The sequence below is a fragment of the Aulonocara stuartgranti genome (genome assembly GCF_965226115.1).
Source record: "Aulonocara stuartgranti genome assembly, chromosome: 11".
NCBI lineage: Eukaryota > Metazoa > Chordata > Actinopteri > Cichliformes > Cichlidae > Aulonocara > Aulonocara stuartgranti.
Window position 1 is genome coordinate 22,139,180 of NC_138947.1, and position 62,447 is coordinate 22,201,626.

At 41.6% G+C, this 62,447-nt stretch overlaps 2 protein-coding genes and 1 long non-coding RNA gene across 6 annotated transcripts; 1 reads left to right on the forward strand and 2 right to left on the reverse strand.

The window, feature by feature from the left end:
- Positions 1-15,874: 15,874 nt before the first annotated feature.
- tcea3 (transcription elongation factor A (SII), 3) lies at positions 15,875-26,736 on the reverse strand. 4 transcript variants are annotated; one of them, XM_082552830.1, is made up of 17 exons: positions 21,093-21,204; positions 20,901-21,010; positions 20,597-20,698; positions 20,424-20,495; positions 20,207-20,314; positions 20,039-20,107; positions 19,820-19,879; positions 19,593-19,664; positions 19,373-19,429; positions 19,214-19,276; positions 19,018-19,092; positions 17,855-18,015; positions 17,685-17,746; positions 17,374-17,523; positions 17,119-17,265; positions 16,390-16,461; positions 15,875-16,279 (listed from the first exon to the last, which is right to left on the reverse strand). In XM_082552830.1, exons 2-17 carry the CDS (start codon positions 20,918-20,920, stop codon positions 16,271-16,273), a joined length of 1,299 nt encoding a protein of 432 aa, XP_082408956.1. In that variant the 5' UTR covers positions 20,921-21,010; positions 21,093-21,204; the 3' UTR covers positions 15,875-16,270. The 4 variants fall into 4 exon arrangements, with proteins under 4 accessions (XP_082408956.1, XP_082408957.1, XP_082408959.1 ...); XM_082552831.1 differs by lacking the exons at positions 19,820-19,879; positions 20,039-20,107; positions 20,207-20,314; ... (2 more) ...; positions 20,901-21,010; positions 21,093-21,204 and adding exons at positions 25,256-25,361; positions 25,493-25,598; positions 25,679-25,741; positions 26,481-26,736; XM_082552833.1 differs by lacking the exons at positions 19,820-19,879; positions 20,039-20,107; positions 20,207-20,314; ... (2 more) ...; positions 20,901-21,010; positions 21,093-21,204 and adding exons at positions 25,256-25,361; positions 25,493-25,598; positions 25,679-25,741; positions 26,278-26,430.
- Positions 26,737-45,561: 18,825 nt separating this feature from the next.
- LOC309716775 lies at positions 45,562-49,121 on the forward strand. The gene is made up of 2 exons (XR_014279514.1): positions 45,562-45,647; positions 47,090-49,121. It is a non-coding gene; the product is annotated as an uncharacterized lncRNA (long non-coding RNA).
- tent5ba (terminal nucleotidyltransferase 5ba) lies at positions 48,946-53,661 on the reverse strand. The gene is made up of 2 exons (XM_082550791.1): positions 53,108-53,661; positions 48,946-50,774 (listed from the first exon to the last, which is right to left on the reverse strand). The coding sequence occupies exons 1-2, from the start codon at positions 53,255-53,257 to the stop codon at positions 49,746-49,748; spliced, it is 1,179 nt and encodes a 392-aa protein (XP_082406917.1). The 5' UTR covers positions 53,258-53,661; the 3' UTR covers positions 48,946-49,745.
- Between the last annotated feature and the right edge of the window lie 8,786 nt (positions 53,662-62,447).

A 62,447-nucleotide genomic window follows, 5' to 3' on the forward strand; every position in this document is an offset into this window, starting at 1 on the left:
CTCTCCCATAAATTAGATTACAAAAGCATTCATTGAGGAAGCTTATTTTGCACATTTCCTGCAATTTCATGTAATTACCTGGTCTCTATGAAATTTCTCACTGATTTCTTTTAGGTGAAATGCATAAGGTTTACTTGCTGAAAATTGCTTTTCAGTGCTTAGTTTCTATCTGCAAATCAATAGCACATTTTGGTTGTTTTACAGAAGCAGCTTTGCAAATATAACCTGTCAGTTTTCCCACTGGCAGCTGTAGCTATTAGAGGGTGACGGTTACAGAGGTTCTCCACACTTCTGGGCATTTTTAAAAAGCTGTTTACTAAGTGATATTACGGCACCGTGATGACACACAGCAATGCTGGTGATATTTAGTTTTTGGTCCAAATTTATAAACATGAGCACTGGCTGAAAACCCCTGAGACCAGTGAGTCTGAGAAACCACACTCCTGTGTTTATTAAGACTTATCGTTCAAAGGCATTTATGGTGTATTTTTATCTTTTTTTGATGACTTGGAGCTTTTCAGTTCTGCTGCAGTGGTTGAGACTTGTGTTTTCGACAGCTGTGGAAGCACCACCAGACTGCGTTCGTTCCCTTCAGACGCTCATATGTAGGGATGGGTATCGTTTAGGTTTTATCCGATACCGGTGCCAAATCGGTACTTTTGAAATGGTGCCGGTGCTCAAACGGTGCTCAAACCGGTGCTTAAAGAATGGAGAACACAAAATTGGTCCAAAAACCTCTCATGTTCAGCTGTTTTTTGTAAAAATATAACAATGTTAGCCTTTTCTGCAGCTATGTGGCATATATGGTATCACTCTTGGCTGGAAGCAGTGCTTAAACAATGGAAAAAACACAAACTTTGTCCAAAAACCTCTCATGTTTAACTGTTTTCCACTTTTTCTTTGGTCATTTTAGCCTTTTTAGCCAGGGTGAAGGGAGTATCTGCCATCAAACAAGAAGACAGCAGCATGTAGCTATGATGATGTTTGCTAGTTCACCTTACCTGCATTAATGTAATAACGTGGTTAGCCTACTCAACGTAAATTAGCTACTCACGCAGAGAAGAACGGCTGCTGCCACCATCATCCGTCATCATTTCTGCTACACTGGCAGGGCTAGGGGCCAGGACTCTCCTCTTCGTGTTTTTGGGGGATGTCGCATAACAGGCAACCCACCCGCAGTAGATGTGCACGGTGTGAGGTCTCGCAGCAAGCTATCAAATACGGCGCATTTCTGGGCTTTTAAAAAAAAACGCTATGCGTCGCCAGGTGTTTCATCGGATTTGAGGTGTTACCTCCTTTGACAGTATCACAGTATCAGCTTAAAGCACTTGTTGCTGCTGAGTTTGCATATTTTGCTGTGAAGTACAGCCAGACTTTTAACCGCTTTGCCTTGGACATTTTTAATCTGTAGCTCTGCTCTAACAGAACGTACGTACCTGGCCCCGCCTACTATCCTCGGAAACGTAAAATGATTGGCTAGAATCTAAAGTGTATCACAGCTCAGGAAAAAAAAGCACCGAAATAAAGCACCGAAATGTGCGCGGCTTTTCGGTCTGGTTACTACCGTTTATGTCAGAACCGGTGCCATCATGGCACCGGACACCGGTACCCATCCCTACTCATATGGCTCAACAGTGTTTGCAGATGGCAGTGCAATCCCAAGAGAAGGGGGAGGGTCGGATTAGCTCCTAGTTGTGGAGAACTGTATGTTCTCCAAAATCTATGTATGTATAAAAACCCATACATATATAAACATGATAAACAGGCATCTTTATGTAGTCTATGGTTCTCCTTTATAGTTCCCTTTGATTGTGCAGTCGGCGGCTTAGAGCTGGGGTTGAACCTGCACTTCAGAGTTGCTCCAATTACAATGACCCTTTATAAAGTGTTTACAAGTTATAGCTAATGTTGTTCTTGTTATGAAATGTTAACAAATCACTCAGTCAAAGGTCTGTCCATTGTCATTATTAAGAACTGCTTTTGAGTAATGAGGTCATTAATATGGGGTCAGAGGTCTGTAAGCTTGTAATGGGCAACTTAAATGTCTGTAATTGTAACTATTGAAAGTTGTTTGAAATCCAAGTTTTCAATTGTAAACATTCGACTACTCTCACGGCTTTATGCTAATGATGGTCATCTGGCTCAGCCACACTAGAGCAGGGGTGACAAACATAAGGCCCGGGGGCCAGAATCAGTGATGACTCCAGTCCGGCCCATTGAATGCCAGTACCATATGCCAGTATTGGAACTGGTATTCATCCAGCAACTGCCAACAACCTTCAGCCACTCACCAACCAGGGAGTCACCGAACGGCCTCACGAGTTGGCCTGTGTGACTCAAGCCTTAGCTAAGTAGAAAGAAGGAATGTCAAGGTAGCTAAACTTGTTCTCTCTGCCTGTTTATATTTGTATAATCAGTAAAAATCAGCCAAAGTGTAAAAAGATAGGACGTCCATTTGACGAGTGGGAGTTTCTATTAAGCTCAAGGACACACTGGGTATGATTTCAGCATTGCAGTAGTTTCATATTTAGCCTTCCTTAATAACAATATAGGTAAAAGTCATCTTTGGTAACTATATGAAAGAAAGTAAATTTACCTCAAAAATGTGAAATTATTCCTTCAACAGATGAAAACAGAACACACGGGAACCAAATCACTCAGCTGACTGAAGGAAGATGTTATTATAGGACAAAAATGGTTTGGCTTCTCCAATTCACTCATCATTGTGAATATGGTGCAGCTATAAGGTATAATTTGTCAGTGAGAGAGAGAGAGAGAGCCACTGTGGCGCTGGCAGGGCAGAAGGAGGCGTCTGCAGCCCATCTAAACAATGTTTAAACAATGTTTTCGAATGTTATTAAAGGAAGAAAAGAGCTGTCACTGCTCACAGCTGTGATAAAGTAGCTGAGCAGAAGGTGACCATAACCAGTGAGGAATGTCAATAGCAAAAGATAAACAGAAAAGCAATATTATTTTTCATATCTTTCCATAACACAGTCTATAAACCCAGACAAGCATAATCATCAACAGTGGGAGAAAAAACAGAAATATAAATATTATAAATACCATACATACAAGACAGATGATGTGTTTGGTTTTCTGAACAGGGGTTGAAGACATTACATCAACTCAACAACTTGTTGCCATTCAGACCTTCACCCTCTGGAAGCGGAGGACTTGTTTATGGTTCTCGCTGCATGGTTGCATTTGTGTTAGTAGCTCCTGATCGCCACTGACATTTACAGCTGGCTAAAGGCAATGGCATCATTCCACCTTAACCTTGTCTCCCTGAAACACAGCATGGCTAATTCCTGTACACTGAGTGATCCTGTGCTGTATCGTTTCTGTTCATCTAAAGTGTTTGACATCGTTGCATCACTGGCCCCTCAGCAGCCCAGGGTTTCTTCCAAAGATTATTTGAACTAAAAGGAATAGGTTAAGAGTCCTCTGTGGCTCAAACATGTGGTCTGTAGGATTATGACCAACGGCTTAAAGCAGGATGGGACCCAATGTGGGAACCCTTTCCCAGGACTGGATTGATGAGGAGGATTATGTGGTCAAGGTTCTGTAAGTGTAGGACTGACAGAATGTTATACAATGATGATAATAACAAACTCTTATTATGGATTTGTTAAATTATAAACAGAAACTTGTTTGAATTAAAGTTTTATCTCAGAAATGTCAGCAGCACAATGTGGGCAAGAAGACATTAATCATTTCTGGCTTGAAAATATACCAAAACATAAATTCTGCATTAGCAGCAAATAGAAGAAATGAATAAATGAACTTACAATGAAGACAGGGTTGCAGAGGCTCCTTCAAACATTTTACATTTTTAATTCTACCTAGAAAATAACCGTATTGTAACCACAAAATGGAATGAGTTGCTGAATGAATGAAGATTTAAAAAGCAGGCAATTGAACAGCTAATTGCGAGCTTCCTGTTTTCCTTCAAAGGAGCTCGATAGGAAAAGGCCGACTGCAAACCAAAGTCCTCATTAGGTCCTTATTGAGAAACGGCGTGCTGGACAGAGTTACTCAGAAACCCTGTAGCGAGATTAGTCATCCAAGAAAACAGATGTGACGGTGAATACTGTAGCTCCCTCCTCTCACCCATCAGAAGACAGTGAGGAACAGTGCCTTCCTAATAGCAGCCGGCTCTCATCGACCTCCAAATGGATCACGGTTTTGTTGGCTCAGTGCAACTGAGATGTGTTATCTGATTGTGGAAATAGAGCCATAAACAAGATCCTATCAGCGATGTTTGAGAGGGTACACAGTAATAGTTCTTGTGTCATTAGAAAGAACATCTGGTTCATTTTATTCTGAAAGGTAAAGAAGGCAAGGCCTTTTTTACTTGTGAGGGTGGAGTGACTAAAGGTGTGAGCTTTTGAAGAGACCTGAAATTGTGTTTTAAAGCATTTAAAAAAACATTATATCACGTTATGTATTATATATTATATATAATGTTTACCACATATACCTGCAGGTATATTTTATGTCTGACTGTATATCATGTCCTACAAGGCCACTGAGAAATTATAGATATACAAACAAGGAGAAATAGTGAGCGAGAGCTTCATTAATTCAATTCAATTTCATTTATATAACGCCAAATCACAACAACAGTCACCTCAAGGTCCTCAGATGGTTAGGTAGACCCTACAATAATACATACAGAGAAAACCTCAACTATCATGTGACCCCCTGTGAGCAAGCACTTTGGCAACAGCGGGAAGGAAAAACTCCCTTTTAACAGGAAGAAACCTCCGACAGAACCAGGCTCGGTAAGGCCATCTGCCGCAACCAGTTAGGGTGAGAGAAGGAAGACAGGATAAAAGACATGCATTATTCCGTAGAAGTGCTTTTGTTAAACATTTGTGCATTTTTTTCTCTTTTTACATATTTTTAATAAAAGCTGGTGTTTTTTAAGTTCCCTCCTCCTGCTTTGGTGAAAAGTCTGAGTTTTTCCACTAAGTTCCCACAAGGCTCATTGAATAGAAGAGGCAAGGAGAGCTAAATTTCCATGAGAATGGCTTCAGCCTCATTACACTTGATAATTTTGTTTGTGAGGACTGTCTGAAATGGAGGAGACACTTTGGCCACCATTTAAAGAGGAACATGTGAATATTCATTATTATTATTATTATTATTATTATTATTAGTAGTAGTAGTAGTAGTAGTAGTAGTAGTAGTAGTAGTAGTAGTAGTAGTAGTAGTAATAGTATCATTATTATCATTATTATTAAAAAGCTTTTGGAGCTATTATTCAGCACTCCTGACTCCAGCAAAGTCATCCTGCTGGTTTTGATTTGTAACAAATCTTCCTGCTGTGTCATTATTGCGTTTTTGTTTTAAATCTCCTTTGATCGGACATCTTTGTATGAACTCTGAGGTCTGCAGTTTGCACATTTCTGTTTATAGACCACTGCAGACAGCTTGCATAAAGACAAATTCATTTTTCCCAACATCCCACCTTAATAGCTTGAGAGAAATAGCAAAGCTGAAAAGATATATTGGTTTAAGCGACCATTATAAAGTTTATACAGTGGGTACTTTTGTTACTACATTTGTTTGCAGTAGTTTATCAAACTGTCTTTTAGGAGCAGCTCTGAAATAGCTTTTTAAGATCCAAACAGAATCCTGTATTCTGTCCTCCAGTGCTCTCAAGCACACTACTGTGTCTCTTTTTGGTCTGGGTCATTTCACATAGACATAAGCAACCATGCATGTAATATCTGGTACTGTCTGAATGCCGTTCCCCTGGCTCCCTTTTCTGACAAACACGACTTTTTCCAAACATCTGCTAAGTTGTATGTAATCAAGTGAGAGTGGAAAGCAGCCTCATAGGTCTTTTGTGTAAGCATCTGTTTGAGCAAGTAACCTTAAAATGAAAGCAGTGGTATTTATTATGGTAGCGGCAATGGAAGGACACAGGTGACGAGTTTTCACCAGATTTAAGAACAGCCACGGCTCCAGGCTTCCCTTCCTCTGAACTGTATGAGCTACGTGATTATTTACCCATCAGAAGGCAGTTGGTCGAGGTGAAGTTTGCTTTGCAATTCCTAATTAAATGGATTCTATATCAAAGAGGCAGGTGTATATCCAAGACATGAATATCACACCAGGGTCTGACAGCTCTCAACATCAAATGCATTTCATTTAACAACTCATGAGCAAAGGTAGCAAAACGGCACTCAAGAGCTGGAAGACGAGGCAGTCGGAGTACAGAGTTATAGATCATTGAGTCTGTGCAGTTCAAAGAGTCTTCTCTCAGACACAACAGTCATAAAGGTGAACACTGAAAACTTTATGCTCAGGTTTAACAAGGAAGATTCAAAACACGAGGCATAAAGCTTGCTGAAACATCCCTGCTTCTACTTCTGCAAGTGCATTTTCCTTTAATTTTAGTTAGCAGTGACTCAGGTGACGCAGTGACAGCTTGTGCCGGCCTGCTGTTTGACTAGTCCAAAATCCAAATACACAATACCTGAGGCAGCAACATGAAAAAATCTCAGTAGGTTTGGAAGTGTAATTTTAGAGCATCACAGGCTTCTCAGCAGATGAAACAATTGCAGAGGTTGTGAGAGATCAGCAGGGTGCTGGAGTGCATTAATGGCACCGTTTCAAAGTGTGAAGACAGTTTGGATGCTTTAGAAACTGCAGATGTTCCAAATTGAAAAGTTTCAAAGAGAGATAATGCTTCCTGGCAGCAGGTTGGTATAACATCACTTTCAAGATGCATTAGAGGCAGGAGGAAAACAGATATTGCAGGGACTCAAACTCAAGGCCGTTGCTTTCCTGAACACTTGTCTCTTCTAGGCAAAAACTGAGTCACTTACTCTTTTCAAAACTATGCTACAGAAAATAGCACTTCACAATACAGATGGTGCCTCTTGTGAGTTTACAGCATTTGATATGTAATTCTTCTGAACATGGGAATTCATTTTCAGTTCCTGAACATGTGCACTAACAACACGTGAAATGTACAATAAAATAGGAGAATAACAGAAGTTCCCACTGGGTGTTTTAAAATAAAAGATATTTTGCGTAATAAACTTCAGGCCTTACTAAACAAAAGGACAAAAGATGGCGGATCGATTATTACATTATTTTTGCGCGTTTAACTGTGTTTGTAACATTTTATAAGTCAATATTGCTTCCAAAGGATGATTTTTGTCAGGGTGCTGGGTTGTTGACCAATCATTTGGACTGTCTTCTGTCATTTAGATTTCCTTTTGGTGTTTTGGGGAAATGTTTAAGTGTTAAGTTTAGTTAATTTTATGATCTGTGTTTTCTTGTCGATTTCCTGTGTTAGTCTGTCCTCTGTGTATGTCTCTTAAGTTATATAATGTCTCCTTCATGTCTCACCTCCCTTTCCCATTTACATATTCCCCTCGTGTTATCACTCCATGTCTTCTGTCCGTGCTTGCACGTATGTTGTCCCCAGCACGTCATGTCTCTCTCTCTTTCTCTGTGTCCCTCGCTCCCCCTCTCACTGTGTATCATCTCCCCTAACTGTTTCTGCGTTTCCACTCTTTGTGACTAGTCTAGTCTAGTTTCCCTGAGCGTTCTTTCCTCCTGGCTCCTGCGTCAAGTTGAGTGTATTAGTCTGCATCTTAGTGTTTCCTGTTTTACTTTGACAGTGTCGGTCCTGTGTTCAGTGTGTTTAATTTTGCTTCCTCTGTGTCTTTAGGTCTATTCATCCCAGCAGTGTTCCCATGTGTTTCCTCTCTCCCTAATGACCCTCATGTGCTTATATTGGCTGTATCCCAATTCAGGGTCTGCAGCCTTTAAGCACGCAGTCTCAACGATCCTCAAGGGCCGCGTACTTAAAGACCGCTAAGGCCGGAAGTGCGAGGCTTGTGAAATGGGACGGTCTAGCCTCCGTTGCGCTGCCCAGGTTGCCTAGCAACCATGATACTAACAGCTAGAAACGTTTCATAAAGCATTGTGTGACAGAAATGAAGGAGAAAATCTTTTGTTCATTTGTTTGTTTGTTTCTACATGAGCTTTGATCATTCTCTGTAAGATTAAGCTCAGCTATTGAACGGCGTATATTTTAAAGTAAAGGCTTTAAAACCAAGTTAGTACAAACGTCACTAATGTCACCTAACTTTGCCGACATGTGGCAACAGTAATGTTTTAATGTTCTTCGTTAGTAAACATTTGCACATAAATAAGTGACATAATATTCAGTACTTACTTAAAGTTTACTCTTCGGGCGCCCCTCATCCGCCATTTTTTTCGGCAAAATTATCCACACCCACCGCCGCGCTATGCATTCTGGGATATGTTGGGCCATGAAGTCTACACCGCCACGTCCTTAAAATTCAGGGAAATGAAGGATGCATTTGAGGGCCGCATTTCGAGCAGCCTTTGAATTGGGACAGCCTTCGTCGTGTCGCTGTGACGTAATCGGCCTTAAAATGCGGCCTTTAAGGCTGCAGACCCTGAATTGGGATACAGCCAGTGTGTCGGTTTTCTTTTGTCCTTTGTCGGGTTGTCTGTGTTCCTCGCATCATGTTCCAGTTCCCTCGTCCAGGTCTCATGTTCCGGTTTCCCTGTGTTTTGATGTCTTAGGTTTGCTTTAGTTTGCCCAGTTTAGTCAAGTCTCGGTTTCACCTTTTGCCTTTTATTTAACTTCCCTTTCTAACATTGAACTTGTGGGTTTCCTTCAGATACCTTGGGATTCCCCCTTTCCAGCTAAAACAGCAAATGAGAGGAGGTAAATGGATTCGTACACAGACATGCCACCGCGTGCTGGAAGCCGACATATCACAGATTCTGAAGCAGCAAGTTTTGTCACTCTGACCAAAAGAAGATGAAAACTACGCTTCACATTTGATAAACTTACTTTGGCAATTTTGCTTCCACCACAATGAAATCACACTTCCTGTACAGCTCTTTCTCTCTCTCAGTGAGAGAACAGTTTCCCAAGAAAAATCTCTGTTTTCTTTATTATTTGCTTGCTTATTACACACCAGTCTACCGTTGTGTGCAGTGATGTCAGCGGTTGTTTTTGTTTGTTTGTTTGTTTGTTTTTCATCTCTCACCTTTTGACCTCCAACAAGAAAGCCTCATGTCTGCTGTTCAATACCAAAGATATGTAAACGTTTCAAAATTATGCCAAATTGCAAAACTCTTAGCTGGGACTCTAATAAAACCTCTGTAACTTTGCTCTGCGTCACTTCAGCAGCATCAGGTAATGTTCATATGTTGATTCATGCTTTTCTTCTGTTATTGTTTTACTGCAGAATATTTTTAAGGTTAATTGCTATAAAAAGCGAGGCCAAGAAAATCTCCTTCATATTTTTCTGTTTTATCCTCAGTTACTTTGACACAAAGGCATCTGCTGGGATGCTCCCACCTCTGATGAAGTCTCACAAGTGTCAGTTTTGTTTTTATTCATAGATATAAAAATATAGATATGCACTGATAAATGATCAGATTTATAATATTTCTGACTGACTAAAAATTGAATTGAATCGAATCAGTTATAGAAATTGAAATCGATACCCAGCCCTAAGATACTTCCAACATCTGTGTGTAACAGCTGTAATCCTGTCTTTTCTTTCATCTGCATCTGGATTTAATTTGTTCCTGTCAGTTTGTTAGGTACAGTGCCAAGGTGAGAACCACTACTAAAAAGAACACAAATCTCACATTTGTGGAAAAAAAAACAAACAAAAAACATCTTGATGATCTTCAAGATGTTTTGGGAAAATATTCTGTGGACTGACAAGACAGAAGCTGAAGTTTTTGGAAGGTTTAAGTCCCATTACATCTAAAGTAAAACTAAAAGCATTTCAGAAAAGGGATATCATAGCAACAGTCAAACATGGTGGTGGTAGTGTGATGGTCTGGAGCTGCTTTTCCACCTCCCTACATAGCAGACAGGTCTGGCCTGGATCTGGTGTCAAGCACTGCTGGCTGACTTCTGGCATGGTAAGTGGTATGTCATCCAGATATGGGCCAGGCCTGGAGTAGATGGCACTGTTTATGTGATAGCACTCCACATCTGGCCCGATTGTGGTTTGGTTTATGTGGCCCAGGTTCATAGGTCTGGCCCGGATCCAGCATCAACCTGGCACTTCTGACTGACTGGTGTATGTCAACCAGCAATGATGGCACTATTTATGTTCCTATTTTCCTATTTTTGTTAGAAGACCCAAATGTCATGTTGCAATACTATACTGCTATGGTAGCCAGCGTTTTAAATGCAGGTTTGACAGGTTTGTGAGTGTACACTTGATCCAAAACCTAGTGAGGGTTTACTCATGTGTACCACCGGGTGGCTGTGGCTCAGAAGGTAGAGCAGGTCACTTACTGATCGGAAGGTTAGTGGTTTGATCCCTGACTCCTCCAGTCTACATGTCGAGAGTGTGAGTGTAGTTAGGAAGCACTCAGTTTAGAGAAAGTGTGTGAATGTGGCATGTTGAGTACTTTGAGTAATCTGGGAGAGTAGAAAAGCGCTGTATAAGAATCAGTCTGAACAGTTTCATCATGTTTCTTTTGCACTATGTGTTCCAGCACATGTTGTTATTACATGGTTTGATTACGGTACACATTAGGCTGACATCTGGGGCCAGAGCTGAAACTGTTCTGGGCCAGCACAGGGCCAGCAGTGTGTCTGCAGCTGGCCAGTGGGTCATGACATGGAGGATTTGCTGTAATTGATGAAACCATGAATTCAGCTCTATACCAGAAAATCTTGGGTTATGCAACATGACCATAATCTGAAACACACAAGCAAGTCCACCTTTGAATGGATTTGTTTAAGAAAAAAAACGAAATGAAGGTTCTGCTTCTAAGTTGGCCAGAGCGTTTTGATTTGAGAGTGTGACTCTTGCCCTCTGAGACCGGGGATAGGCTAAAAGTTAAAAGTTAAACCGGTAGTAGCTGCAGGTACACATGAAGGCAGATATACTGAGCTTTGAGGATGGAGCTGTTATTCTGCTGTTATATAATGTTTGCACCAGTTTTTTCACTTTTTTTAGCCCCACCAGCGGCATAATAACTCTGATGACAATGCTGTCTGTCGGCTGAGACACATCTGCACTCGGTGAACGTAACTAAAACACACTAAACTCACTAAACTCACATAAACACACTAATGACTATAATATCATGTCAGAATTATCAGTTGCTGAATCGTAAAGATACTGTTCAACACATTCATACCACCATAGGTTCAGTGTTCAGTACAATCTTTAATTGCCTGCATGATTATGTTATGTGGGGGAAACTGCGTGCCTACCAAGTCTCATCTGATTCCATTTATAGAGAGGCTGCATGCAGCAACAACAAAGGGCAGTGTTACAAATTCATCACTTCACTCCAGAGAAAAATTTCAGACAGAGTCAGAAGAAAAAGCTTTCAAAAATGGGCCACAGCCACTATGAACCATGTATGCAACATGATAACAGGAGGTGTGAATATATTAACAGGATCAGTGACTCTCATAAGAGTTCAATTTTGAGCTCCTCAAGACAAAGCAGACTGAATTATGCAGCTTTTTATCGGCTATTAACAAGGCTGGTAAAAAAAAAAAAAGAAGAAGAAGAAGAAGGTCCCAGACATTCCTGTAATGCTTGTTTTCCTCTGACAGAGATGCAATTATGACAAAAATGTTCCACCGAGTGGTGAAATAAACTCATTCCAAATGACAGCCACTTGACCCCCTGAGGTCTGGCTCTTACGATGCACAGGGACTCATCTGATTGGACAGGAGTGGAATTGGCAGAAATGCTCCCAGGAGCAACTTTGACATTAATACTGCGTGTACATCACAGTGGGTCTTTAATTTACCTGACATGCGTTTCATGTCACATGTGCAAAGACTTGCATTATGGGTCACGTCAGAAGGAAAGACACAAAGTAGCTGTGTGCAGCATAATTGAAGTCAACTAAAAATCACACCACAAACCACGTGAACAATAAATGAGCAGGTCACTGCATAAACCTTTCAAAGTGAGCCCAGTGTTCCCATTGGGGTCATCAAATCTGCACTTGATAAGCCATAATGAAAAGAATGAAAATACTGATCTAACAACTGAAGGACAGATTTGTCTGTTGTCATATCAGTCAGCAGGCTACGTTCACACTGCAGGCGAAAGCGCATCAAATCCGATTTTTTTGACCCTATGCGACCCATATCCGATCATGCTATGACAGTGTGAACGGCACAAACCCGACCTGGGTCACTTTCGTATGTGGTACTGAATCCGATACATATCCGATGTTTTAGAAAGCGACTGCTGTTTGAACGGTCATGTCGCATTATAGCTGTCTTTTACGTCACTGACACAAGACAGACGCCAATTATCAGCTCCGGAGAAGACATCACGAACACTTCCTGGCCTTCCAGTGTAGATGTCAGTGAAACTGTTGGGAAGACATCGTTGGAGAAACATGAACATTTTATTTATACTGTATAATCTGCAGATTCTGACAGGAATCTGCAGCTATCCTTTGAAGCACCGCTCCTCTAAAACAGCAATAAGGATCATTATTAGGTTATTTACATTATTATGTAAATAACAAAATAACTTAAAGCAAAAATTGGGAAACGTAAAGTCCGAAGTCTTTATATTAAGGGCCATCAGTCAAACAATATTGTTTGCTCTGGGTCTAAACAGAGCGCGTTGTGTGTGACGTCTTCTTTTGCGCATGCGGGCCGCTTTGAGCGTTCACACTAGAGCGTGTTTGCTGTCGCATTTTATTTGTAGTGTGAACGAGCAGACAAAAAAATCGGATTTGATCAAAAAATCGGAATTGAGCATTAAGACCTGCAGTGTGAACGTAGCCTTAGTGACATATGAGCACAGCTTGGAGTTCTGACCCAAAAAGCTCCATTTTCCATCTCATTATATGAAAGAATCTTTATGGTCAAGGTCTCAGAGTTAAATGCTATCTGAAAAACTCAAAGTGGACTGTCTCATGTCTTATCTTTAACGTGCCTCCCACATAGCTTCTCGACCTTAAAGTACTGACTGATGAAGTGATGCTTTTAACAGCTTCCCCCACCTCTGCAAACAATTTCTAAACTGATTCTTGGTCAGGGAGCTTTGTTCAACCCTTCAAGTCCTGATCAGTCTTCTTTGTGAAAGCCACTATGCCACCACCTTTGCTCTGTGAGGTCTGCAGAGAGTTACTGAAACCTAATTTCTTGAGTTCTGCCTGGCATTCAGTGTGATTTGTGGGACTTTATGTGAACAGGTGCATTGCATGCACGTATCACAATCAAGCTCTAGATTTATCTCAAGAATAATTAAAGCAAACAGCATCACAGCAGATTAAATCTCTTGTCAAGTTGTGAATTTGCATAAACATTCAATTTTTCATTATGGGGTTTTGGCTATTGAGTGTTTACAGAAGCAAGGCCATTGTTTCCCAGAGACAAAACGGTGAAGTGCCCACTCCGAGATGAGCTGCTGCCTCAAGTGGAGGAGTTCAAGTATCTCAGGGTCTTGTTCGTGAGCGGGGTAAGAGCAGAGCGGGAGACTGAAAGGCAAACTGGCGGACACTGCACTGCTCCGTTGTGGTAAATAGAAAGCTCAGCGTAAAGGTGAAGCTGTCGATTTACTGGTCGATCTACGTTTGCTACACTCAGCTATGGTATTGAGCTGTGGGCAGTGACCGAAAGAATACGATCAGAGGTTCTAGCAGCAGGACTGAGTTTCCTCTGGGGCTCACCCTCAGAGATGTGGTAGGAGCTCCAGTCACAGCTGCTGTAGAGCCCCATGGCTTGGACCCCGATAAACAGTTGAAAAACGATAGGAAGACTGATGGATACCAACAGTTATTCGTTTAAATTAAGCCTGCAAGAAAATTAAACACGCAGATGATCTGAAGGAATTTATGATTTTGCAGGATTTTATGATCTATATCAGGTGAATTTAAAATGTAAAAATTGCCTTTATTTTGAGAAATGGCTCAGAGCATCTGTTTGCTGCTCAGTGTATCACATCTAAAGCACAAAGGACTCAATATCTAGATTAAAAACTGAACACTTTTAAATCAGTGTGAAGACTTTTCTATGTGGATGTAAATTAAAGGTCAATGAATGTAGTGACCAAAACTGACATAAAACAACTGCTGTGTATTATTACTGCAGGAAAAGCTTATAAGGCTTTAGAAAAGTCTAGAACTGCTAATGATAAAAGCGTCCACTTAAGTCAAAAGGCTGTTTTTTTGCTTTTCTATTTGCATGATAACAATTAGCCCTTCCTTGCAAAGCATTTAGGTGTTTGGAACAGAGTTTAGAGATGATTTCAACTGTTTTCTGTTTGGGGTTTTTCCACACCAGCTGTCAGAGACACAGAGGTCACAGAGCTGAGCAGCTGTCATTAAATGAAAAGATGGGAATGATGTCGCAGAATCCATTAACAAATTATTACAGAGAAAAATTGGGGGCTTTGCACTGATTATTAGTTGTATTTGCCAGTGAGAGTATTTCCAGAACACAATATAATGCCTCATGAGTGTTTTTAATTTAGGCTTATTTCAGGATTATGTCCAAGTAACATTTCATGGCCAGGTGTAGATTCTAAGCTCACAAAGCAACGTCAACACAAGTGTAGTGTGACAGAATAAAAAGGTGAGTGGTGAGTGGTTATGCTTTCCCATCTCTGCCTGCACATTAGAGGAGACTTTAATGGTGCAACTGATGCAGAAGAAGTAAATGAATTAGGTTTAAACTCACAGGAAAATCAGATGGTCCATACTCAGCCGAGCGTAGTCAGAAAGCTGTTCCTGTGGTTCTTTTCTGCTGAAAACAGACTGCATCTCCAACAATAACAACACACACCTTCAGGGGGGAATGATGGGATGTCATCGCTCCAGGCACAAATGCAGCCTGTTATTTATTATTCATCATAGGCTTGTTTCCTGATCAGAAATGGTGCTGAATGGCTTTAAATATGATCCCATTAAGAACTCAGCAGCAACTTCCTCCAGCTTTAGCAGCCTGTCAAACTGACACTAACCTGCAAGCCTCTAACCTAATGTCAGTAACCTCTGAATAGAACAATGGAAATCTGGGAACTGCTGCTGAATGTGTTTTGGTGAATTGTTGCCCTCTACTGTTTGCTTTTAGATGTGCAACAGGAAAACTACCATTGCACCATTACCATTCAAATGTTGGATGTACTCATGAACGAAGGCGAATCATTTGTCTGTTACATCTTAACCTTCTTGAATATTAGCAAATTGCACATGCACTGCAACTTTTTGCCCAACATTATGAGTCTTAATACATTTGTAATACATATGAATATAATTTAATGTATAAATCACAAGCCCTGGGGCAGGCTCCGGCCCCCGCCCACAACCCTGAAAGGAATAAGTGGCAGAAGATGAATCAAGAGGTGGATGAATCCCTTGCTCTCTTCCACAGCAAGTCTTTTGTCCTGTTTCTCTCCCCTCACCCCCCAATCAGTCAGTGCAGATGGTTGCCCCTCCCTAAACCTGGATCTGATGAAGGTCTCTTCCTGTTAAAGGGGAGTTTTTCCTTCCCATTATCGCCAAGTGCTCGCTCAAAGGGGATCATCTGATTGTCGAGGTTTTCTCTGTATTTATGTGGGGTCTTTCCCTTACACGATATTTGGTGCTGGATGGATGGACGGACGGACGGGTGGATGAATGATGGTCACATACATAATAATCTTATACAATGTATGGAGACAGATATGGAAGCTGAGAGAGTTTGGGCATGTGGATATGTTGGACAAAGGATGTTGAATGATGCTGATGTAGTGAAGGAGGACATGCAGTGGGTGCGACACAAGTAGATGCTATGAATAGGGCGGCAGGGCGGACCAGAAGAGGAAGACTATAGAACATCTTAACAGTTTTTAAAGCAACCATAACGTTGATTGATGCAGTTTTATTGGCTTTAGATATGTACAAAGTGAGCAGTCGTAATATGTCACAGCTTATTAAATGGATTATGATTCTCTCCATCATGACAGCACCATGATTATTGTTAAGTTACAGCTAGATTTATTTAATGACTCAGTCATCAAACTGTCATACCGTACACTCTTAGTTCTCAAAGCTGCATAAAGCAAACTCTGAATTATTAGCACATGCTTATAAATCTAAAAAAAAAAAAAAAAAAAAAAAGATAAAATGGAAATCTTAAGAACAACATCATCACTTTAAATCACTAGCTGCAACAGTTTATAAACTCCATTCCCATCCCATTATAGAAAATAAGCTTCTCAGTTTGCTCAGGAAAAAAAATGAGGGGTGACCTCTGATGGCATCAGCAGAACTGAAATTTAGAGAAGAACAATAAAAAGCATTAAAAATCTCTTTAAAGTTATTTAACAGAGCATGAAATAGTGTCAGAGCAGAGCTGTTCAGGTTCAGGCAAAGTCTTACCTTCCAGCGGTTGCCACACTCATTGCACAGAACAAATGTGGTCATTGGCTCATCAGCACTGCGTGTCTGCACCTAAAACACACACACACACACACACACACACACACACACACACACACACACACACACACACACACACACACACACACACACACACACACACACACACACACACAGCAGGTTTAACTGTAAACAAAACACCAAACTGAAAGGAAGCGGTTTGTACGACCTACAGTGAAGCTGAAACACTCCTTCCTCACTAGTACAGTGTATATCCCCCACTCTGTGACTGAAATACATCAATCTCATTATATTTATTTGAGCCACATACAACTCCTCAAATTATCAAATAGCATCGCTGAAGCTGATTTAAGCCCCAGCTCTAATACAGCCCCACAGCTTTCTTGTTTTTCTGTGGCATTCAAAAGAGAAACAGTTACTCTACAGGCTTTTCAGAACATCACAAACAACAGCAGTAAATAGCCGACTCAGTGCGGTCACATCGTGTGAAACAGCAAAAAATTTCTCATTATTATGTGATAACTAAAAGCAAACAGCTGGAGAAATAACTGCCCTATTACAACACCACCTCTCTCTGTGAAAAAGGCACAAACATCACAGCCTGCTTCACTCTGGAAACACATCGCTTTCACACGCTCACTCGCCTTAATGCCACCATTAGAGCCCTATTAGTCCTGTTATCTGCTTTGCTCTGACACATGTGTGTACCTGGTTATAGGTGCAGTTTTTCTTCTTGCACTTGCCGCACTGCAGCAGGTCGGTGGTGGTGCCACCAGTTTTAGCCATCTGGTGTTCCCTGATGGCCTCCTGGGTGAGCACGTTCCTCAGCTGTTTCAGCTCGTCGCTGGCCATTTCCTTAATAAAGACGACATGATGTGTGATAACGAAAGATTAAAGAAAAGGCAGGAATGTGCAAAGTGTTGCTCATTGCTGAGGAGAGGTGAACTTGCAGGGCTGTTGTACCTCAGCAGACATGGTGGCGATGCGGCGTAACTCGATGCTTCCTGCGAGCACATTTTTGCGAAGGCCTGGGTTCTTCGGGTCCTTCAAGTTGCTGATGCGGCTCCTCACTCGGTTCTTATACTTCATATCAGTGGCTTTTATCTCCTGGTAGATATGTGCGATCACACTGTCAAGGGCAAACTAATTCCTCCGAGTAGCATGCTTGATAACAGCTATAATGTTGAAACAAGATGCTTTCCCTTTGGTTCAACACTGAAAGAACTACAGTTTAATTAATCATAGTGCATAGTGGAGAATTATCAACTCTGAAGGATATGATCTTCAATCTCTGCTGCCATGCCCTCACAGTTAGCTCCAAATTCCCTGTAATCATCTGTGAAGTTCAGAAATTACATTTCATGTAAGTCAGCAGGCAGTCTGCAGCGCGTCTTAATGTGAATATTAAAACTGCAGCAATGATAACGTGCAGCCTAAGCCTCACTATCTGTGCGCAGGGCAGCTGCCAGCATCTCAATGCACTTGTCTCTGATGGAGTCTCCAGTGGCCAGGTGAGGGGACAGCGGACCCCCAGGAGAACTGAAGCTGGGTGACATGGGGCTGGTCGGGGTAGTGGGAGTTTTGGGAGCCTCGGATTTACTCTTTCTGTAAAAACAAAAAAAACAAAACAAAGATTTTTAGTGTCAAATTCATTAAATACGGATCAAAACGTTGTTGGTGCTGCACACCAGCCACACAAGTGCAGCTTTAACCTTTAGCAATAATTCATTTACTAACATCCATCATGTAAAGAACCCATCCTGAAACGCTCTGACTCATCAGTCCTTGAAAAAATATTAAAGAATGATGAATGTCAACACTGATAAAGAGGCTATTTGGAGTCGCTTGTTGCCACCCACTGAGTCCTCCCACGAACTGGCAGCTTGTGAAATAGGAGTGCAAAATAATAAGCATACAGTGCTGTGCAAAAGTCTTGATCCACTACTCTACTCAACTTTTTTTGTTTGTTAAGCTACTCAACACTGACCAATGAATCATTCAAGCATTTAAAAATGCACCTAACTCAAGAGATGAACCGTTGTTGTGGACCAATTTTAGACTATATCACATTTTGATCCACTGTGCGATACCATACCTACGGCTTCATTTTCCAGCATGACAATGACCCCAAGCACAATGTTGAAACATATGTAGACAGAAAAACACACAAGGCCTCCCCAGAGCACGAGCCTCAACATTACTAAAGCAGTGTGGGATCATCTTAGCAGAAAACAGAACAAAAGGCACTTAACATCCAAAAAAGAGCTTTCAATGTCCTTCAAGAAGCCTGAAGAACAACTCTGAAGACTAGTTAAAGAAGTGAGAAGAATGCTGCCTCAGAGAGTTCCTGCTGTGTTCAAGAATAAAGGTGATCAGACCAAATATTTACTTTCAAGCTAGCTAGAATCATATAGAATCCTATATTCTTTATATGCTGTAGTTCTATGAATGTTTGAATTTTCCATTTTCCTACCAATATAAATAATTGAGGGGTGGCACAAGACTTTTGCACAGTACTGTAAATCTACAGTGAATAGCCATCCTTACCTTATTTTGTACCCTGCAAGATAAAATCATCCTAAGAACCTGAGAAACATAATTAAATACCTTTCGATGCTGTCAGTAGAGGGCTTCCTCTGTAGAGGTCCAAGCTGAGGAGCCTTCGAGCCCTGAGACTCTCTCCTGTAATTCAAACTCAAGGTCATTTATGTTTTTCACGTGCAGAAGTACACAAAAGTTTAACACCTGAGGGTTGACAGTTTGGTGAGCTTGTATTTAATCAGCACCGGTCGCTGTTATTTACCTTTCTCCTGTTAGCTTCTTTGCTGCTGGCGAGCTGCTCGTCTTTGAGTCAGTCGATTCCCGTCTAAGCAGTGAAACACTTTCAGTCAGTCTGGGTTTAATCATTTGGATTTCACATTTAAGTACTGGTGAGATTTAAACTGGTGCACAGAACTGATACCTGTCAGCTGAATGACGTTTCACAGGTTGGCCAGGCTTTGACTCACAGGAGTCCTTTCTGCAACAAAGGATTAGCATCACTAGCATCACATTTCATATAAGATAAGTGCACACACACACACACACACACACACACACACACACACACACACACACACACACACACACACACACACACGCTTATGTTGTATTCTCAAACTTATTTCCTGGCTCCTGCACACCTGTGTTTGTCTTTTTTGGCCTCCAGGGTGGGCTTTTTGGGAGGGGGGGATTTAGAGTCTGATGAATCTTTCCTGACAAGAGGAAGAGTTTGTGTGTGATTTTTTTTTTTTAACCAAACCCGTCTGTGAACAATAAAACGAGAATGCATCCATCTCCCTTTGCTCTAAAATCCAACAGTCTTCACACAGGGAATGAACAGATATTTTCATGCAGATGACTTGCAAACCTTTCTCTTTTGGTTTCATCTGAATGTTTTCTAGACAATTTGGTATCCACTGAGTCTTTCCTGCAAAAAGAACACAGCTTTGGTACCAACACTGAACACCAGTGTTTTATGTAAAACCAAAGAAACAGATTTCTTAAGGCCACTGATCATCCAGAGACTGCAGCCAACTTGTTTTTTTTTTACATGAATGAGAAACAGAACCATTCCCAGATCCCAGACCTGTCTTTCTTCACATGATCTGACGTCTTTTTCTGTGGAGGAAGCAGCTTAGAGTCTGACTCCTTCCTGCTTTAGCAAATAAAAAACAGATTCAAATTCTGAGTCCGAATAAAATTGTTTTTTTTTTCCAAAAAATATTTTCCCGTCTGTAACTCGTCTGATTCAAACCTGTCTCTCTCCTTCATTCCATCTAGAGAGGGCCGCTTCGTAGGAGGAGGAGGGTGAAGGTGAAGAGGAAGCGGAGGAAGAGGAGCGTTGGGGTCAGGAGGCTCTTTTCTAAATGAAAAGACACCTCTGAGCTCAGATGAATCACTTCATAAACAGAGTGAATAATGACAGAAAATCGTTACGGCACTGCAAAGAAAGTAGGCATGCAGAGCCTGACCTTAAGGGAGGAGGAGGATGTAGGTGAAGAGGAAGAGGAGCAATCGGAGCGTTTGGATCCAAAGGAACTTTCCTGAAAATCAGCACTTGTTTGAGATTTTTTAAAACTCTCTCGTTGTTTTCTGTCTAACGTCACTCAAGAACTTCAGAAACATGCACCAAACCACATCTGACCTCTCCTTCTTTACTTCCACGGGAGGTCGTTTAGTCGGTGGAGAAGGAGGTCGGGGAGCGTGAGGGCGAGGAGGTCGGGAGGAAGAGTCTTTGCCATCCTTCCTGGACATATGTCACAACAGCAGAGGTCAAAAGGCCACCTGACGATGCGGCATGCTGTTCACAAAACACACCTGAGTGACTCTTGTCAGCATGCACCATGCACAGCAGGAATCCTGTTAGGCCACGTGGAACACACTGATGCATATTAAGTCATTAGCAGCAACCGCGCGCTCTGCAGCTCAGGCAGCACGAGAGTCCAAACCTGTCTTTCAGAAAATCCATGGCGGGGCGTTTGATGGGAGGAGGCCGAGCGGGTCGAGGAGGAGAGGGAAACGGGTGGGATAGAGCACACTGCTGTCCAGCACACCTCTCCTGAAATATACAACAGAGTCTGAAGATCTGCTGGATCTTACTGGGAAGTGTCGTGCGTTTTTCTGAGCCTCTACGTTCTCACCTTTCAAACAAGGGCTTGTGGGGGTCAGTGGGTCTCTCTCTCTGAGGCTCGCTCAGAGGTCTCTCCCTCTGAGGTGTGCTGGTGAGCCTCTCGTGGTTGTTTTCTTCTCTCTGTTTGTCCTTCCTCATCTCATCTGCAGAGCTGCACTTCTTGAGCTCCGTGGGGGGTTTCTCCTTTTTGAGCTCTTCCACGTGCCTCGTCTTTTTTGGTTCCGCTAATGGTCTCCCTCTTCTCGGCTCCGACTTGTGCTTCTCACCCCGTGGGTCTTGCGCAGGCTTCGGCTTCTTGTTATCGACCTCCACGTTGGGATTTTCTGGGGGTGCTTGTTTCTCTTTCCTGATTTCCTGCAGATGTTTTGCATTTCCAAGGTCCTCCAGGTGCTTTTCTTCCACGAGGTCGTCAGCATGTCTCTTTTTGATTTCATGGCCATCATTGTGTTTGTCTTTCCTGATTGTATTAGCGTGTTTTTTGTCATGATCGGAGTCTTGTTTTAGTTTGACTTCCTGCTCGCTGTGACTAAGAGAGAAAAAGAGAAGCACTGTTTTTACCTCTATGCAAGAATTACCACAGTGAGTGTTAGAGGTGGAAGTGGGTTGAAAAAAAGGGCAAATATATTAACACGAACATGATTTAAATCACTGACAAGCACTGAAGAAGTCAGTGCTTTCATGCAGTTAAACAGTGAAGGACACTTCATAGCGTCTCAGCTTTTACCCTACATATGCACTTGTAAACAGTGCTGCCTTGCAGAACAAAACAACATCACTGTGCTGACTTCTATATTCTATAATCTATCCCATCTAACATGGAAAAATAGCTTTAAGCATAGACTTTAAAAGATATATGTAGCAAGGTTATTATAGAGGTAAACTAAAAACTATAAAATTTAATTAAATTAATTAAAAGTAGACTCTTGAAAAAGAAAAACAAACTAGCTGATTTGCTATAGTGTACTTGGGAAACTATCCATCTTCTTATTCAATTCGGGGTCACCAGGGTGAGCAGGTGGGGTCTCACGGTCAGGCTTGTGCCTATTCCAGCCGTCACACGGTGAAAGGCAAAGGGACAGGTCACTAGCCGACCACAGGACTAACACAAAGAGACAAACAACCATTCACACCTATGAGTAAATCACTAAAATTGGGGAAATCACTGTGGGAGGAAATAAGAGAGAACCCACCCAAACACAGTGAGAACATGCAAACTCCACACAGTTAGGTCGGACCACACAGTGGAGTCGAACCCAGGACCTTCTTGCTGTGTGGCAATAGTGCTAACCACCGGACCATCATCCTGCCCGATGTCAAAAAAAAAAAACTAACTAAAGAGAAACAAAGAAGGAAATATTTTTAGTTTTATTCAGTCGGGTCACATCCCAGCAAACATGATTGACACCCCAGCGTCATCTCCCTTCTCAAAATTAATCATGACACCAAAAACTGAACAGCAAGCAGGTGGATGTTGATGTTGTTCACAAGTACAATACAGGTCCGACCATCTCTTACAAAGTAAAACATATATAGATCCGATTAATACATCTGTCTTTGTTTTCTCTTTAACAACAACTCATTTGGTTAGTACGTGATTGTGACGTCTTGTCCACACAGACAATATTACCAAAACCTGTTTTTAAAGAAAATTTGATGCTTTTTACATGGTGAACTTGGTTCAATGTTAGGCCCTAAGCAGCATCAGGAGCCCGGGACTTGTTAAGCATGAAGTCAATTAGCTCAACAGAAACATTAAGGGTAAAATCTTGAGTCTTAGTCACTCCTGAACTGAGATTCTTCAGTCTAATAAGGACGTCTGAGCAACGCTGAAGCTTTACCTAACACAGACGTCAGACACAGACATTACTGATCATTATTAACATCAAGAGAGGCTTTCAGGGACACGTTTACTTAGACACAGGATGTCTGCATAACTGTGAGTCACCTGCCCTCACAAAGAGCAAGGTTTGTATTATATACCTGTTCAGAACTTCCTAAATTTGGACTCTAACAAATATCCACTGGCAGCAGGTGCTTTTGGCTGATTTCCCTTGTTTAATTTAGCACAAGGTTTTTACACCAGATATCCTTCCTGACACAACCCTGCCATCTATCCAGGCTTTTAGACTGGTACAACGAGCACGCTAGCCTGTGTTTGCCTGAGACTGGGTCTCAAACAGGGATCCTTCACACGTAACCACTACACCATGGACCCACCATATTGTGATATTTAAATACACTGACGATAACCCAGGATTAAAACATCTTCAGTGAAAGTGAAACAAGCAAAACCAAACAAGAACCTACCTGACACTAAACTGAATTACGAAATAGAAAAAAAAAAAACAACGAGTCTGACATGTAGCCCTTAAGACATCATCATCATCCACTGATTTGTGGTCTCCCATCTACGGTGGCTCCGAGAGGTCAAACCCACCGAAACTTAAGAAAACACCAGCTAACAGAAAAATGCTGGAAAAGCAGACAAAACACAGCAGAATTGGGAAAAAAATCCACAATTGAAGGTTTCTGGGGGCACAATAACATCACGGACCAGCTGCAGAAGTAGAAACCAAAACGTGTGAAGGATCGCAGTGAGACATGCTTAAAGAAGTAGAGGATTCATCGCTGTTGTGAGGGAGAAAAAGATGCAGGTAATGTGTGTTTTAATCACATTATTCATGTAATACTTTAGATACATATTTGCTGTTGTGTTTTGTGTGCTTTCGAAACATTTTTTTATTAGCTGTTGTTTTCTTAATTTGTTCGTTGGAACTCTCAGGAGCACCATACCCATCTTTCTTTCTTGTTGGTGAGTCTGCACGCTAATATGCTATCAATCTGTCAGTCACAATGCAGAATAACCTGATTCAGTCGTGTCTATTCACAACAACTGACACCCCAGTGCACTTTATATGGTAAGGTAAAGAACCTACAATAATGCATGGAAAATCCCAACAATCAAATCATCTCCTATGAGTAAGCACTTGCCAACAGTGGGAAGGAAAAAGTAAGAGGGACCTGCTGGGGGTGATGGGGGAGAGAGACAGTCCAAAAAAAGAGAAAGGCCGAGTCCAATTCATGAGATTTTAACTTGTTACTGAGAACATAAAATAATTTGGAAAATATATCCTGGGGTAATAAATCGTCCCACAGACTTCTGGAGTCGCGCCCTGCTGGCTGTTAGGAAGAATGACGGTGATAGAAAAATTATTAAAGTTATGTAACACGCTTTGCAGTAAGCTGAAGAGTGTATCTCTCAATGTCTCTCTCCATCTGTGCTCTTCTCAGGCTTTGTTGTGGCTACTCTGCTATCTGTTATCCAAAGCAGACAGAATCATGTTCAGTACAAGGATGCCAAGTAACTGTTAACAATAAAAAAAGTGGATAACATTGGAAAAAGTGTATAAATGAAACTCTGCCCTGCTTTTGCTTCCTTGCAAGTAAAATGAACACGTTGGAGCTCACTACTCTGTGTGTTTCACTTCTTACGAGAACTGTTCTATCAGAAGGTTTAACACTTTTATGTGCAGTTTATCATTAAAAGAAGTCTCCCTATTTAAAGTTATGATGCTACCTAAAGGATAAAATGTAACATTACAGTGGCTCACAAGTCTGTTCTGTCCTTAATGTCATTAAACACCCCAAACTGTTTGCAGCAAATAGCTGCCCCTCACTGAGCCTGGTTCTGCTGGAGGTTTCTTCCTGTTAAAAGGGAGTTTTTCTTTCCCACAATTGCCAAGTGCTTGTCAAAGGGGTCATTTGACTGTTGTCTTATTGTAGGGTTTTGAGGCAGCTCCAGTTGTGATTCAGCACTATGCAAATACAACTGAACTGAATTAAATCGTCTGAATGTAGATCAGCCAGGCAGTAGATTACCTTGAAATTTTATTTGAACTTTAAACATTTCAATGCCTTTTTTTTACAAAGCTGTTGTCACTTTTAGCAGAGAGTTATTTTTTAAGGTGTTTTTATGAATGCGAAGAAAATACTTTTGTTCCAGTGCACTGCAAAGCCACACACACACATCATTACGGACCTGACAGCAGGCAGGCACAGCAGGTATGCGGACATTAACCAGAACTTCACTTCATAATGTGTGTGCTCTTTGTATTAAAAGTCACGTTAAGTGTACCTGTGTAGTTTCTGTGTAACCGCTGTGAAACCACTGACCTGCTCTGCGTCTCCGAGGGAGAGCTGTTTGGAGAAGCTGCCGTTTTGCTGGAGTTCAAACCATTCTTGGTCTCAGACGATTTCTCGGGATGAGAGCGGCCAGAGTCTGCATGAGTGCGTGTTTTGGAGGAGAAATCATATCAGCAAATCAGACTCCGTGCTGATGTATTGACTGCACAAGCAACCATTTCACCGCTGTGGAAACACTGTAGTATGCATGTAAATCAGTGTGTGTACCCAGAAGTCTTTTCCAGTCTTTAATGAGGACTTTTGCCAAAGCAATCACTTCTTCATCTGTGCAGTGCTTCCTGATACCATTAACAGACATTCCAATTCTCGTTTCCTGAAGCCAACATAGACACACGGGTTAATTGTTTTCTTTTTTCCACATTTCATGATCAGCAAAATTAAAATTTAACCCACCTGTAGAAGTTTGAGAGTCATATTGACGCCTTTCAGCTCCTTCAGCAGGTCAATGGCGCCCTCCTGTATTCACCAAACAGTGACATCGTTACTTGCAACCCCCTAACTCTTGAAACGGTTCATTTAGAAATGCGTAATAACAGTGTAACGCACAGATCTGGCAACAAGAATGCGTTAACCTTTCAAAAAAGAAAGCGCAATGTGGTTAGCAAACAAGAACAGTTTCACTTCTTTATTATTATTTTTTCATTTGCACTCGATGGCATTTTTACAACATTAGATCCACTGTTTTGCACGGCTGTTTACTCCGATTACAGCTGGTGGCATTATCTTGTGCAGCCCCCTAACTGTGCAGGAGCGACGCGAACAATGTCGTGTTTGCAGATTCAGTCACAACACGAGCACGGCCTTACGCCCACAGGCCGCGGTGTTTACTTTCTGTTCTGCGCACTTCTATGTCAGTTAAACTCGCTAAGCATTTTCAGAAAGAGAGAGAAAAAAAGCTTTTGACAAACACAAAAGAGCTGGGCTACACAGCAGAGCTGCACACTGGCACTGAAACGGTCCTGCAAGAGAAATACACGCAAACCCACGAACACCTGTTGATCGTTTGTTACGGTCAAGCTCGCGCTTCACTTCTGCACACTTTCCAAACACACCGAGTCAGCAGGAACCAAACTCGTGTTTAACAGAAAAGAAGAGGACCCCATTTTAATTTATGGAAAAGTCTACTGCAGGCCTTCTGCGCAGCGCGAGGTGGCGGGACAACGCGCCACCTGTGGGTGTCAAAATATAGTCTCACCGTGTTATTTCTAGACACCATCTTGTCCAGTTTTTTTGCAATCCGGATGAGATCTTCCTCTCGAGTCATCGCTGCATTTAGTCGTCTAAACACCGATCGGTTGCGCCAAATGGATACTTATTTTAAAAAAGAAAAAAACTCCCGAGAAACAGAAAAGTTTGTATCTGCTACAGGTCGGACTTTACGCGCGACGCACTCCATTCAGCCGAGAGGCGTGTCCTGCGGAGGGGTCCCAGCTGACCTGCTCCACAAATGACAAACTAAATATAGACACAGTTGTAGACCCGTGGACAACAGGGATGACTGAAGTTTAGTGTGAGAGATTTGACTTTTTTTAAATACTTTTTTTTTTAAATCAACTTTATTTTGTCTTATCATGCTTTGCTCTCCTGTGGCTCCTTAGACTTCTCTACACCCTGGACGGATTATATCACAAAATGATCTCTCTTTAAGATTTTCCAGCAAAAACGAGGTCACTGTGTAATGATTAATCTTTCCTACACTGAAGGCAGAACTCGGGCAGCTGCTGCTGTGCCAAAGAGCAGCCCGACACTAAGTCACCGTTTACAGCCTGTTTCTTTCTTTGTTAGTTACTTCATTTTTTGTAACACGGAACAAAGGCACCTCGAACACTAAATCAGACAACAATTTCACTTTCTCTCACAAAATGGGGAAAAAACACGTCCTGAAAAGTGTGTCTATGTCACGGCCACCAGGGGGTGGTGTGATATAAGTCGACATGAGAATTAACTTTCGTTTTGCACTGAAAGCCACGAACCTTCGTGTTTGCTTCTGTTTGTCTTGCAGTGGACCTAACATTAAGATCTGATAGTTTTCTTCTTCGTCTTCTCGAGGAAACGAGAAAGAAACAGAAAAGCTTCCAGTTCGGTTCCAATTGAACCGAATAGTCAGCCTTTACATTCATACATGTTTTATAAAAGTAACAGCCGATGTCTCACACTGCGTGCTCTCCTTTAAAGAAATAATGCTTATTCGATAAGTACTGACTTTCTATAGTTATATTGTGTTAAAAAAAATAGTGAATAAGGCAAATCAATCTTATGAGAAAAATGAAGGTTTTCATCCTTTTTTTTTCTTATGAGAAAACATTTGTGGACGTTAGCAGGGATGTCTCATTTTACTCCTTTGACCTTTACTTTGATCTTATTGCGTAGAACCAGAGAAACTTTCTGTCAGTCTGAAGGTGTTTAACTACAAATTTAAGGCCATTTACAGTAATATAAGAAAGATAAGTGCAAATTTATAATAATAATAAGAAGAAGCAGAAAAATAAATTTTTTAAAAGCACCTTTCAAGACACCCAGGGACACTAACAATAGAATAAAACACATAGTAGAACAAAAAATGAAGAACAATTTTTAAAAACTTTCAACAGTGCATCTCAGTTTTTCTACACGATGAAGAAATGCTGCTGCGGTAATTGTAAGAAATCTGTCATCACAAAAATCTAAATGTGTAAAATTACATTTCATTATGTTAGATTTGATAGCAGTGAAAAAAATGTTTCCAAAGTTTATGCCCTCCTTCACATTTTCCAAAGCTGTCCGGAGGGATATTTTATGTCTATGCCCGGCCGATTCTGGGACCCTGGCCTTATGTTTGACACCCCTGATTTAAAGGGTGAATGCCGAATACATTTTCCAAGAACTCCACAGACACAATTAGTGAAATTATATTAGCACAATATTCATCTAAATTTATATTGTTGAAGTCGAAGAAATTACTTGATCGAGGGATTTCTTTATATCCTTGTGTTTGTATCTCCTGCTGTGACAGCTTGTGATAGCAATCAACATTTCTTTCAGAGGGAAATAGAATAGCCAGATACCCCCACAGTCCAACAGACACTGAGACCAGATACAATTAAGATCCTAGAGATGTGTGTCCCCCCCCCCTCCACTGTGGGAAACAAAGGCATGACACACAATATGCATGCATCAGTTAGTTTTAGAAGTTAGATTAAATGTCAGAGGGATGAAGAAAGCCAGATAGTTTAGATCTCTCTGCCTCTCATCCAAAATATATTCATAGCCAGCAGTTTATAGGGACACAGTTTATGTAGACACCAGTGCCGACTTAATTGTATATCATTACAGAACAGCAATGGTTGGAAAACTGAAATGCCTGCCTAAAGATAAAGTCTAACCAGTCGGGGGTTGTTGGGGGTTTTTATGTTTTCAAATATCAAGTATATGAAGTATAAAATATGAAGGGCCCATTAATCCAGAAGCAAAGTGTGACGGTCTTGTTTGTAGAGCAGGGATTTTAAGATAACTGTGTTAATGACCGCAGGTGAAAGTGCAGACTAAGAGCTCATTATCTCCTTACAGAGCTCTTACACAACAGGCTGAGAGTACAACCCACCCCTGCCTCCGTGCCTCAAGACAGCAATCTGTCTGGCAGGTAACGACCGAGGCAGCCAAGTCGAGAAGTGGGACAGCTCACTGTGAGGTAACAGAGGAAGCAGGCCAAGAGGAAGAAGCAGTGATCAAGCAACATCCTTTAAATCCAAGCACTAAACAGTTCACTTTTGGGGTGGTGGAAAGGAAAGGTGATGTGCTGACCCCTTTCTCAGATGGTTGACTTAAATGAACTTTCTGATCTCTTCATTCTTAGGAAAAGTCCAACGTTCTCCTTGTTTCTTTAGCCTTTTTCTTAAACCTTAAATTAGGCAAATGTGCTAAATATTACCTTCTTAACATCCGCCTGGTCTCCAGCAGCAAATTGAGCGCTAGAGTTAAGGTTAAGCCGTGTTTCAGATCTTCTGTTGTTTGCTTTTCTGTGCACCTATGATAAATTTGTGAAAATGCAAAGTGAATTGACACAAGCAGGACCAAAAACAAGTGAGGGCAGTAATGAGGAGGTGTTGATGGGAAATTAATGAATACCAGACAGGTTGAAAATAGGCTGAAACCGTTATAAGAAGTATAATAAGTTATAATCATTTTAACCGTGGACAGCCCTTCTGCCTCCACAAACATGCATTAGAAGTATTGCAGCATGCTGCATGCATTTTCTCTTCATCTGTAGCAAATAACATCGAGGTGTTGCAGTTTTGGATTTAAATCTTTATAAAACAGGCAAATTTTAAACTTCAACCAATAAACTTTAAACTCATCTATTTTAACCCTTACATACTGTTCAGTTCAAATCTGTAAAAAATACCCTAAATTTATTTCTTTTTACCTGGAAATTTGATGTTTTTTCTTAAATATACCCAAAATTTATAAACATGAAAACTTTTTTTTTTTTTTAATTAAGACCCTTGATGTGCAGCTGTTACAGATGTTTATACACTTAAGCCGTTCTAGGTCAAATTTTATCCCGTATCTATTCAGATGTATTTTAAATCCACCAGTGTGGGTCAAGGAAAAAATGATGATTTCAGAGAATTTGAAACTGTAAAACTGTACGTGTGTGTGTGTGTGTGTGTGTGTGTGTGTGTGTGTGTGTGTGTGTGTGTGTGTGTGTGTGTGCTTTTTTATGGGACAATAGTGATAGAGTTCAAGGAGAACCTTGTTACTGTCAAGGTAAATGTTTGTGTTCCCACCACATTAGCCCAGGTTCCCACAGGCACAGGCACCTGCTGCTCTTTAAAGGATCATGGGGGAATATCCAAACAGCTTAACAGTAAAACAGCACAGGAGCGATGGTTTATGGCACACATAAGAAACATGACATCTGAAAAAGGGTGGCATGGTGGCACTAACAAATCATGAGTGGGACCTTTCTGTGTGGAATTTGCAAGTTTAACGCATGCTAGAGTGCCTGGAGTGGGTCTCCTACAGGTATTTGGGGTTCCCCCACAGTCTGGAGCAATGTGTCAGGTTAACTGCCACACTTGTGAGGTGCTGCTGCATGAATGTATGATTAAAAAGTAACTTGCAGTTAAAAGTGTTTTGAGTAGTCGGTAGGACTAAAATGATGCTCTATAAATGCAAATACATTACAAGTACAAGAATCCACTGTGCAAGAAAATATTCTAACAATGAACAAATTATTTGCAATTTAATTGTTTATTTATTCTGATCCAACTGAGAATAAAAAATTAGATCAAAGGAATGGTTAGAGAAGTCCTAATATTATAACGGCACCTGTGCTGCCATTTCAGTGATTGCGGGAAACATGCAAATCCCACACAAGCAACATTTCCTATCAGTCAAAGGAGCTTGCAAAGAAAGCAAAAAGAAAGCAAAGAAAGCATCAAGAACTCCACTGACTTCACCGACAAGGTCCAGAAACTTACCCTGGATCCAGAGGAAACCATGGTGTCCTTTGATGTAGTCTCTCTCTTCACTTGCATACCCACCACGGAGGCCGTGGAGACTGTCAGAAAACAGAGGACAGGACCAACTTCACACCCGATCAGATCTGCACACTGTTAGACCTCTGCCTCACCACTACATATTTCAAGTACAATGAAGGCTTTTACAGACAAAAACATGGCTGTGCCATGGGCTCCCCCGTGTCACCTATTGTAGCCAACCTTTACATGGAGGAAGTGGAAAGGAAGGCTCTTGGCTCTTTCAAAGGAAGAGTACCCAGCCACTGGTACAGATATGTGGACGACACCTGGGTCAAAATCAAGACACAAGAAGTGGAATCCTTCACTGCGCACATCAACGCTGTGGATAAAAACATCAAGTTCACCAGGGAAGACACAAAGGACAACTGTTTGCCTTTCCTGGACTGCGCTGTGCACATTGAAGAGAACGGCAAACTCAACATCGACATTTACCGGAAGCCCACACACACGGACCAGTACCTCCTGTTTGACTCCCATCACCCTTTGGAACACAAACTTGGAGTAATTAGGACCCTACACCACCGGGCAGAACATGTTCCCTCTAAGCCTGAAGGGAAAAAGAAGGAACACACACATGTAAAGGAAGCACTCAAAACGTGCGGCTATCCTAAATGGGCGTTCTTAAAGTCAGCAAAGAGGCACAGAAAAGAAGACCAGACACCAGCGAGGGAGGATAAGAAGGACAGACGCAACAACATTGTCATCCCCTATGTAGCCGGTGTATCAGAGAAACTCAGGAGAGTTTTCTCCAAGCATGACATCCCAGTGTATTTCAGACCCAGCAACACGCTCAGACAGAAACTGGTTCACCCGAAAGACAAAACGCCAAAACACAAACTTAGCAATGTGGTGTATGCTGTACAGTGCAGCGAGGAATGCTCAGACCTCTACATTGGAGAGACCAAACAGCCACTTCACAAGCGCATGGCACAACACAGAAGAGCCACCTCCACAGGACAAGACTCAGCAGTCCATCTGCATCTTAAGGATAAAGGACACTCTTTCGAGGATGCCAATGTTCACATTTTGGACAGAGAGGACAGATGGTTTGAAAGAGGAGTGAAAGAAGCCATCTATGTCCACTGTGAGCGACCATCTTTGAACAGAGGCGGGGGTTTACGACACCAACTCTCTGCCATCTATAATCCAGTTTTGAGATCCCTTCCCAGACGCCTTAACGTCCACTCACATCCTGGGCCATCTGACCTCAGGAATTCGCATGATAAGGTGGGGCCAGGTTTCACAATGAACACACCCGAAACTCTGGCTGATTGGGACCCACGCCCAGTTTCCCACCTTGGCTCAGGCGATTAGAGGATCATCAGGGGGTCCTTTTGTCCCTCTGTGGGGGGTCACTCCCACTAGGTTTATATCTGGGACTCTCCACCATTTGACCTTAGAACTGAAGAAGATTCTCGGATGAGAGGTGAAACGTCTTCAAGCAACTTAAAGAAGTCCAGACGCTTTTCTTTGCAAGCTCCTTTGACTACGATGACCTGGATGACTGAGAACCTTCACAGACATTTCCTATCAGTGCTTTGAATGCACAGACTAGCCTGGAATAGGTATTGTTTGTTCTCTAAGTGTTGATGAATATTAAATTAACAATTATGATACATGAATGAGGATAGTGTTAAATGGTTTTAGTGGTTATATGTGGTCATATAATAAATCCCAGCAGTTCCAGAATGTGCTCTTAATAAAATATAATGAAATCATTATGCCTGCATATTTTCATGTCTTACGTAAAAAAGAACATTGTGTTGTTCAAAAGAAGACATTTTTCTCCAAAACCCAGTAAATATACCCTTTCTTCTCATCACTGTATACCTACTTATATATTCTAAATAGATCTGTATTTCAAAATTTGATATGAGGGAAATTTTGTTCTGGGTTAAATCTGACAATATTTACCAAAAGTGGTTTCTGGTTTGTTGTTGTGAGCCTTTAATCAAGCTTCTAATGTACAGTTTTCAATGTGGTGGAAGCAAAAATGAAAACTGTGGCCAGGTGAGGAGAGTTATTCTTATCCATAGGGCCCTGTGTTGTTCAGCTTAGTCTTCCAGTTGTGGAGTTGTTACTGACTGCGTTTAGGGATGGGGGGGTTGCCCTGGAGCAGATGCAGGACACACTGGAGAGATTACATCCCTTAGGCTTAGGTACACGTTGGAACCCCCACCCACCCAAAGGAGCTGGTGGAGACAAGTGAGATGTCAGTTTTCGAGCAGATGGAAGAAAGTGCAGTGTATAACTGCACTTGAGTTTAAATAGACAAAGAGTCACCACAGATCCAACAGGGAACATCCAACAGTCTGCTTTCCTCTCCGTGCACCTCGCCCAGCACTGGTGTCTTTGCCAGTCACAGACCAGAGACGCCAGGCCTGGGCAATTATGGCAATTTTTGGATGACATCAGACCAGAAAATGAATGATTTCATTTAGCTGTCAATTTTTTTTCTGGATCTGCTGTAGGATGCAGAACCTATAATAGAGCATGTCAAAACAAAGTGGCAGAAATGTTTAGGCGTTCACATCTGTAGTTGGCTGGAAGGTAATCCCAGGCTGGTGGGGCTGGTTTGTCTGTTAATAATGACCAGTGTTCAGTGGCGGCACTCGCAAAGAGTAGGCTCGAGCTCCCTGAGAGGTTGGACCACCCAAAGACTTTAAGAACATCCTTGTACCTTCAGCTGTGTGTAAGTCTCTATTTACCGCCACACACACACACACCAAATCTGCCATATCCAACACTATTTTGGCAGGTGCCGCAGTTTCAGGCTACCTTTGACCAAAATAACTGGTGGTGCCACTGCTAGACACAATCCAGCCAAAATAACCAAATGAGTGAATAAACTAGAAGGAGAAGGAGATGACTGACCCAATTTCTGAGAACAAAATGTAGCATTATTTTATGTGCAGATTATAAAGAAATCTTTCAGTCTGCAATTGAAGTAGGGTCAATACTCCAAATATGCCTTCAAAGACAGAAAAAAACTGGAAAGGGATATGTAAAATATGTACTATAACTTATCCAGAACCATCAATTACACACTGGCACTCTGGACAGACACTGAGTCATTTGTATAGTGTGTCTGCAAAAAGATCCTGTGGTTCTTCCAAAGGCTGCGATTTGATCTCTGAGCTCTTTTTCGTTTGTGTTTGAGCTTCTGCTTTATGCTGACAAACAAGTTCATAAAGCCTCTCACTGCAGACTGAAAGAGGGATGGGGAAAGTCCTTCAAAACACAGAAACAAATCAGTTAGTCGTGAATGGAAGCGCAGCTTAGACGGATGCTGCAGTTTTTGGATGGGAGGGTGGGATTCAATCCCCGCTGTCTGTGCTGGAGAACCTGGCTGTTTGCAAACATCCCAGTGCATGAGCCCTTTAGATGAACCTGTGAAACTGACAAAGCTGAGTTCCCATGCTAGCAGGCTGAATTGTGTTAGTGTGTAAATCCCTTCTTAGTCTCATTTCCTTTTCAAATGCTCACTAATCCAGTTACTGCACCATATTTCAAAAGCTACAAAATCTATTACACCTTTCCTCTGCATTTGCAGCTATTGCCGAGCTTTCTGTTGAACTCTCCTTCTACTGTGTTTTAAGAGAAGCTGGAATGGAAACTTTGTGTAGTATCTCTTCCTGCCATACACAATAGCACATCTGGCTTTGTTTAAACATCGTAGCGTAAGTTATCAGCAGAGCTGTAAGGCAGACCTTTATCAGCTGATTAATGCAACTAGATACAAATTTTTAAAAAGTTTCCCATAACATAAGTGCAGTTGCTGATGTCTGGACTGGACTTCCTCATTTGTGACTGAGAGTTAACAGATCTGAGAGAGGATGTCGTTTTTTCCAGCAGCCTAATCAAGCAGCTGATGTTTTTATTTGGCAATGATTTTACTCCGGATGCCCTTCCTGACACAACCTTCCCCATTTATCCAGGCTTAGGACAGGCAATAAGAGCACACTGGTTTATGAAGCCACGAGTGGTGGGTGGGGGGGGGAGGTCTGTGGCTTCATCGCTGCCATAGCTGAAGCTGCCAGGTAGGAGGGAAAACAGGACCACAGAGAAAGTTCATGGATGTTGGTATGAGTGAAGAGGGTGCAAGGGTTAAGATGAGAGGGAGCAGGTCATCTGCTGTGATGTCCCTCATCATCATTACCTCTTCATCTTCCAGAGCATTTGTCTTGTCTTCTTCGCCTCACCCACAACCAGTCACAGCAGATGGCTGTCTTTCCTGAGCTGGGTTCTGTTGGAGGTTTCTTCCTGTTGAAAGGGAGTTTTTCCTTCCCACTGTCGCCAAAGCACTTGCTCATAAGGGTGTCATCTGATTGTTGGGGTTGGTTCTGTCTTCTCTGTAATATTGTATAGTCTTTGTCTTACAATATAAAGCGCCTAGAGACAACTGCTGTTGTGATTTGTTACTATATATTTAAAACTGAATTGAAATTGAATAATAGCCAGAAGAACAAGAAGAATCAATTTTCTGACACAGTTAGCATACATGTGCTCTCTTACTGAATATGCCCATTTACAGAAATCCACGTTTATTCTTATGTCAGTTAGCAGGTCAGAGTGAGTACAGGTAAACCTTTGGAAAATCATACATAATGTCCAGAAGAGTTGTCTCCAATTACTTAACCCTAATGGATCTTCAGGATCTGCTACATGGAAAGAAGCTGCTACAGCAAGAACTTTGTGCTCCTGCATGTTTGTGAAACATATAAGATTCTCCAAGCGTTAAGGAAAGAAATGCAAAAATGACTAAAAGCAACCAAAAAAAAGACAGTGGTTTCGTCAGTAGGCCTTTTGTGCTTAACTGGGGGAAAAGATGTGTGAAAATGATGAAAAAAAACATTTGATCAAAAGATAATGAACAGCTTCACTCTGAGACTGGCTGAAACAAAACACTGATTAATGATATCATTAACAGTTGTGACAACATTATTTAAACCAATTACCCCTTAAACTTTGTATTTTATATTTGATCTCAGGGTATGAGAGGTTTTTTTTCTCTCTTTGGGGGTTTATCTGGTCTCTTATTACGTTATTTGTTCTTTTAGCTTCATTGCTTCATCTGCCAGGTTGCTTTGTCTTAAAATGAAAACTGTTTTAAAACTTTTTTCTCTGTCTTCTTAATTGAAACATTACACGGTAGCTTAGTAAATGCAGCATACTGACATGTCACAGTATATTTTCTACACTGACTATTTAACGTGAACTTCTTCTCTCCACTGCTTTGTGGAGAGAAAAAACTAACAGGACAAAAACTAACATCCAAAAGCAAGAAAATCAGGATATGATATGGAAAAGAAAAAGATGAAGAAAATGAGCTTAGTTATCCAAACAGCTTTTGGCTTAGCTTATTTCAAGTCTGTGGTGGATTTAATGTTTCCACATGAGACTCAGTTGCCCAGAGGAAAAGGAATTTTGTCCAATGAACTTCTATTGAGGAAATAAATATCCTCTTAATGGCCTTAACCTACCGCCTACTGGTGATGGCCAGAGGGGCCGATGGCGCTATATGGCAGCCTCGCTTCTGTCCGTCTGCCCCAGGGCAGCTGTGGCTACAACTGTAGCTGTGTATGAATGTGAGAGTGAAGGAATAGTGGTATTGTAAAGCGCTTTGAGGGGTCCCGAAAAGTGCTATATAAATGCAATCCATTATTATTATTATTATTATTTAGAGGTCACCCCAAGGTTAACCTGGGGTCTATCTATCTATCTTGGATTATTAAGAATGCACGAAGACAGATACAGGATATCTGTTTGTCCTCAGGAGGACACAGTGAAGCAACAGGAAAACAAAAAGATTATTAAGACAAGGAAAAGCAATGTTATCCAATCTGTGTCTGCAGAGCTGGGGAAACCAGGTTATTGGGTTACATCACTTGGCTGAAGGCCAGAGGATACCATAAGTCTGCCACAGCATGCTTTAGCAGGGCTGTGTTACTCGCCCTGAAACTTTAAATGACGTTGAAAATGTAGTTATTTGTTACTTATCTGTTTAAGAGAAGACTGTTAAATACAATGAAAACAAAAATAAATTGTAGGAGAATCACATCAGTTTCACCACTAACTGGTGGACAAACCTCATTTCAGGTCAGTTAATTGTACCAGTAAGGATTCAATGTCTGAACTGCAACAAACATTTAAGTTGCTTTAAAGTTTTAAACAAATCCATGTAATGTAATGTCTACACTATCTAAGAAAAGATAGAAGCTTGTTAACTATGGTACATGATGATAATGAGATGTGAAATATTTCATTTAGCCCATATTTGGGAAATACTTCTGATGATATTTTGAATTATTATGAAATATTTATAATACTAATCACAGCCAATCACAGAGCTAACCTTCCTAATCACTTTCACTGGTTTCCTGGTGTCACCATATCTGATGCTGCTCCCTGAGTGGACCACAGCTCACCACAAGTGACTGACAGAAAATCTCTAACATTTATGTGTCCCCTTCCTTAGGAAACCAGGTATTTTCCCGGTGGGCCGATGGTGATTTTTCATTTTTATGGGCCGATGTTTTTTTTGTGTGTGTGTGTAACGGTATAAACAACGAAAGGTGGTGCATTGGCCAGATGCTGGCACATGTGTAAAAATAACTTGTTCAGTTGTTTGGTGGTGGCTATGGGGGAGCTTCCACAGAGGTCAGCAGGTGGATGAGGGAAGGGGAGGCAGGAGGAGCAGAGACCCGAGGTGGCCGCCGGTCCGAGTGTCAGGTGAACTGAACTTCAGGTAAGAAGTATAAGTATATAAGTATATAAACCAAGTTTAGATGTAGTTTATTTTCGTTGTGCTGACTTTTTACCGTCAGTTACAATAACTTGTACTGCGTACTAGCTAGCATGACGGAGTTTATATTAAAGCTGGGTGGGTGCTATGATGTTACTGATAGTGAACTTTATTTTATTCATAAGGTTAGTTAGTAGAGTTGCCAACTGTCCCGTAAAAAACGGAATCGTCCCTCATTCAGAGAAAATATTACGCGTTTCGTTTTGAGCCGCAAAGGAACAGTTTGTCAGGGACTTCAGCTAGAATGGAAAAAGACACAAAGCTGGAGTTATTCTGTCGTTACGCTGTCAGCTGCCTCTTCTTCTCTCATTCTCTCCCTCCCTCTCCTGTTTCTACTTCAGTCATGAAACTGATCAATGATCAGCTGATCGGCTTTTCTCTCCTGCTTGTTTATCGCCCACTTTGCGCCAGAAACAGGAAACCAGCGGATGTCGTGCTAAACAACAGCAGCACGTTTAAGCTTGATCAGCTGTTGTTAGAATTTATTTAATATTAATTTCTAGTATCTGTCATGATCCTGGGTCCTTTTGACCCAGCATTTTGTGTTTTCTCTTCGATTTTGGTTCTGTTCTTCCTTTGTTTAGTGTTTACTCTGTTCTGCCCGTGTGTTCCTGTTTTATTGTGAAGGTCTGCGTCTTATGTGAGTGTTTTCAGTTTGCCTCCCTAGTCTCGTTATGTTAATCACTCCCAGCTGTGTTTCCCACCTGTGTGTAATCTCCCTGTGTTCTCTGAGTGTATTTAAGTTGTATTTTCTGTCTTAGTAATTGCTGGTTCGTCTGTGTTGTTTCCCCTTGGTCTCCCTGCGTCTTCCCATATGTATTTCTCCGGACCTCCCTGCATCCTCGTTCTGGTTTGTCTTATTAGTTTACCCAGTTTAGATTTCCAGTTTCATGTTTTGTCGCCACCGCTGTTTGTACTTACCCACCCCTGTTAATAAACACTCACCTGCACCAGAGCCGCTGCCTTTTGGGTCCTTCCTACATTCCACACGGCTTGCCCCGGCAATCCGTGACAGTATCAGCTGATGTTTGCTGGAGCCACAGCTGTAAAAGCTGCTGGTCATGATATCGGTTTGGATGTCTGATGAGAGGGAAACATGAAGATGAAACCAGGAGATGTCCTTACTGGATCATCAGAGCTGAACAGGTGATGGAGAAACAGGTTTACCTTTTAGGTCACATGAATGAGTTGAAGGGAAGTTATGAACTGTTTCTGAGAGACAAGTAACACCAGGATCCTTTTCTATGTAGCTGACAGCTGGTAACTGTGCAGGGGCGGATCTAGCAAAGAGACCATAAATGACATTTGCATTTTCTGTTGTACAGTTAATTTGCTGTTATGGATAAAAAGTGTCTTTTTTTTGGTTTCAAAATAGCTGATAGCTATTCGCTGATAGCTGCCAACATCTGCGAACAAATAATTCTATAAAGTTGTTCTATATAGTGTGTAACTGTTCATATAGAGCGTTATGATTTATTGCTAATGCAATCATATGGCACATTGACTTCTGAGGAAATTTTAGATGGCACTCATCATCAGAAAGGTTGCCTACCCCTGTGCTGCAACCTGCTGGGGGTGATGGGAGAGAGATAGAACAAACAACATACTGTGGAGGAGAGCCTTTAAAATAAAGCCATGCTAATACTATCCAGCGAAAGCACGACTGAATCCTCATGTGCCCCCTGTCCTTACTTTGTCCAGATCTGATGGTATTAGTCTCTACAGTCTTGTGTCCAATGAGCCTGATACCAATGAATGAAGAAAGTTGTTTTCATATCTATGTGTTCTGGTCCTCACTTCCTGCCAGGGAGATAAATATCTAAGCACTGGAAAACACAGCGTCCAAAGCACTCAACAGACTGACCAAAGTCAACAGAGCATACTGGATAACTCAAATATTAAATCCTCTTATGAATAAGGAAACACTGTGTCAGCTGGGTATTTGAAAAAGCAGCTAATGATGAGTTACAGACTCTGTGGCATAAAGGAAAATTGTGTTTTCGAATAGTTATTTTTCTTGGGGTTCTCCTGCTCATGTCACAGCTTTTAACAATGAACTTTAAACCTTTTTGGTGGCGAGACAAAATGATTTCATGAGAAAGAGAACTGCTCAGTTTTATGTCTCACTGTAAAAACTGCTCGACAGTACAAGAATTAAAATTATCAACAGAATAGCTGGAACACACAATGGCTATTACATGCTCATAACTCACTCCCCTTTGACTGTTTAACAAGTGTGGCTGGATGTTTCGAAAGGCGTTCAAGTAATAAAATGGAAAATCTGTCGTGTTCATCCCAGGGACCAGAAAAGTTTTATCTTGGGAGTCATCACTCTGTGTCACCAGGAACAGATTTCTCAGCATTAAATGTCTCATTCAAACTCATTTCATATTGTTTTCTTAAAATTAATTCAAGTGAATTGTGTGATTTCTTACATGCATCTGGAATCATTTCTTCCTCTGACAGCCTCTGCCATTTATGAAATTTATACTCGGATAAGTGAAGATGGATTGAGTTTTATTTTTTAATTGAAAGAAATACGGTTTGTCAAGCAACGTTTCCAAATCTGATCTAAATCAGTGAAAACCAATGTTCTACTAGATTTCAAAACATTGTCATTCACATGTCAACTCAAAGAAAACTTACAATTTAAAAAAGTTTTTTTTAAACTCAAATGATTTCTTTGAGAGTCCCGATACTGATGTTGATCCGTGTTACAGATGGACATGGTTGGAACAAAAAAAAGTAAAAGTAAAATGCGCATTGCCAAAGCAAATGTGTGATTCATGTGTTTTGACGAGGCCTCGTTTTCCATCTGATCTCAGCTTTAGATGGAGAAGAAACGCAGTTTGATAGAAATGTTGGTTTTGAGTGAGGAAACTGCCATCCTCAGACGTTCTCCAATGACCTTGGAGCAACACCAAGACGTGGAGCGTTTAATGATTTTGCTCGCATTAATATCAACACAAAGCCATGGAATTATTATAACCAGATCAGCCTGATGTGCTCAGCAAACTGGTAGCCAAAAAACTCCAGCCACTCGCAGCAGGAGGCAGATTGTGGGGGTTGAGCAGCCAGACAGCGGCGGTGGTTGGGAATACAGATCTGCTTTGAGACGTGGAAAACTTGAAATGTGGAACAATGACTTTTATTGGGCTGTGGGTAAACAAATCCACAACAGTTTGGAACCAGGTACGCATGCGTCACCCGCCTCTCCTCCTGGAAACCCCCTCCTGCGAGGATGTTCGGCTAGCGTTGATGAAGAGTGCGACGGGAAGGAGGACACCAGTGAAAGGAGCTTTCTTGATGGGCTCTCACATGAAAAATCTTGGAAATATAAATTTTAGAAAAACTGCCACCACAAGCTCCATTTGGTGGCTCGTCTAGAGCTGTTGATCTCATCATGTGAACTTCCACAGAAGATGGAAGTTCGCCCAGTTGCTTTTAAATAGTAGTTGTCAAAATTAATATTATTTCTGAGATTATAGACCATTTCCCAGGCTGAACATTTCCATCTTAAAAAGCCTCCAAATTCATCCAGTAAGACTGAACGGACCAAAGATGACTAACACGCCCCGTGTTAGTCATCTTTGGTCCGTTATTTAACAGACACTGGAGAAAATCACAAAATTAACATTTTTACCTCTGCTTAAAAAACTGTCAGGTTTGAAAGTTGGCTGTGACAAACACATCAATGATCCTGTGCCATTAAGTATCAGCCATAACTCGAATTACAACAAATGTGTCATCCTTTTTAGTCCAGTAAGAGCAGTAGGTGGTGCATACTTATAAAAGGTAGAGGAAATGGGACATTGATGATGGTTCAAAGATGAGCTACTGAAGCAGGTAAACATTACCAAAACCCAGCAAAAGTTTTGTCTTTTGGCACATCACAGTTTGTTGTGAAACACTGATTTCATCTGAACTATTTCTACACTATTACTTTGTAGCCTGTTGCAGGCTGATTCAAATCACCACTCCTCAGTGCGAGGTCCTGTGAGATCACTTTGTTTTTTTGTGTGTAGTCTTTGGCCTTCAGACCCTTTGTTCCAAATATAATATTCCAAATATTAGTAAAAAAATGCAGATAATCTTACAGTATTTGCTTATTTTACTAGTAACATGTAACATTTTATCCCAACAACAGTATAAATTATGCGGCATCCTTGTAGTGTGGATTTTTTCGTGTGCGTGACTGGGCGTGTGGTTGCAAAATAGCAGGCGATAGTTTGCCTCATACTGAAGGGTGTTGTGTCGTTGTGTTCTCATAAAATCATTTTTATAGCTGAATGAAACAAGTGGTAACGTTTGCTTTCAAATCTTTTAAATTCCTGCTGACAGAACTTTTTTTATTATAATATTATTTTTATAGACACTTATTTGTTTCTCTTAGGATTTATGAATGTGCTTTAGTGCATAAATCTTTAAAGAGATTTATGCACTAAATCTCAGGACACGGGAGATTTATTTGCAAAAATTAAATGCAATTTTGAAAGAGGATTTTAGCAGTGATTGTAGTAATTTAGCTGACTAAATGCTTATCAATTGCTGATAATAAAATGAGTTGACAGTCCCACCTGAGACATCATAATGTTTGGATGGGGACAGAGTGGCCCTCTCAGTGGGTAAACTCTACACACTGTAGCCATTCAGTTGGACCGGCTCACTGGATAAAGTTAGGATTGTTTGTCAGTGGGCTGTAATGCCAGGAATGCTCAGGGCTGTCTCCCCCTGTGTGTGTGAGTGTCTCTCACACTTCTGCCTCTCCAGCAGCTGTGGTGACAACTCATGCTCCCTGAACCCTGAGGTGAAATCATAGAGTCTATTCCTCTCCTGTGAGCTATCTTTGTACCTCGACACGCTCCTTCAGATTACCCCGTCCTTTAGCCGGCTAACCCAGACTGTTCACTTTAAACTCTGCGTTGGCTTTTCTAGTTTGTTCCACCAGCCCATAATGACATCACTCTCTAAACAAATGCACATACAGATGTACACGATCATTCAGGCCACTCTGATGATTCACAGCTTTGGTCGAAGTAGTGTCCTGAATCCACATCTTGCTTCTCTCCTTCGAAATGTGTTGGGGAGTTTAAGAGCAAGTTGAAGTTATTAAAGATACCTAGTCAGCTGTGAAAAACTTTAGTCTGGGCTAAAAAGTCAGGGCAGACTGTCATTTCTTCATCTTCTTATTGTGAAAACCTTGTGTTTCCAGATCTGGCAACTTAATAATTGCAGGCTTGCTATTTATTCATTTATTTATTTATTCATTAATTCTGGTGTAAAATCTAAAAAAGAAACTAAATCCACACACAAAAAAGTTGGAACGCTGTGTAAAATGAAAATAAAAAGAAGATATTTGCTAATAACCCCATATTTTAGTCACATTAGACCATAAAAACATTTGAAATGTTTAAACTATTTCATGATAAATATTAGCTCATTTTGATTTTGATGCCAGCAACATGTCAAAAAAAAAAAAGACCCCAAAGGATGAGGGCAACAAATAAAAGAAACAGCTGGAGGAACATTATGCAGCTGATTAGGTTAATTGGCAGCAGGTCAGTAACATGATTGGCTCGAGAGCATCTTAGAGAGAGTTTCTCAGAAGTAAAGATAGGCAGATCTGTAAAAAAAAAAAAGGCTGCATCTTTAAAATGTGGAACAATTTCAAAATAACATTCAACAACAAAAAATTGTCAAGAATGAATATATAATCATCTGCATTCAAATATCATCAAAAGACTCAGAGAATCTGGAGAAATTGCTGCGCCATAGGGATAATGTCAAAAATCAGCCTTGAGGCCGCCTGGCAGCACAGCACAGCACAGCAATGATTCTGTGATGTAAATCACTGCATGGAAGATAACTTCCTGTGAACACCGTGCCATCCACAAATGCAGATTAAAGCTCTGCCATTGCAAAGAAGCTGTATGTGAACATGATCCAGCAATGCTGCCGTTTCTGCTACGTCGCTCATTAGCTTTAAAATGGACTGAGGCAAAGCAGGAAACTGTTCTGTGGTCGGATGAATCAAAATTTGTCGGTATTTTTGGAAAGCACAGATGCCGTGTCATCTGGGCTACAGAGCAGAAGAACCATCCAGCTTTTTATGAGCACTTCAAACGACTCAATCTCTGAAGGTATTGGGGTGCGTCAGTGCCGATGGAACTGGCAGCTTGCACATCTGAAGAGGCACCATCAATGCTGAAAGGCAAATACAGGTTTCCTATCCAGGCTATGTCTTTTTCAGGTATGGCCTTGCATATTTCAGCAAGATAATGCTTTATGCATTTATTGCAACAGCATGGCTTCATGTTAGAGGAGTCAGGGTGCTGAACTGGCCTGCAGTTGACAACTTTTACCCAATAAAAACAATGGAGATGAAAAACGTGAGAAAGCAGACCCAGCACTGTTGAGCAGCTAAGAATCCTTCATAGGACCAGAATGGAACGGCATTTCTCTCCAGACGTCCAGCAGCTGTTCTCCTCAGTTCCCAGATGTTTACTGACAGGGTGCACAGATGTACCATGATAATGTCGTAACTTTTTGTTACATGTGGCTGCCATCAAATAGAAAATGAGCTAGTATTTTTCTTAATGTGATACATTTTCTCAGCTTAAACCTTTGATGTGCTTTCTATGTTCTGCTGTGAACATAATACGGGGTCTTCATGAGATTTGAAAGTGCATTCTGTTTTTATTTACACTTTACACAGCATCCCGGCTTTTCTGAAATATGCTCATAAAACACTTTCTAAGCAGAGAGTAAACCACCCCTCTGAAACTTGTCATTTTGGTAGCAACATGCTTAAAGTCCTAACCGGGTGACACTTTAAAGTGCATTAAACGGGATGCAGAGATCAGAGCCGCTCGGACAAATTCACCTCGTGCAGAACTTTTGTTGAGCTCATGGATTTCTGAGCACTGTACCCCAGCAACCAGCAACACACAGACCGCAACACATATCTCCACCAGCTGAAGCTGCACTGTCAGTGTGCTCCAATCATCCAGTTCAACTGAGACATGTGTTTCCCTTTTGCACCCTGAGGATGATGTCACATCCACAGAGTCATGTGCTCCCCAAGTACAGCCTAATTTAAAACATATCCACATCCCTGAGTCAGATCAGTGTGACCCGCTTTTAAATTTTTGTTTTACATCACAGAGCTAACATGAAGGCAAAAGTACACAACAACAACAGAAAGAGGTACAGAGTGAGAAACTTCCTGCGGATAATGGGTTAGTGGGACTTCATAATCGCTCCCTTAGGCGAATAAACCCTTTCTTGGGCGAGATAATAGCACACATACCAGGACAGGGTGAGTTTGATTTGTGTTGTGGCAAGAAATTTGCGAAATCTCTGTCATTACTGCGTCTCTGTCCTGTCCTCACCCTGGTTTTGCACAGGCGTGTGCAGAACCTCAGCCCGCACACAAACTCCTAATTAAAGCCTGAATTAAATCTCTCACAGAAATTGCTTTGTTATCTCTATGATAAAATGTTTCATTTCAACCACTGCCACTATTATTATAAATCTATCAGCAACATAGCTCACTTTTCCTTTCTTTCATATAATCTAATGTTTCATATGATAATACCATAACAGGTCAGAATTTTAGCTAGAAGCCATTGACAATATCTTCACACAAGGATTAATGTTGACCTTAGAACCACTGAAACCATTGTGTTGCCGCTTGACTAGTGTGCAAACATTATAGGAATGGGAAATGAACGCACACTTTGGGACGTGTGGTGAATATATCGCGGGTAAAAAAAAATGAAAAAAAAGAAAAGAGAGCACACAGTGTTCCAGAGCAAGCAGGGCCAGTGATCATGACAGATTAATGGGGATTGTCATTGGAGAGGAGTTCAAACCAGCAAGAAATCATTTCCAGTCAGCTTGTTGCTATTTACACCAAACGTAACTCTGTGGCTCTTAAATTTCAATGTTCCTGAAGCTCTCATTTTATAGAGCGTAAGAAAAGATGATCATGTTCAGGGTTGAATGCAGAAAAGACAATGAATGAAGAGTGTAGGTTTTTTTTTTTTTTTTTCTAAATGACATCAGAAACAGCAGTATGCGACATTACGTGATGGCAGAGCTTCAGTTCATCCTTTGTCATTTTTTTTTTTTTTTTTTAATAAATAGGACAGGGGGAATGAATGAGAGAAAGAGGGGGAGAGAAAGAAAGAAAACCAAAGGGGAGAAGAGACGGTGAGAAGGGGGGGAAGAGAGAGAAGAAAAAAAAAGAACTCCTGGGTCACCTGTATGGAGAAAAAAAAAAAACAAACAAAAAAAACAAACAGAGGAGACAGCAAACAACAAAGAGCAACATAATAATAGAGAAAACAAAGCACCATCACAATAAACTAGCTAGTCATAGATATCAATATTTACTAAATAATAAACGATATTGTGCAGCACGCAAGATAGACAGCGCACAGTGTGCTTTGAGGTAGCAGCCAAGAAAGCTTTAGTCCGCGTCTGTGAATACCCATGTGTGCATACCTGTGTGGATCAGCATGCTTGCATTCCAAAGGTTTCTCCATGTAATGATCTGCTAGGGAGTGTGGGGGGGCCACAGCCCCGTCCTCCAGGGTGTGAAGCGGGTATGGAGGAGATCAAAACTCCAGACATCCAGAGGCCCCCAGAACACAAGAGACCATGGAAGACCAACAGAGGGGCAGCCGCGCCACTGTTCCAGTAAGAGCTGAGGAGAGTCCCAGATGAGGGCTCGCCCAGCAGCCGCGGAGCAGAAGTCAGGGGGAGTTGCAGTGACGCGCCCGTGAGCTCCGCCGGCCCCCAGCTGTGCCTGAATGACCGAGCCCCAGGCCGAGAGGCCGGGGGCACCCCACCTCCAAAGGGGCCCGAGCGAGCCCCAGGCCCCAGGCCCCGACAAGCGGCCGCCAAGGAGTGAGCCGGTGTGTACCCGGACGCCCACCCCCAGACACAAAGAACCACCAACACACCGACACCTGAGGGAGTCTGCCACCGGCAGGGGAAGTGGTGGTGGGTGGAGATAGGCCTCCAAACCTTGGAGGGCCTGAGGTGTCCCCAGAGAGGTGGCGTCTGATACCCAACCTGACATATAGACACAGACATACAGGCACACACAGACACAAACATCCATTCCCACCCTCATGCTCTCATATGCACTCACTCCACACTCAACCAACGTGGAGACAGACATAAAGAGACGCTGTACACACAATCACACTCCCCAAGCGTACTCTACAAACCGGGTCTAGGTACCCTTGCCCCTGGAGGGGGGAATTGCACCCAGACCCAGGTGGTGTTACCCTTTTCCCTGCGGTGGGGAGAGGCAGACCACCCCGACTCCGCAGCAGCAGGGAGGCCCCACACTCCAGACCGCAGTCGGACGGCCAACTCCTCCTACCAGCCCTCCCGCTCCAGCAGGCCGCAGAGAATGGGGGTGGGAGAAGACTCCAAACCTCCCTCCACCCGCTCATTGTGTAGGTTTTTAAAAACACTTTATTTATGTGCACCTTTAAGAGGACGCAACCCTTTCGCAACCTGCGATGGTAAACACTTATTCTATTCAGGGTGGCGGCTGCACTGGAGTCAGTCTGTTGCAGGGCTAACAAGGACCACAAGCAACCTGACATGCATGTCTTCAGAGTGTGGGATGAAGCTAGAGTACCTATATGCAAATTCCACACACAAAGCTTTCAGCAGACTGGTGCATTCAAACCCAGGGTCTTTTTGCATTGAGGCATAGTGCGAACCATAACATCATGTTTCCCCTGTAACCTTCATCTCTTACTCAACTCTTAAATGCTTCGTCTACCAATGAAAATCAAGGAAACATGACTGCATTACCCCTGCCCTTATTGTAAAATGACTGAACTCAATTAAATTCCATTTTATTTATATAGTCACAACAACAGTCAAGGTGCGTGACATTGTAAGGTAAAGACCCTACAATAATAGAGAGAAACCCCAACAATCAGACGACCACCTCTGAGCGAGCACTTGTCAACAGTGAGAAGGAAAAACTCCCGTTTAACAGGAAGAAATCTGGTTGGCGGTGTTTAACTATAAACAGATCAGATCTGTGAGAACCTTTAATGTTATATTTTGTCCTTTAAGTAGCATCATAATTTTAAATAAGGAGACTTTAACCCCTAAATGTCAAACTTTATTACACCAGGAAACATTTTGTAAGTGATTTTACGCTCAAGTCACTCAGAGCTAAAAAATAAATAAATAAATCTTGTGGAAAATAATATTTTAGAGTCAAATGTACCATTAAACAGATTTTTCTGCATTGTGACCGAAAGTCTGTTTCTAACTTCTCATTTGTCATTTCTTGCTTTCAATGGAGTGTTTGACCTCTCAGGACCACCATAGTTGCGAGACCACAAACCAGTGTGTGATGATGACCTCTACCGCAACCAGTTTGGGATGATGGAAGGAAGACTGTACCAAAAAAAAAAAAAAAAAAAAAAAAAGATTTAGAGATAAATAACTAATGATTAAATGCAGAGTGGAACAGAACGTCAAGACTTTAAGGATTTGAAGGCACTGGGAGTCCACAGTCTCTAAACAGGCTATTCTGGCCATGTGTGAAAGATAAGACACAAGTAAAATAATTTCATATTGCAAAAATGATCAGGCTAACTGTACTTTATCTTGGCTCCAGCACTGTTACTCCACAGCGACCTGACTCTGTGACCAAGACCAATACCCTGCATTTAACAGATTTATGCAAAGACAGGGCTGTGCATCGCTTTAATAATACCACATGTCTAATTCTGCCTTTCAGCATCAGCGTGAGTAGCTCTGTTTAAAAAACAAGAACACATGCGTGAGAGTCACATACCCGGTATGGCAAAAATGATGTTTTTGTTCTCAGTTTTCTGAGTAGATGTAATTATTGGCCCAAATAAGAAGATCTGTGGTCTGCTATGAATCCATACGGGCTCAGTCACTCAGTGTTTAAAAAGAGAAAGACCTATGTGTTTAAGGATTTTTGATTTTGACTCAGACAAAATGACATGGATATAGTATCAGTCAAGCAAACTGGGCTGCGTTTCCAGCAGTAACATGGGTTGGGAGAACAAGCCAGCCTTTGTTATAAAGCTTTAGTATCACAGAGAGCAACCATTGTGCTTTAGAAAAGCCTCCTTATGGTTCATGTCCTCAGATTGTAATGGATCCTCAGCCCCAGTTTAACAAATGCAAGTGACTCCGGCCAACAGTGTATGCATTTCAATGGTCCTGGTTACTGCAAACGAACCAACTCATCAGTTGATCAAGCGTGGGACCAAACACCGAGAGGAAAAGAGGACAGACTTTTGAGTCACTGTGTGTCACGTCTTGGCCAAAGCACATTGTTTATTGTGGACACGTAACAATATAAAAACTCAACTGTGTGAATTTTGAAGCAGCTCAGACAATGACCAGTCCTAAAAACCAAAGATTAAAATATCAACAATCATTACAGGCCAGCAGAAAATAACCACAATACCAAAGGAGGGGGGGGGGGGGGGGGGGGGGGAGAAAAAAAAAAACCAAAAAAAAAAACCAAAAAACCACACCCTCAAAAATGAATGCAGAGAAACCGAGTAATCTAGAAAACACTGGATGCACAATTCTCACTTTACAGATGTTTTCAGAACATTGTGGGATTTTTGTTTGTCGTTTTTTTTAAGGCACTTGGGAGTGTGATTACATTCCCTTTCAGAACAAAGAACAAAAAAGAAAAACTACATATCTTTGGTCCGTATGAAATTTAAAAAATAAAACAAAATAAAAGCCAGGGTATGAAAACACCACCAGCTTCATCGTCTGCTTCCTCAAAAATGCACACCTGACAAAGTTGTTTTTTTTAATACTTAAAGATATTATCGCTACATCTCAGAAATGACCAGCAATCTTACAGATTCTTCTCTTGCAAGAGAAAACAAGTGGAAAAAAAAAAATTAAAAAATGAAGAAAAAAACCAAAAAAAAAAAAAAAACTTGTCGGCTCAATCAGATGTACAGCAGTACAGGATTGTTTTTATAAAGTCACATTTGGCAAATGGGTTTCATTATTGTTTGTTTTCAGTCCACATCCTGGACAGAGCGATGCAGTGGAGACACAGTGACCTCCGCGCCCTGACACCAGCTCAACTGCAGGGCAGCCACGTCTGATATGAAGCACTGCACGCGGCGACCTGTGGCGGCTGCACGTGTGCAATATAATAGTTGCTGAAGTTTATGTCCTGCACATACGGCGCTGGCTGGTAGTAACAGGTCACATTGGTTACCGTGGGGATAGCATTCTGCTCAGCCAGCACCTTCAGCGCCAGCATGGAGATGAGGCTGAGCGTCTGGCGCCGCTCGTGGCCCATCAGACACACTGTGCTCTCGTTCACTACTTGGTGCAGAGTCGTGAGGCACTCGTACCGCTTGTGCTCCATCCCGGCGAAGTGGTTCTGCAGATAAGCCTCGAGCTTTCTCTGCTGCTCACCTATGTCGGGGAAGTCAATGAAGAAGCGCGAGCACATGTAGCGCTGCATCTGTTTCATGTCCGCCTCTGACGAGGGTCTGAAGCCTCGCACGAGCAAGTGGCAGTACTTCAACAAGCCACCCCCTCTGATTTCTTCAGGGGTGCGAGTAGCTATGGTCCTCTGACACAGATGTTCCATAGCTTCTTTGAAGTCCCCGTACACGCTTTCACCAATTACGGTGGGGTGAAAGCTCTCAGACATGGGCGTCTCAGAGCAGCGGTCAAACAAGAGCAGAGAATCAAGGCAAATCTGGAAGGAGTCTACACTGAATTCAAACTGCCGCCGTAAAGAGTCCACAAACTTAAGCTCCACGTTCTTGCCTGTGTTGTTGGACAGCGAGATGAGGCTCCAACGGTCCGTGTCATTGCAGACTTTCACAAGTTTCTGCACATAGGCCTCTTTAAGGGTCAGTGCTGTGATGCGCTCCTTAGAGACCCCGGCTGGCAAGAAGTCCAACAGGCAGTCCAGCACGACGTCTTTCACCAGACGGAAGGCCTGGTCATCTTTCAGCGACACGCCAAAGATCAGGTCGAGATCCTTGTAGCCTAGTCCCGTGTCCTGATGGAGCACGTGGCTGGCAGCCGAGCCGTTCAACCTCACATCCTTAACATGCACACCTCTTTCCTCCAGCCTCGCTCGCACAACCTGGACAGGGACGAGACAAATACAATCTTATTAATAACATACAGTTTCCTTGAACAGGAGGCGAAGGTAATTGCTTCATAGGATCAAAAATGGCATTTAAAAAGACTCAAGTCAAATCAATAGCTGGCATTAAGGGTCAATAGCCTTTCCTTTGCTCCAGTGATCAGCACATATTTAAACACAGGAGTCTTCTCTTTGTGTAGCCACATCTGAAAAGGATCATCTACATCATCGCTATTAGGTGCGAAGGGAAGGGTCGGAGTCCTCAAATAAGTCATCAAAGATTGATTGCGCTTACATGCCCAAAGGGAAATGATACCCCACATGCGCCATAAAACATTCTGTTCTCAAACATTTGGAAATATTTAAAGAGTCGAGTGGTAAGAGCTGCAGCTTCCTTGTTCTATCCGTCAGTCTATTTGGGAAGTTTGCTGTGCATATGCCTAATTAAAGTGACAGACGCTAGAGATGATTAGGATAAGAGTGTAAATATGTGCTTAGCTGACTAAATGTGTTAGCGGCACTTTGACGTCACAGCATTTTGGGAACTGAAACAGCCGAACCTGCTACACAAATTAGTTGTTACGCCTCGCATGCAATCCTAAATCTTCCTACCGGCACTAACCTGTCAGATTAGTGTCTGTTGACAATCCCTCCCATGGTGATCAGATAACATGACAGTGCTATTTATACATACTGGGTCAGGCTACAGACTGACAAACACTTGAAGACAAGTCATCCCATCACACGGCGGAGGAACAAAATTATAACTGAAACCTAGAAGCGTTGCAGTTGTTTGGCCATAAAGAAGCTCCAATTGGGTTCAAATTCCATTTAGAAGCAATGATAATGTTTCTAGTTTCTTCTGTGACCAACCTGATCTGCCAATCACAGTAAAATTCACTCAGCCCCACACTGAACTCCTTCCTTTGCTCCTACATGCTTGGATGCAGGTGAGTAGTTAAGATCCCCTCGCTTCCCCTGGAAGCCCAGGTATTATTCTGCTGGCTTAGGATCAAATCCTTCCAGAAAGACTCCAGCTCCATCTGAACTAGTCGGTCTTTCTTTAAATAATAATGAAGAAAGGGCATGTGAAAATGTGTGTTGTTCATTCATAAACCCTGAGCAGAGCATATGCTGTTATCCTAATTGATGCGGGACTCTTACTCCTGCAGGGCTTCATGATGCTGTATCGGACACAGCATGTTTATACCTCCAACCCCGCAGCTAGACAAAGCCCCACACTCACTCATGCCTTGTGTGATGCATAGCATAAAAGGTACTCACCTAGATCAATTCAAAAGACAAGGATAAATAGCCTTACTTTATACATCTTGCCAGGAGGTTCATTAGCTTTCCCTACATGAATCATAGATGCATTCTACGGGGTTTCCATGAGTCCAGAGCAAGCCTGAGAGTCCCCTCATCTGGGTCTCAAACCTGCATTTAGGCCTTTCTGCATGTTAAATGGAGCATTCATCTTTTCCACAACCACAAGCATCAAGCTCCTGGGCTCGCATGTTTGCTGAGCTCATCTTGAATATGTCAGTGAGTAAATTACAGAAGGGGGGGGGGGGGGGGGGGGATTCTTTAACAGCTGTATGCACATTTTGAAACTCTAGCATGGGATTTTCTCAGCACTTTAATGCATTGCCAACAAACTCAGATACACCACAGGGGAAGTGAAACGTGATCCAGCCACAATGCATTAGAGGCTGGAAATGTGGAAGCCGTTCAGGGCCATGCTAAAGCCAGCATATAACAGGTTTCCCTCTGTCTGCTGTTTGAATATGACGGAAACCAACGCTGCATTTTGACTTTTTATGTGCCAGTAAATCAACATTAAATGCTACAAAGCAAAAGGATGAAGTAAGCAGACATGCAGGAAACTTTTAGAACGTTTGACACAGTAATCTGCTAAGGAATAAACAGCACTGCTCCAAATAGCAACGCAAAGTTAGCCCCAGAATGAGGAAACAAAGCAAACAAAATTATGTTATGGAAATACAATTAAGCAAGGAGGGAGCCAAGGAACCGAGAGGGTTACATCCTGAATGGATCAGTAGGCCACCAGAGGACGGTGAGGGGTTTCCAGTGTTCAACAGAGTACAGCACTGTTTGTTTTGTGGTAGTTTATTGTGCCATTAGTATTTCACATGAAACTAGAAAGAAGAAAATACGATTTTTTAATTTAAAAAAAAAAGACGTTGCTTGACTGAGAGGTCCTGATTGATATTAATAATTTAAATATCATGAATTTGGCTCAAATTGAGCTGTCAATATAAAAGTGAAACATTTTATCATTTTATTTTTTCTTAATTCTCTCTTGGTACCTGGACAATCTGGCGGGGCTGTACGGAGAGCGTGGGGAAGTTTCCTCGGCCGTGGATGGGGATAGCCTCGCCCAGGATCGAGTCCAAGCGCTGCACCTGATCCCAAGACAGCACGCAGAACCGCCGACTGTGATCCGACTCACCAGACATGGCGTTGTGAACTTTTAAGTCCCCCCCACCCCGAGAAAGAAATCAGCAGAGTGTGAATCAGCGCTTCCTCCCAGCTCAGCTCGGTGTCTTCAAAGTGCGATAATTCCTGTGTGAGCAGATCCGGATATTATTACTGGAGGCAAAAGACCGGAGAGGAAGAAAGAAGGGGGAAAAAAGTTTCTTCTCAGATGTGGATGTTTCAGTGGGAGCCGCAGTTTCCTCCTTTCTCTGTGCGTGCTGCTGAAATCCGGTCAGTCTGCGAAGGTCCAGAGGGTTTAAAGGCTCCTCATTAGCATGAGCCCTGTGATTGGCTGCTGTGTTTGGTCATTGATTATGGATGCCCTGCCCTGCCCGCAGGGAACACCCTTCATGTGACGTACTTGACAGCTCGGTGAGTTCTGCTCCATCTGCGGTGCAACCCCGCATACCATCAGGGTTTTCCTTCAAACCAACACTCCTGGGATCTGCATCGCTTCAGCTCCGGTGCTGCTAGAAATATTAGCTATTAGTGATATGTCATAGATTAGATTACAGTTGTGCAAACACGACACACGCATTTCACCTTGCAACCTTTTCAAATTTCTTCATGGGGAAATATTTGCAGAGCATACAGGATGTTTTTGCTGTATGCTTGCGTCTATATTGTCCAATTGATCATGCAATTAATGATCATGCAAGCCTTAAGAGCAATCATAAAAAAAACCGAACGAAGTCTGAGATTTTCCTGGAAGCTCTGCGGACTCAGCTTTGTATCTTTGCAGTGATAAAAGCACTCTCATACCCATTCCTTCTTGGCTTGTGGCTCTTTAAAACAGTCTAGCTGTCAGCAGTTGTATATCTTCTAGTAGCTCTTACTCGAGCTCTGTTTTTTTGCTTTGTCTAAACAAAAAAAAAGTAGTAATTTACAAACAATAGAAGGAGCGCAAAATTAATTTTTATGTTGCAAATTCTTACTTTCAGTTCCCAATTTGGGAAATACGTGACAAACTACATCCATTATTCAGCAGCTTGTAGAGGCGCATTTATCAGCAACAACTTAAAAATAGTCATTTTCTGTGTGACTTTATCAGTTTCTTGCATCATCTTTGCAAACTGTTCTTCACAACATAGCTTCAGTTCATTGAGGTTAGCAGACATTTGCTTTCTCTTAAGGTCTGCCACATCATTTCATTCAGGTTAAGATCTGAAATCTGACTGGGTCATAATCACACCTTGAATATTTTCCCTTTTCAGCCATTCTGTTGTGGAATTGCTGCTGTGCTTAAGTTCATTGTCATGCTGTGTGACACAGCATCAGCCTCACATTTGACTCCAGAGTACTTTGGTTTATAGAGGAGCTGGTCAACTTAGTGACTGCAAGGTGCCCAGATCCTGTGGACACAAAACAAGCCCAAATTATCGCCCCTCCACCACCCCTAGCAACCCTTCCAAACAACCATAATTTTTTTAGGTTTTTTGTCATTGTGCTGTCATGAACGTTGACATTTAACTTGCTAGCTGAGGCCCGTAGAGTCTGAGATGAGCTTATGGATTTTTTTGAGGTTTCTCTGACCTATTCTGAGTCGTCCACAACTGGGAAGACTGTGTTAACGCAAACATGAATGTTCCAGACCAGAAAACTGTGAACACACTTGCTGATGATCCGTTAACAGAGTTCATTTAATCTGCACCACCTGGTTGCTGCTTACCCTCCTAATTCCTAAGAGTTCAATTCAGTTCAATTCAATTCAAGTTTATTTATATAGGGTCAAATCCCAACAACTCCAGGCATTATACTATAAGGTCAAGGCCCTACAGTAATACAGAGAAAACCTCACCAATCAGCCAAGCCCCATATGAGCACGCACTTGGTAACAGTGGCAAGGAAAAACTCCCTTTTAAAAGGAAGGAACCTCCAGCAGAGCCAGGCTCAGGGAAGGCCAGCTATGTGTGCAACCGGCTTGTTATTGAGGCGAGGAAGACAAGACAAAAGACTGTAACCCATTTTATAGATTTTGTTTCTGACATATTACAGTCTTCTCAAATAGTTGTGAGTCTTCCTCACCCAGGCCTCTGTTATAGCCAACAAAAATACTTTTTTCCATCCAAGAATTTGTTGATAAAACATGTCAATCTATTTTTTTTGTTTAAATCCAGAGGCTGCTTGTTAGTATTTGAACTCTAATAGCAGGCTGTGAACACTCAAAGTTCTTGCTTGCTCGGCACTCATTTATTTATTGCTGTTATCGCTGTTAGAGAAAGTTTAAAGTGGAAACTTGATATGAGAGTCATTTATTCATTCACCGATTTAATTTGCTCATGGCTGTGCTGGTGTTTATGAAAAGACTCAGATAATGATCTTTTTAGATTAGACTTTTCAGTTCCATTGCTTTCTACTATAGTCTCCTTCCATGCTGAGCTGATTGGGTTTTTATGTGATTTGGTGCAGATACAGAGTCATTCCACTGATCTCAGCAGAACATTTGCAGTCTTTCATGCCTAATACTCTCTGCGCTAGTCAAGACCATCCACAAACTCTTCCGCTTTTTACTGGTGTGGACAACTGCCACATTATTGTTGCCTTTAACTGTATATCCTGTTTTGCATGCAGCCTATTATGTGTTTAAATGCACTAAATAGCCCTTAATGAGAGTCCTCACGCAAATGTAGACATTACGCACAATAGCAGACGTTACTCTCTCAGTGAAGGCCCTCAGATTTTCTGGGTATATAATTTGTCAGTGAACAATACAGGCAATAAGTTTTGCAATTTCCTCTTTTTAAGATATATCATCATTTATAAAATCCCACACGTCACATTGTCTGTCAACTCGGGTTGTTTGTGCACCTGTAAAATGTTTACAAGAGAGTAAAGTTCATTTCAGGATCGACCTGAATGTGTTTTTAGTAATGAAGCAGTAAAAACAGGATGGCTGGGAACACGCGCAGGCAGGCACGCACATTAAAACGTCTTCCCAAGACGTATGTGTACCTGTGTTCGGGTTCGACCACTACTCGGGTGTTGCCAGCAGATGCACAGCCGGAAGTAGATGCATAACCCTGCCTCACAAAAGCTCCCAGAGGTCAAAGCGGGAGTCGGGCTCATTCATTTAAGACATCGTGATGTCGACATCTGGGCAGAAGCGTCCCCAGCTGAGGGTGTTTGCCGGGTACTGAGGTGAGAAAACTGCGTCATGCATCTATAAATAGCCCACCGTGTGGCAGCTGTGCATCCTGGGAGCGGAGCCAGCATCCCCCCTGAATGTGAAACACTTGGCGACGAGTGAACAATGAAGGCAGATAAATGTCAGTTCACCTGACATTCTCAGGTTCCCTCACAGCCCTGTGTCAGCGGGCGGAGCCTTTTCTGGATGAGAAGAAAAGACTTTAATGCAGTGGAACAAAAGGACATTTTACACAAACCGCCTGTATCTGTACAGCAGCTTTTATTTCCTACCTCACCTTTTGTTAATTCATGTCTTTGTTATTGTAGCCTCCATTTACACACAAGTTTGACATCCTGGTGGAACTACGGCAACTGAGACTGTGAGTCTTGTAGGCGTGGTGAGATAGCCTGTATTTAAACACACCTTAAACAAATGACACATAAGACAGCTGTATTTCCCACTTTAAACCACAATCAAATTATCTGATATCATATCTCACAGTACAATAATATTGAATGGGTTGCATTGTTGTATTTTGTCATGTTTCTCAGGTCTTTGTCTGAATTTCTACGAACATTATTGCTAAGGATTGTCTTATTGCATTGGAGTCACACTGGGTTAAATATGTACACTTGGGTTTTAAGGGGTATTTATTATTTTCTTCTTTTTTTTGGGTTGTATGGAAGCCCCAAACGCAATTTCATTGTTCTTGACAATGACAATAAATAAATAAATACTAAAATACTAAACATTACTAGGAAATCTGGCAGCCATGAGTGCACATTATTAGAATTTAAATGAAACTCTATTCAAGATATTTGTGATTTTTTTTATCTTTAATTACTTCCATCCTAAGAGGCATCAGATAGCGGCCGCTGTTGTTGTCAGACGCCTCAGCGAGTAGAAGATGAACAGTGCAGCGGAGTGAGCTCGTCTCAAGTGAATGGGACACGTTTGGACGTCACAGGATGTCGTAAGAAGCGGCTGGAAACTGATGTTGCCACAGTGATCAGTTGTGTGTGAGCACAGATAACAGCGTGCCTGTCACAGTGGATGAATTGTGTCTGTCAGGGCCCCCAAAGTCCAAGTGAATTATTTCCCCCATAGGAGATTTCTTTTTCTCATTTAACACTGAGCACATTCAGACGTGTTATACAAGATCACCAAGTGTCTGCTATTATTAGAGAGGGCGTCACATGTAACTTTGGACAGTGTGGCTAAAAACAGCCATGCAGCTGTTGCGTGTGTGACATGACACTGCAAGTGTGATTTTGAATCAAAATCTGCTTGGATTGTTGCAAATGAATTCACCCAGTTTCCGTTTAGGTTTTCCTCTAAGATCAACCTGCCACAGTGGCAGATAACCTGCCTATACAACCTGGTTGAGCTGACCAGTCAAGCCGGACACCGGGACCTACCTGAGATAGAGGGAATGTGTGATAAGAGCAAGTTTACTTTTCCAGATTGCTCCATATGAAAAAATCTATGGCACTGCGGAGTGAGGTTACGCAAGCGGCTGTGCGGCTGACGTCAGGCTCCCTCTGTTGCCTGCTTGATTGATTACAGTAGTACTAAAGTGAACTCTAGTGCACCTGGAAAAAATAAAGACACGCCAAAACACATTCAAGGAGCTTTGTGCCGCACATGCACTCTCTGCTCTGTGCACACACGCACCTGTCAGATAGGGAAAAAGCGAAACTTTGAAAAAGTAAACACATCCTTTTACTCTACACCTTCTGTTGTGGCAGACCTCCACTGCCTCGTTGTAACCAGGCTTGTCTTCCCACTGGTGTACTTAATAAGTCAGGACTACAAACACTGTACGGTGAACAACACACCGATCCTGTGAGATCAACACAGGAGTGAAACCAGTTCTCAGACGTAAATTTTATAGGCCATCGAGCAGCAAGGCTCCACCAGCGTGTCTTGAGGACTACCTGCTGCCATGGCACCCTGGTTAGCTGGTATCTCTACTCCATCATCAGGTTCTTCCTCTTGACTCTGCTTCTTTCACCATCTCGTCATCATATTCTTTCTCTGCTGCGTGGATCCCACTCCTAACACTACTTGTGACAAATGACCATGGAGTAGCAGGGCTCCAATCACTGCAGGGAGAGTACAGTCCAATTTTTGTTACTTTTACTTATCAAGCTTCAGTTTACAAGCTTAACGTGGCAGCTCTGTGGAGCACTCATGGCCTCTACCAGCAGTAATGCTAACAAAAAGCCACACTTTTCTCAACCATGTGATAATCAGTTATTTTTGTGGCTAATGTTGTCTCCTTATCTGAAAGTCTTTATCCACCATACACTGAATAGCTGCTCGATAAGTAATCAATAAATATTTTAGATTTTTCATGTGTCAGAATGTGCGAATGTTTACCTATAGTGCAAAGTGACCAGAGAAACTTCCACTATTTGCTAAAACAAAAATGTAAATTACTCTATTTATTGCATACACTATTTAAACCGTCAAAGTATTTCACTTGTGAATGATAATTACAGCAGGAAATGTTAAAATGAAGCAAAGATCAGGCTGTTTTTTTCCTTTTTGGAGATAAGATTTACATTTGGGCTACGTCTGTGTTTACAGTGAGGACTCGTGAATTAGGGTAAATATTTTGGCATGAAACCTAAAAAAAAAACAATATTTAATTCCCTATAAAAGACAGAAAACATATAAAAAGTTTAAACTAAGTAATTTTACTATTTCAGGAAAAATATTATCTCATTTTAAATTTGATGAAAAGGTGTTACCAGGGTTAAAAAAGCAAGTGGTTCTAAAAAGAAACAGCTGGAGGAATATTTTTCAACTAATTAGGTTCATTGAGTTATGATTTACTATTTTTTTAAGAAAAATGGGCTGGAAGTAGAAAAACTGTTCTGTGGTCGGACCAATCAGGATTTAGATCGACATATGCTTCGATCCAGATGACATCTTTCTTAGTGAAGGCCTTTTATATTTCAGAAAAACAAGGCTAAACTGCATACAGCATGGCTTCATGGTAGAAGAGTCCTGGTGCTGAATTGACCTGCCTGGAGTCCAGACCTTTGACCAAGCAAAAACATTTGGAGTGAAATGAAGCAGACCCAGGACTGTTGAGCAGCTAAAATCACATAAAAGACAAGGATGGGACAACATTCCTCAGTTTCCAGATGTTTACAGGATGCTACGCAGTAGCAAACATGGCCCTATACCAACTTTTCTGAGACACATTGTTGCCATCAATCAAAATGTCAATTTTTTTCTTGAAATTGTACATTTTTTTGATATGTTTTCTTTTTCTATTGTGAATAAATATTTGGGTTTGTGAGTTTTAAAAATCTTTGCTTTCAAGTTTATTTACATTTTTACAGCATTTTAACTATTTAAAGACATTCTGACTGTATTTTACACATGTTGATAAAGTAAATAAAAACCTTCTTTTTAAAAACAAGAGGGCTCCCAATGATTCACAATCATCTACAATCACATTTGCCAAGAATATGTCTTGCTTTTGAAGTTCCAAAGGGCACAACCCTCTTAAGCCAGCTTTGACACATGGGTCCTGTCTGGTCACAGTCCAGGATGTAACTTGGTGGAGCAGTTATTGCATAGTTTAAGTGCTCTGAAGATCAGAGGTCAGAAATATTCTTGGACTATGTGTTATGTAAGCCTTGTCTCACGTTACTCTCTGATAAAGCGAGGTAAGCCTGATAAAGTGGTTGGAAGGTTCAGGCGCTTATATAAAAGAAAAAAAAGGGAAATCTAAATCAAACAGCATCCAATGTTTGGAAACATTATGTGCATGGAGGCTAGCAACAGAGCCAGACAGGAAACTCCTTTAACTTGAAATCTTTCCAGGAAATCAACTTCCTTCTTTACGTGATGTAATAAAGTCTGAGAAAAGCATATGGATGGCTTTGTATGGATTCCTAGTTAACTGTAGGAACGGGCAGGAGTCCACGTGGAAATGCAGGAATGTACGAGTGTCTTGGACGTGCAAATAGCTTCACCGAAACTTAAATCGCCATGACCCTGCCCCAACCTCAGCACACAGACTGGGTCCCTAAATGTTACAAATGTCCTCATCACATGCAGCTTTCCTTACAAAAGAAAAGAAAAAGAAAAAAAAACATTGCTTAACTTCACTTTCCAGTTTCTCTGATGGTGAATGGCTGGTATCATTCTCCACTGATCAAACACAAGCAACTATACTGGAAGGACGTAGAAGCAACTCGACAGCTGCCAAGAATGCACATCCACTGCTGAGTCAACAAATCCCAAACCATAAAAGCATATAAAATAAACATGTTCTGTTATTTTCTCAGCACATGTGCCTGGCTTTATATTAAAAGCCACCAGGGGAAAAGAGCTGGCTGCCTACGCTCCCGGTTGCATTTACCAGAAGGAAGAGGGAACCCCTATTTAGCAGCAAGCTCTGATTTCATTCCCAGAAATCCTGCTCCTCGTGTCCCTATCCAGTAGCTGACAGACTCAAACTCTGGTTGAGGGGAGACTTTTTTTAATTGTTTTTTTAAAAACAGCGCGCCAGAGACAATTTGTGTCAGCATACTGTTCATCTGTGGGGTTAAGCAAAGCGGAGATACAGTATATGGATACAGCAGCACAGCTTTACCCGAACGGTCGATATAGTTACCCAAAGGAATAAAAAATGATGTCGGCAGCAGTTTCTTAGATTGTCAGGCTAGATCTGACTTAGTGAAGCTTTTGAAGGAGTTGCTCTTCGGGTCAGAGAGGGCCAAGCTGGATGTTTCGAGAACTTTTATGACCAAAAGGCCAAAGTACGCTTGGTAGATTATGAAGTGTTTATGGATATCGAGAAAAAAACAAGCGTCTGAATGAAAACAAACCTGGCTTGTTCGTTTGTTGGTTTTAAAGCTCCGCGTGAGGTTTTCTGGGCGATTCATATATATATATATATATATATATATATATATATATATATATATATATATATATATATATATATATATATACATACATATATCCTTTTGTAATCTTTCCTTTGTTACATAACTTTCAAAGTTACACCGGCAAACATGATAAGGAATATGAAGCATGGAAGGTGTTTCTAAGCTGTGCTGGACTACATCGGGACATGTTGTCTGAGTGACTATCTATCCATCTGTCACCTTGACCCACCTTTTCTACAGTGTCACTTTATTGTCACTGCTCCACAAACCTGGGCCATGAACAAGAGTGTTAAGTTCAGCTCCCCTTTACCAGTTGTTGTTGTTGTGCAACCCGCATCTCTACGTGACCCCAGTGCATTTCTACAGCATGGCAGCTCTTTTACTATGTGATACAATAACAAATCCTGCACTGAGAATTTGACTTCAACCAGGAAAATGTTCTCAGTGTTAAACTGTGAAAGGCAACGCACGGTTACATGTTATATTACACACAAGAAGTATCTCATGGAAATTACAGTAGTTGAGGAAAAGTACTCAAGTTTAAGTAAATATTGTAATTATCTTCAGGTAGCAGGTAACTCCAAACAATAAAGGCATGCAAAAACTGCAATATGTAACAATCAATATTCTCTTTACATATTGATTCCATTTTTTTCATGTAGTTTTCAAATAAACTTTTTAAAATTGTCTGGCTTCTTTAGGACTAACACAGAGCTTCAACAGTAAAACAACAGCAGCAATCATCATCATCATCCAATATGAAAGGCACTGTACTCTGGCAGCTGATATACTCAGTCTTTGTTCATTCCTCCAATAGTTCAACATCACTACAAATATTCTTAGTTCTAGCGCTAACATTGTGTTTGATGGACAAATGGGTAGTGGGGAATGTGAACATAGACACATTTCTGTCTGCTGCATAAAAGCAAAGGTTTTTTTTCTCTTTTCTTTCTGTGTTATTGACGTGTGGACATGAAGTGAGATCATCCAAACATTATCTACAGAAACAGTTTGGCCTCCAGTTTAACTGCTTGGTGAGCCTTAATGTTGTGAGAAGAAGAAAGAAAAAGACTAAGCAACCGAAGCGTTTCTCAACAATGATTGAGGCCATATCAAACAGTCCTTATG

Coding starts and splice junctions, on each gene's coding strand:
- tcea3 (XM_082552830.1), bottom strand. CDS start 20,920: ATGGATTTTCTGAAAGACAG. Junction 20,108..20,206: donor GGAATGAAGGAGAGAGACAG/GTTTGAATCAGA, acceptor TATTTGCTAAAG/CAGGAAGGAGTCAGACTCTA. Junction 17,266..17,373: donor TCGCCACCATGTCTGCTGAG/GTACAACAGCCC, acceptor GTCTTTATTAAG/GAAATGGCCAGCGACGAGCT.
- tent5ba (XM_082550791.1), bottom strand. CDS start 53,257: ATGTCTGGTGAGTCGGATCACAGTCGGCGGTTCTGCGTGCTGTCTTGG. Junction 50,775..53,107: donor AGCCCCGCCAGATTGTCCAG/GTACCAAGAGAG, acceptor GTCCCTGTCCAG/GTTGTGCGAGCGAGGCTGGA.